This window comes from Panthera leo, chromosome D2 (assembly GCF_018350215.1).
Source record: "Panthera leo isolate Ple1 chromosome D2, P.leo_Ple1_pat1.1, whole genome shotgun sequence".
NCBI classification, from domain to species: domain Eukaryota; kingdom Metazoa; phylum Chordata; class Mammalia; order Carnivora; family Felidae; genus Panthera; species Panthera leo.
The window spans coordinates 71,133,871-71,205,959 of record NC_056689.1 but is presented as its reverse complement, the minus strand read 5'-3'; the positions used below and the strand labels follow the sequence as shown (position 1 = coordinate 71,205,959).

Genomic DNA, 72,089 nt, shown 5'->3' with positions numbered 1-72,089 from the left:
ATTAGGTCATGCACCACACATGATTAATTCTCATATTAATCTCCATCGCCTAAAGTATGGAGAGAGGAATGAAGCTACCATTTCTGAGATAATTAATGAGAGGCAGTGTAGGGCATGGCTGAGAGCCCAGACTTTGGAGGCACACTGCCTGGGTTCAGGTCTGGCTTCTGCGTTGTAACTGGGCAGACTTGGGCAAGTTTTCTGCCTTTTGGTGCCTCAGTTTCCATTATAGAAATGGAAGTACTATTAGACCTACTTCATAGGTTTTTTTTTTTTAATCCCTTCATAGGGATTAAATGATTTAATACACATGAAATACTTGGAACAGTATCAGTAAGCCAGCAGATGTGCATAGTAAGCATCGTGAAAATGTAAGGTGCTTATTAGTAATGAAATTATAATGCAAACATGTAAAATGTTGTAATTATTGGTATTGTTTTCTATGGCTGTAATTGTGGTCCATCTTGAAAAGGAACTGCTTTTCTAGTATTGAGGTGCTTCTGGACCTTTTGGCCGGTGTTCACACAGTCTAGTAATAGTGGCAATGTGCATATATATAAAAGTATCTATTTAAGCTCGTGTCCTCAAAAGGACAGTGCTGTGAAAAGTTTACAGAAAATGGCTCCATGGTTTCCATCTGTGAGGCAAAGCCAGCAGCTGCAGAAAATGCATGGAATTATGGCCTTTGGGCCAGACAGCCTTATGAGTATTCAAAGCCCATCCCCACCTTCCCTACTAGCTATATAATCTTAAGAACATCCTTTCCTTCTCTGGTCCTTGGTGTCCAATGGACATAGAATAGCAAATAGCAGGGTCGCCACTTTGTAGAGTTACTCAAAGACGAAGCGAGATAGAGTTAACACGTTATGCCATATTTGATCTATGACGGATAATAAATGTTTCCTTTCTTTCTTTATGAGAAAATGGTAAAGGACACTTTACAGATAAAAATAAAATAAAAAATAAGAATAATCCGTCAATACGTATCTCCTAAATGTCTGCTGTCATGGATTCAAAGTGTGCCGCTGGGGTCGGAAAGCCAGGACTGCCACTGTGAAAGCTGGGTGGCCTTCGGTGAGCTGCTCAACCTCTCTGTGTTTCAGTTTCCTCATCTGTATTGTGGGGATAATAACAGTATCCATGTCCTAGAGCTGTTTTGAAATGTAAACAATTTATAATACGCAAAGTGAGTAGAATAATGCCTAGCATCCCTAAGCACTTAGTAAGTGTTGTCTGTTCCTTCTATTATTATTGTTGTTATGATTTGATCAAAGCACTAAATTAATCACTAGAGGAGATACTAAGACAATACCACTGGTAATCAAGAAGATTATTGTCTTTGACCTGAGAAGCCCCTCTCGTGGAACCACGCCCATGCTCCCTTTCATGTTGCTAGGAAGGTTTTCTTTGACAACCACTAATGACAGGTAAACTACCAGGATAAACAAAGCCCTGAGATACCCCATGCACCATGGTAGCAAAACCTGATGCCTTCTCTACACTCTTTTTTGCCACAGGCTGTATGCAGGCCATAGTTGAGGGAGAGATTGGGTCTTGCAATCCCCACAGCTATAGAAGAGAAAAATGGGGGAGGATTATTCCTGAACGGGCTTCCGAAAGTGCATCAACACCATCGGTGTAAGGGCAACACAACAGGGCTAATTAAGTGGCATGAACAACATGGGGAATATGAACAAAGTGCACAGTAATTAGATCTGAGGCAAGATGGCAGCACAGCTGTTTGATTCTACCTTGGCTTCGTTGGCATAAAAATGTTTCGTGTCAAAGAGCTGGCATGACAACACCAACATCATTAATTAATATTGACTAAGCGTCCAGAGGCTGTTAGGTATTGCACAGCAAGAACAATTCCTGGCATTAAGGTGAAAAGAGAATAGAGAAAAGTCACCATCTTGTCATGTTGACTTCTCCCAGGAAGGTGGGCAGTATGGGAAGCCAACGGACTCATTTACGGGTATTCTTACAGGGAAATGGAAACAAGCATCAAAAAGATGATAACCACAGCAACATTTATTGAGCTCTTGCCATGTGTCAACTGCCCTAGCACTTTCCACACACCGAGTCATTTAATCAGGTGGCTAATCCTCATTTCCTAATGAACAGAGAAATGGCACTAATATCTATTAAGCTCAGTAAGTCTCTGGCACTGTGCTAGGTTTTTTAAATATACTCTCACTAAATCTTTAAATGGCCTTTTTTCCTTTTCAGCTGAAGGAAAGCACGTCTAGAGAGTTTACATTATTTGCTAAGGTCTCAGCACTAATAAGTAACCGATTAGTGGTTCAAATTCAGTTGTGTCTCACCCCAAAGAGTCATGCTCTTCCTTACCACACTGTGTTCTTCTGATAACATTGTGGAACAAGCCCCAAAGTTTAAACAGTAGACCCCTATAGTTGACATTAACTTTTTTTGTCTAGAGAATACCTCCTTTTTCCTGAGAAGGGCTCGTTCTAACCATGTGGGAGTCACCATTTTTATTCAGAGCCTACCTTCTTGACCTTCCTCATCATACCAGGAATCTTCCTGAAAATTGGCTTTTTTCTTAGGGGAACTCAAGTTGAGTTTCTGACACTCGCAACCTAATGTATTCCAATTCCTTCCCCACTGCAATTTTAATGATGGGGTAGGGCATTAATTCATTCTTGGAATATTACACAGTAAGATGAACGTATTAATCTGTACATGATACAACCATAATCAGATAGATCTCTGTGTGTGACGGAAACCAATCTTTACACTATATAGTCACACGTTTCAGGGGGAAGTATAAGTGGACCTGTAGAATAAGAAAATCTATTGTGTAGTCCGTCAAGCTGGGATGGAATATTCCTTTTATTTTTACCCGGTTCAGACCAATCAGATGCCTTATCTTTACTACTCACAAAGAGAGGCATAATCAACAATTGCTTACACAGAGAGTAAATCCCTAGGGCTGTAGGGGGTGCATTTTGGGGGGAGAATGTTCTAAAAAGCATGATGTCTTTGAAGCCAAGGCATTACACCGTAGATAAGAAGATAAGATACACAGATATGAAAAGATGAGAACGGGCACAATTAGTAGAGACACCCTACAGCTTAGCAATTGGTTGGCGGTGTTCCAACTGTCCCTTGGGAAATAAACTGTGTGAAATTTGGACTATTTCCCCATAGGAAGAATGTTAAAGAAGGTCCTGCTGTTTCAAGTAGCGTCTGCAAAAAAATGACTTAACCCTGTAATATCACAAAATGATCCCAAATCCTTAGCCTCCAAGGCCTTCCCCAGTCTGGATCCTGCTCTCCCTTCCAATCTCTCGGCTCTCTCCCTTACTTTGTCCACCAAGTACATCACGCTGACCTTCTTCGTGCCTCCAATGCTCTGCTCCGCTACAAGCTTCACGCTCCCGAGTCCTTCCCTTGGATCGTTCCTTCCTGCCCCATCTTTATCTCACACCTTCCTTATCCCTTAGTCATCCTTCTGAATCTAGCTATAAATGTGACTTTGGCCTTCAGACCGAACCTTCCCTCTAAATACTACTGCAGCACCCCCGGCATGTCTTTTGTACTCCTTACTGCACGAGTAGGAATTTACTTCGTGTCTGTGTCCTCTCGCAGAGCCCGCGTCCTCATCTGTATGTTGGAAGTGTGTATCGTGTGAGGTTGGTAAGAGGATAGAAGGAAATAAGGCAAGTGAAGAGCGCGGCACATAGTAGGCTCTCCCACCCCGTGAGCTCCTCCTGTCCTGTGAAAGGAACAGCAATGCAGAAGCTGGGTTCTGTCCCCCCCTTTGCTGAGAGGTGCGTGGCTGAGTGGCTGCTGGAGTTTTCCTGGCTCCCTGAAGCTGGCGAGCGATTGCTACCCAGCTGAGGCTGCTCAGAAAAAGCCCACGAGCATCCCTCCTGTTCACGGGTGGGCAGACCTGTGCACACAGCAGCGCGCAGTGCTGATTCCAGCCGGCGAGGCCTGGCTCGCTGCTTACGTTCAGGCCAGACAGGAAGAGCCGTAAACAGCCTCAGTAAGCCAAAAGACGTTACAAACAAATACACAAAAATACACACCCAGACACACACACGTGTGTGCTCACAAATACGATTCAATGACTAGGTCTTGACTGTTTCGGAAACCGACTGGCCACTGGGCTTTTAAGTAAACCTACAAATAAACAGGTCATGTTTGGTTTTTCCAGGAGACAGAGAGAGAGAGAGAGAGGATGTGACCGTCTCTGTGTGTGTACATGTGTATGTATGTGTGTATCCAGCTGTGTGTATGTATGTGTCTGTTGCTCTGTGTGTGTGTGTGTGTGTGTGTGTGTGTGTGTGTGTCTAGCAGAGCTGTGAGATGCATCTGGGGAGGACCACTGGGCTGGCCATTCTCGAAATCTACTGATCTTCCTCCTTCTTCCTGCTGAAGCTCTGTGGAGCACAAGGCACTGCCACGCTAAATTAGTGGCTCTGTAAACCCAGCCTCCATGGCTAAACAGCTGGGACAAAAATCTTTGAAGTCTCCTACATCCTGGCAGGCTTCTCTATAATATTTATGGGACGGAGGCAACATGGGAAGCCCACAGGCTTGCAGATCTGGGACGAAAGCCGAGGATGAGGCTACCGCTGGCCAACTGGATAATGTTGGGCAAATCTCTTAACTTCTCTGACTCTCCTTTCTTCATCCATAGAAAGTAGCTTAAAAATCCCTATCAAGCTCACAAGATGATGGTGAGGAGCCACGATAGGATCGGTGTCTCAGCCCCTGGGAGAGTGAGAGACAGGAATTATTTTGCAAGTACTGTTCCAGTTTATCTTCCTTACCCTCGAAGGCTTCTGGAAAGCTCTTTAGAGGCTGTGACCTAGTAATCAACTGTATTTATTTGTTGGGAAGCTTCTGTAAATCAGAGTCATAATAAGGGACTCAGCTAAGGAAGCATTTCCGCTCACTGGGAGAATGAGGTTCAGGCCCAGGAAGGGGCACTGGGAGGCTAAGGGGAAATTTCAGGCACCTTCAGCTCCCTAAACACTCACATCAGTTCAGGCACAATGATTGTTTGAAGTCCCTAAGCCACCCTCCAGCAAATCCGTAACATTCAGCGGGTCAGCAGTTTGCAATTGTTTCCAGGGATTTCTGTTATTTTTATACTTGAAAGTTTCCTCTGGTCTCCGGAAGAATGGAATTTCCATATAGTAATTGAGGTGGCCTCGTACAGTCGTCAGGTCCCTGTTGCAGGGACTGCAAAGAAAGAAAGACAGATTGACAAAGGGGAGTGTAGGAGCAAAGGAAGCTTTTGTCTGGTCTCTGAAACAGAACCTCTGATAGTGATTCCCTAATGCCTGATGCCCCACATGCAGAATCACCGGAGAACTTAAAACACAGGTACCTGGACCCCTTGCAGGATACACTGAATCCGAGAATGGGCCCAGGATTCTAAGTTCTTAACAAGCCCTTCAGGTGATTCAATTGCCCAGTAGGGCCAAAAAAACAGCAGGTGAGAGCTTTCCCTTGGATGTTTTGTGCTCGAAGGACCCTTGGCGACTGCTTGGGGTAATCCAGGGCTAGATCCACAGGGGTCCCGGCAAGATGAGTGTTTGGCCTCCTTCAAGCCAATGTTTTAAAAATATTGCATTCAACACCTGATTAGAGGAGAGACGCCTGGTGTTAAATGGAGAAGACTTTCCCCTGCTGCCTGTAGCAAATCTGCTCTTGTCCCAAACTGGCAAATTTTGCTCAGCAACCACATATTGTATGTTTCCTTTTATATGAAGTGTCCAGAATAGACAAATCCATACAGACAGGAAGTAGATTTGTGACTGCCTAGGGCTAGGGGTTGGGGTTAGGGGAGTTGGGGGTGATGGCTAAGGGAAGTGGGGTTTCTTTCCGGGATAATGAAAATGTTATAAAGCTGTGGAAATGGACTCACAGCCCTGTGACCATACTGAAAGTCACTGAATTTTACGCTTTAAGTGGATGAACTACATCTTGAGAAAACTATTGAAAAACAAAATTTTACTCAGAGAGACCAAAATCCCACAAGTTAACCATGCCTCCTGCTCCTTGCAAGGCAGGTGAGCAACCATCTCTGGATATTGGGGGGAGGGGGGGAGACTCCATTTCAGAGTTTCAATAAATCTCCTGTGGGGCCCAGATATCTGGGCAACTGTGTCTGATGATTCTCATGTAGGGAGTGTACCCACAGGTATTTGGGAATCACTACCAAATGCTCTAACTCAGAGATGTATTTTCCCATATCATTACCTTTCTAGAAAAGTGTTAGTGCTCCAGTGTGTGTGTGTGTGTGTGTGTGTGTGTGTGTGTGTGTGTGTTACCATTCCATAAGCAGTCACCTATGCTTTAGTCTGGAGCTAGTCTTTTACAGATGAGGTCAGTTCACCTCTATAACATGATTTGGGGGTTTGCCTAAGCCAAATCCCAGGGAAGGAGATAAGATGGGAATGAAGAACAGGTCGCTACATAATTATGAACTACTTGAGATTTCCTGGCATTATGGAAATCATGAGAGCATTGGCTGTCTGGCTTTAAATTCTGGTCTACACTTCTCTAAAGAAGACATCCGGATGGCCAACAGGCACATGAAAAGATGCTCAATGTCGCTCCTCATCAGGGAAATACAAATCAAAACCACACTCAGATATCACCTCACGCCAGTCAGAGTGGCCAAAATGAACAAATCAGGAGACTACAGATGCTGGAGAGGATGTGGAGAAACGAGAACCCTCTTGCACTGTTGGTGGGAATGCAAATTGGTGCAGCCACTCTGGAAAACAGTGTGGAGGTTCCTCAAAAAATTAAAAATAGACCTACCCTATGACCCAGCAATAGCACTGCTAGGAATTTACCCAAGGGATACAGGAGTACTGATGCACAGGGGCACTTGTACCCCAATGTTTATAGCAGCACTCTCAACAATAGCCAAATGATGGAAAGAGCCTAAATGTCCATCAACTGATGAATGGATAAAGAAATTGTGGTTTATATACACAATGGAGTACTACGTGGCAATGAGAAAGAATGAAATATGGCCCTTTGTAGCAACATGGATGGAACTGGAGAGTGTGATGCTAAGTGAAATAAGCCATACAGAGAAAGACAGATACCATATGTTTTCACTCTTATGTGGATCCTGAGAAACTTAACAGAAACCCATGGGGGAGGGGAAGGGAAAAAAAAAAAGAGGTTAGAGTGGGAGAGAGCCAAAGCATAAGAGACTCTTAAAAACTGAGAACAAACTGAGGGTTGATTGGGGGTGGGAGGGAGGAGAGGGTGGGTGATGGGTATTGAGGAGGTCACCTTTTGGGATGAGCACTGGGTGTTGTATGGAAACCAATTTGACAATAAATTTCATATATTGAAAAAATAAATTAAAAAATAAATAAAATAAATAAATTCTGGTCTACCTTTAATAACTGTTACCTCTCTCAACCAAGAGGTTTGGAATATTGGTGCCTTGCCCATAGAATGATTCTGAAGAGGGGTGCCCGGGTGGTGCAGTCGGTTAAGCATCTGACTCTTGATCTCGGTTCAGGTCACGATCTCACAGTTCATGAGTTCAAGCCCCGCATTGGGCTCTGTGCTGTTGATGCAGAGCCTGCTTGGGATTCTGTCTCTCCTTCTCTCTGCCCCTCCCCTGCCCGTTCTCTCTCTCTCTCTCTCTCTCTCTCTCTCTCTCTCTCTGTCTCAAAATAAATAAATAAACTTAAAAAAAATTCAAATGATTCTGAAGAGCAAATGACATAATAAATGTATATAACAGGGCACAAAATATCTGTTCAGTAAAAAGTAGCAAATGTTACTGTTTCTTAACTTCTCATTTCATACGCCTTATGTTTCCTCATTTGGATTCTAACTCCTTTGAGGATAGTCCTTTGATCCCCACATAGTTCCTATTGTAGTTTACATAGTTCCTATATAAACCTACTATATAGTTTTATATATTCCTATTATGAGCAAAAGACAAGAGAGTCAAGGAGGAAGGACAGGTTATAGAGGACACCCCTGAGCCACTTGTCCTGGCTCTCCTTTCCGAAGGGTTACCCTGACCCCATCATCCATCTAGAAGGTTATAGAAGTGGGTTTCCAGCAGCTCTCATAACAGTGTGCCCCACCCCCCCGCCAACCACCAACTGTAATTGGTTGGACAAAGTGGGGACACTCAATCCACACTTGGCCAATGAGTCCCTGTCCTGGGAATTTGCAACTGGGACCAAAGGACTCCAGTCAGTGTCTCTGGGGAAGAGAATATGTAAACCTATGATAGTAGGCAGCTATTTTCTGCTAGAAGCATAAAAACAAGGTATGGGCATAACACAAACATTCTCGTCTTCCACCGCAATTGCGTGATTTGCCGTGTCTTCATCCATACGGTGTGATTCCGGGCAACAATTCACAATGCTTGGAAAGAATTTTTTAAAGCGTGGGAATATGTTTATATTATAATGTAAAGGTGAAAAAGGATAAAACTAAATTTCGTAGCCCTCACAGCTTTAAAAAATAATACATGTGCATAAAATACTGGAAATACCTACAAACGTCCATAGGGAGAGTGGGGTTCTGAATGATTTTATTTCTTAATACTTTCTGACGTTTCAGGTTAAGTCTACATCATAGAGGGGAAGAGCGAATGTCAATTCTTCTTCCCCTTTCTCTTTAAAAAACTTAAGCTCTTCTGGCCTCATTTCTATCAGAATCCTAGCTTTTGTGGTATCTGGTAAACTAATTTGCACATAGGTGTTAATAACTTATTAGCTCTCTAAGGGTGCTATTGAAAATGGCCTTCCAGGGGGTACCCGGGTGACTCAGTCGGTTGAGAGTCTTGACTTCCTTCAGCTCAGGTCATGATCTCATGGTTCTTGAGTTCCAGCCCCACGTTGGCATCACTGGTGTCAGCACAGAGCCTATTTTGGATCCTTTGTCCTCCTCTCTCTGCCCCTCTCTGACTCACGCTTGCTCGCTCTCTGTCAAAAAATGAATAAACTTATATTAAAAAAAGAAAAAGAAAATGGGCTTCCAGAGGCAAGAGGACTTCATGCAGAAGTTCTCAACCACCGGTTCCTTCCAGGGCTCGGCTAAGCAGGTCTACCTCTAAAGTCAAATATCAGTAGTGATTTCCTAATGTGTGGAAGGAAACATGACAATTTTCTAAAGTTAAAATTTTTTCCCATAGAGTTTCCCGCGATGCCTACTACCAATGTCTCAACCAGAATCTCTTAGAACGAACAGGAGAATGACTGAGGATTTAAAATATGCAAATGCCCTTGCTCCATCTTTCAGAGATTCTGATTTAATTGGCCTTTTGTGGGCTCCAGATAGCTATGTTTTATAACCTTTTTAGGAGATTCTAATCGTCAGGCAGGTTTGGGAACCGCTAACTGAATATCTAGTTGAATGCAAAATTCTATATTCAATTGTTTCGCTGTCTGAAGCTTCATATCCATATTTGTTAGGGTGTCAGAAGAAGCTTCGTGGTTTTCAAACGCCCTACGAACTGAATGAATTGGGAACTCAGGCTGGAACCCACCCCCTGGGCTGTGCCTTTCCTGGTGGTGAGAGACTGTTTGGAGACATCGCCCTCCAGTGGCAGCACTTGGTAACTGTTTAGCCAGGCCTGGGTTCACCCTTCCTTCCCATTGATTCTATCTCCAGGAACAGGCCCAAAGGTGGCTCTGAACCTTGCCTGGCACAGCCTCCCATCAGGTCTACGTCCCTTTCAGCCCATGACTGGCGGGGTGGGGGCCTGCCTTTTGCAAGCTCCCTTGAGTTAGTAATATGTTTGACTCTTTCTGACATGTCAGCCCCAGACTTGGAACCGTTAAAACCTGGGACAAAGTTTCCAGACTGGTCCTTAAGGGTCGGGATTAGCAGTTGCAGAAGAAAGCTGCAGAGTTGCTCTATGCAGAGCTGAGCTAGAACTATTCCTGTAACTTTATAGGAAAAAAAAAATCACATCAACAGTTGTAGGGCATGGGAAGGAGGAAAAATGTAAATATTTAACAAAACGAACTCTTTAGAATGTTCAGTTTAGTTCTTTCCCTAGAGTGGGCTGGAAGTGCAAGGTAGTTGGGGTGCACTGGAGGGAGGGGACAGCTGAGGAGAGGAAGTGTCACCACGATGGACAAGGACAATGGTCCAGGTTGCACACCTGGGTCCTGAAGCTAGCGGGAGGGGGCGGGGGGGGCGGAGATTAACCTGTGTGACAAAAACTTTCTTACTAGAATCGCCCAGGAAGCTTGTCCAGAAGGCTTCTGAAAGGTCCATGCCTCCAGTTATGACTCAATTGGCCTAGGGATCTAAGGGGACTTTGAGAAGCAGTAGAGGGTTCCAGGCCTGGTGCCACAATGTTACTCCCTCACTGAGTCCTTACAACAACCCTCGGAGGTAGATGGTACCATTCCCATTTTAGGGATGAGGACGCTGAGGCCCAGGGAGGTGGCATTAGGTGCCTGAAGCCTCCTAGCTGGGGCAGCGATGAAGCCAGGACGGGGTTGGGAGCGGGAGGAAGCAGATTACAGGAAGAAGTCACAAGAACAAGCCAAATCCTTAACTACTAGACTTCGTGCCAAATGTCAGCGCAGGACCAAGGTGCGACCTGCAAGCTGGGGCCACAGAACTCCTTGGGGACTCTCTACTTTCCTTGAGGACAGGCCTGAGGCCTGGGGTGAGGCCACCCCTAGGTTGGTGGGGAAGAAAAAGCTGGGGTTGAGTTGGGGATGGGAGAGGGAGAAGCGGAAGGTAGAGAGGAAGGGGAGGAGGCAGGGCCCAGAAACCAGGTACTGCAGAAATAACCTGGGGGAGACCAAGCTCTGGCAAGCTGAGAGGAGGGGGCCTCGGGTCTCCCCTGCCTTCTCCCGCAGTCCTCTCTCCTCCAGCTCCTCAGCTCCCTTCTTTCTTCCGGATCTTTTCATGTTCCTTTCTTCTCCCACATCCTTTCTTCTTGTTTCTTCTCTTCGCCACAGAGGAGGGGTTTTATCTTCCCTCACAGATCCAAGGCATGTCCGCACAGCGTGTCCTCACAGGATGTAAGGGGAGAACAATCAATCGTTTAAGTAAAGAAAAACATCAAAATCAGTGCTGTCTGCATTCAAAGCCTGCACCTGCCCTCCTCCCCCTGGTGCGCCCAGCCCCGGCCTGGCCCCAGGCCCCCTCAGGCGGCGCCCTCCCCCCAGAGCTGAGATCATCGTGGCCTCCAAGAGCTGCCTACAATTCCCTGCGGCAACAGCACTTATCAGTGCCTCATGTTTAATGCAAGCGAGCTTCTGAGACAGAAAAGCTTTCAAGATACAGTTTAAGATACATAAATGCTGCCCTTTCCCCGAACAAACACAAGTATACAAACCGAGGTGGGTTTTCCTATTTTACAATAATTGTGTTCTCATCTGTACAGATTTAAGCAAACCGGTTCTGTCAGAAGAATGGAAAAAATCCATATACACATGAGCCCCTGTGGCCTAGAGAGGCCGCGGTCGCTTCCGTTTTTTTGTCTCCCAGAAGTTTTAAAATGAAGGAATGCCAAGAGAAGGTCGTAAAAATTGTAGTGGGTTGCGAACGGTTATCATTAGCAGTTTAACGTTTTTAACACAAAAGATATCAGGTAATCTAACTGTCGTGGTTACAGGCCAATTGCAGGATTTGTATAAAGTAATAATTCATAGTGCACCACAGGAAATGGGATACAGGTGTAAAGGTGTGTTCTGAAAAACTTCTTTTGATCCTGTCAGTTTAGGATTCCTTTGGAAACAACCTAACTCTAAAATCGAAATCTTTTGTTGCAGCCATGTTTGTGCTGATAATGTCGGTGACTGTTGGGGGTGTCTGTGCGCTTAACATAAACACTCTCGTCCCCCAACAAATTCTGCTCTTCTCACCGTGTCACCCATTCTGAACAGTTCTGTCAGTATATCAATGTCCTCGAGCCTGTCTTAAGAATGTTCGGGTTGGAAGGGCTTTACGAATACCACGCAACCAGTCCCACAGACTTTCTTAGGCTATTTGACCCCGGGGCACCATGGCACGTCAGTGCAATTGCTGCAGAACTCAATTTTTTAAATGGCCCTGGTGCTCCGTGCAGAAACTGTTGATTCCAGGATTGGGGGGCAGGAAACGCATGAGATGAGCTTGGGGCCCCTTGCAGTGCCAGGAAGTAAGGACATGTTCAAAGACAAACAGAGGAGGACGCCTGGGTGGCTCCATGGGTTGAGCATCTGACTTCAGCTCGGGTCATGATCTCACGGTCCAAGAGTCCGGGCCTCACATGGGGCTGGCTGTTGTCAGTGCAGAGCCTGCTTGGGATCCTCTGTCTCCCCTCTCTCTCTGCTCCTCCCCTGCTCGTTCTCACTCACTCTCTCTCTCTCTCTCTCAGAAATAAATAAACATTAAAACAAACAAACAGAGGGATGCCTGAGTGGCTCAGTCAGTTGAGTCTCTGATTCTTGATTTCTGCTCAGTTTATGATCTCTGGGTTGTGGGATCCAGCCCAGTGTCAGGTTCTGGGCTGAGCACGGAGCCTGTTTGGGATTCTCTCTTTCTTTCCCTCTCTGTCCCTCCTCTGCTCACGTGTGCGCTCTCTCTCTCTCTCTCTCTTAAAAAGAAACAAACAAACCAAAAAACAAACAGAAGCCCTTTCCTTGTTGGGATATGTCAAAGGGGCATAGAAGCCAACTGAAAAAGCTCCCAATGGCCAGTCTGGAACAATTTAGGCCACAAAACCAATGAAGCTGTATTGGATTATAACCCAAAGTATAAACTAAATATCCAAGAGTTGATGTTGATAGAAACACTTGAATAAATAAATGGAAGATGGGGATACAAATTTTCCTTAGGGAAGAATTCCAAATAATTTATAACAGCCTCTCCAGCCTCAAGAAGATAGAGTATAACTCCCCAGTTCTTAAGTATGGGCTCTGGGGGTACCTGGCTGGCTCAATCAGTGGAACACAGCACTCTTGATGTCGGGGTCATGAGTTCGAGCCCCACACTGGGGGGTAGAGTTTACTTTTAAAAAGAAAAGTATGGGCTCTGCATAGTGACTTGCTTCCAAAGAGGACAGTATGGGATGAGGTGGGGTGTAACTTTACTGGGAACTTTATTGGGAGTCCAACGAAGATAAAAGAGAACATTCGATCAGACCAAATGTGCGGACTTGGATATACTTCTCCGAATCTGGATTTAATGTGTTAGTTCACCCGGTTGGAAGTGGCCCTGGGGGTTTTCTTGGTTGATTCAATGAAATATATACTCATGAGTGGCCTACAGCCAATGAGTTGAGATGCCATAGTTTCCTGGCATAATGAAGAGGACGACTACAAAGATGTAGGGAGATAGGAATGTGGATTTATGTGGGGCATGAATACCCAACCATATCTCCCGATAGGGACCAGGTCACAATGTCCTCACCAAAGGATTAAGAAAGATATTAATGAGGGATCCTTGAAAGTTCTGTGGAGACTATCCTCCCTAGGCTGGGGTTAATAATGGAAGAAGCTTCCACTGAGATGGGTCCTGTCAGGAAAATAGAAACTATGTCATAGTCATTTCATCAGAGGGAATTTATTTTTATTTTTTTTTTATTTTTTCTAATGTTTATTTTTTGAGAGAGAGACAGAGATAGAGTGTGAGAGGGGGAAGGGGCAGAGAGAGAGGGAGACACAGAATCCGAAGCGGGCTCCAGGCTCTGAGCTCTCAGCACAGAGCCCTACACGGGGTTGGAACTCACAAACCGTGAGATCATGACCTGAGCTGAATTCAGATGCTTAACAGACTGAGCCACCCAGGCCCAGGGTCATTTACTGAGTTCACCCAGAAATACTAACCCACGAAGCAGGAACCCGGGCTGAGATAGCAAAAGGAAGAATCAGGGGTTACAGACCTGGAAGTGTGAAGGAAGCTCTGGCAAGCTGGGGCCCAGGCCCCCCACCAGAGGGTTGCCATGCTGCCTCTGGGAGAGCTTAAAGACTACACAGGCTTGGGGGCGCCTGGGGGGTGCCCGGGTGGCACAACCGGTTAAGCGTCTGACTCTTGATCTCAGCTCAGGTCTTGATCTCACAGTTCATGGGTTCGAGTCCCACATTGAGCTCTGAGTTGATGACACAGAGCCTGCTTGGGATTCTGTCTCTTCTTCTCTCTGCCTCTTCCCTGCTTGTGCGTGCTCTCTCTCAAAATAAATAAATACACTTTAAAAAACTTATAAAAGGGGCGCCTGGGTGGCTTAGTCGGTTGAGCGTCCGACTTCGGCTCAGGTCATGATCTCTCAGTCTGTGAGTTCAAGCCCCACATTGGGCTCTGTGCTGACAGCTCGGAGCCTGGAGCCTGCTTCGGATTCTGTGTCTCCCTCTCTCTCTGCCCCTCCCTCGTTCATGCTCTGTCTGTCTCTCTGTCAAAAATAAATAAACATTAAAAAAATTTTTTTTTAACTTAAAAAAATAAAAAAGAATACAGAGGCTGAGACCAGCTGCTCCAAACCTAGTGCTGAGGAGACAGGTGAAAAGCAGCAAGCCGACTCAAAGAAAGAAATTCCTCCTCCCCTCCTCCTGTGTCCCCTTCTCACTATAGAAACTCATAGCAACCAAACCTAGTAGAAAGCCAGCTAGTAAAGGAGAAATCTGGCTTGTGGGATCCTAGCCCAGCATCATAAAACAGAATTTAGAAGAGTCGATTTGGAACTGGGGGGCGATGGCTCGATAACCTGCACAGAAGTTGCCTTATCCCCTCTACTTTAAAAAGCAATCCTCTCAAAGAGAGGTGCTTTCTTGAAATTCCCCCCTCTTGCCATAGCCAGACAGGATTTTAGTAAACATCGGTTGAGTTTCACAGATGATGTTACTGTAATCCTGGGACAAACAATCCATTTTGGACCTCAGACCTCAACATTTATGAACATAGTACTCGATGAATGTTTTCTGTGTCTAGCTAGAACGTTTTTTCCACTCGAAGCAGGATCGTTTGGGAAAGTCAGGAGGGCAGAGCTCTGTGTTTGTGTAAGTGGAGTAGTTCTTGCTGTCCATGGCCTGATGAATATAAGTAATGCCTGTGAAATACTTTCTTCTTTTTTAATCATGGTAACAGGCAGGGATCAGCTTCCATGGTGATGTGGGGATTTCTGAAGCGTTTGCAGATAAAAAAAAAGTATAGTACAGAATCCGAGAAACTTGGAAGGTCTTTCCAAATATAATCTGGAAACCGGTAGAAAAAGTCAGCATTTACAGCTGTCCAACATCTTTCTTAACCAAAAAAAGGCGAATAGTGAGGATCTCTGTTCTAAGGAGTTAATGGCTTTAACCGAATGCGTGATCACATAGTTCACTGGAAGAAAGACCAAAATACAATGTTCTTGTATCAGAAAGCATAGCAGTGGCACACTGTATGAGGACAAAGAATGGCCTCAAAATGGTGTTGATAGTGAAATGCTCAGCCCAGAATTATCTGTGTCAAATTAATTACATTTCCCTCATCTTTTTCTTTCTATTGAAATAAAAAATGATAATAAATGAGCAACACTACTTGGCAAGATATATATCAGCTTTTTCTTCGAAATACTCAACTCAATGAATATCAATTATGTTATACGCTATGCATGAAAAGACTCCAACCATTAAGAACTGCAAAATTATTTTTATTTCAATGTCAAGTTCCCAAGAAAAACATCCCGAAATTGCTACGCACATTTGCATTTACAGCTCTTATTATTTTTAGGATGTGGTTTTGAACCCAAGTTCCAATGAGTCATGTGCTTTTGTGAACAGTATTCTCAGGGAAAGATATACTTATAGCTGCACCACATTGGATCATTTTAGGGAAAATGCAAGTCTTTATAAAATGGAAGCTCTTTGTTGTCAAGGAGCCCAAAGGTACCTGGACTATTGGGTTAATATTTATATCCTAAAAGTAGATGTTCTCTCCTCCACTGCCATTTCTGTGGGAGCCCACTACCGATTCAACTGAAATAAAAGATGATCTATTGTCTAATAGTTTCTAAAACAGAACGGAAATAAAGATTGTAGGGCACTCAAATAATTGAAGCAGGCAACAGAGATTTCAGAGCCATAAAATGCTCTGTGACTTGCTACTTTGTTGATAGGAGGAACGGGGGGGAAAAGAGATTTAAGAAGGAAAGCGTATTTTAAACACGGAAGAATAATGTTTAAGGAATGGCTAATTTGTTTCCCTCTAGAAATCTTCAGTACATGGTTCTCTGGGGAAGTCTAATCAATTAAAACCCAACATGCTATTCCATTTGTGAGGGGCATGAGAAATACATTTCTCATGTTATTACATAAATGAATCTCATCTTCAGGGCTTTGAAATACAACTTCATCCAGACCGTAGTGAATTTGTATGCCATCTCATCTGTCTGCATTACAGTGAAATTGATTTTATGATTCCTTACTCATAAATTACAGGCCTAAGGCAGTCACAGACTTGGAAATGCCTTTGCTTTGTCTTTCCTAGTCTCACAGGCTGGGCGTGTCACTTGCTTTTTTTCGGAACTACACCTAACTCTTCCAGCTTGCAATTCAGGTTAGAGTTCTCAACCTTAAAAATGTGTTTCGAGAAACAGTGGTCTGCTATACCCAGAATGTGTTCTTGCCTTGTTTGGATCCTCTAACCTAAATGTTATCCCTGAAGGCTTTGGCACCTTATTGGAATTAAACGTTTTCTTTTTTTTTTTTTTTTTTTTTTTTAATTTTTTTTTTTCAACGTTTTTTATTTATTTTTGGGACAGAGAGAGACAGAGCATGAACGGGGGAGGGTCAGAGAGAGAGGGAGACACAGAATCAGAAACAGGCTCCAGGCTCCGAGCCATCAGCCCAGAGCCTGACGCGGGGCTCGAACTCACGGACCGCGAGATCGTGACCTGGCTGAAGTCGGACGCTTAACCGACTGCGCCACCCAGGCGCCCCGGAATTAAACGTTTTCTTAAGAATTCATGGAATGACCACCCTGCCATGCAAATGCACGCACCTAACAACATGGGTACCATTATGAAACTAGCAGCTACAGATGTCAAAGGATGTCTTCCTTCTTTCCTTGCCTTCATCTCCTCAGCTGAGAGCAAAGTACCCCATGGTGGTGCTTGAGTTTCTGGCAGTCCCCCTGGGTCCTACTTTCATGTCAGGATCTTCTTAGTCATCAAGAGTCAAGAGAATTATTACCTAATGCCCCCTCCCCTACCTTTTTTTAAAAGAGAATTTCTGTGGGTTCCTTGATATACTGACTAGTCTAGCGAGAGTGAAGAATAAGATCATACTATAAAACTATGAAGCGTGCTGTATTTCCTTCAATTCCTCAGATTCACCCTTGGGAGATTAGGCTACCTCATGAAGACTGACATGGGAACGGCAACAGGTCAGGGCTCTTCATGTTGCTCCCTGGCAGGTACGACCCCTAGGTTGTCCTGCCTTGCAGCCTGACCTCGGGCTTGAATGTCAGGATTGGAAGGGAGTATTGAACTGAGAACCAGTGAGGGTTTACACATCCTGTCTCTTCACACATATCCAGCATGTGGCTTCTGAATTCACCTCTCCTGTGTCCATCAACCCCAACTGCTTCTCAGTGGGATGTGTAGCCACCTTGTGCCCAGTAAAGAATGGGGATCAAGGGAGCAGTGTGTTCAAGCAAGGAGAAGAGTGTGGTTTTTTTACTCAACCAAATCTTATGCCTCATGTTCGGGTCATTTTTTTTAAGCCTACTTAAATCTTTTGGTTTTAATATTTCAATGGACTTTTTGCCTTCTCCGTCTAGAATAGTTCTGGAAAGAGATCATTTAAATCAGAACAGTTTATTACTGGTCATCACCTGAGAAATTATGGGCCCGAAAGCACAATTGTGTTGGCTGGTGCTGTATACCAATCTCAAAATAAGAAAGGTAAGGCGAAACAGCTAATGGCAGTAAACATCACAGGAAACAGACCCATGTTCCGTTTCTTGCTGACTTGACTTTATGGTCATGAGTTCTCAGAATATCCAGCACATCTCTAGGTCCAAGTAAGAATATGATTCGGTCAAGACTTGAGTTTTAGATTTTCCCTTTAGATGATCTGCAACACTACAGTCGACCCTTGAACAACACAGGCTTGAACAGCACAATGTTCACTTACATGCGGATTTTTTTTTTTTTTTTTTATATAGTGCAGTACTGAAAACGTACTCTCTCTTCTTTATGATTTTCTCAGTAATTTTCTTTTCTCTAGCCTACTTTATTGAGACAATACAGTATATCACACACATAACATACAAAATACATGTTATTGACAATTTTCGTTATTGGTAAGGCTTCCAGTCAACAATAGGCTATTAGTAGTTAAGTTTTGGGGGGTCAAACATTATATACAAAGTTTTGACTTTGTGTGTTGGGCGGGGGCGGGGCTGGTGGTTGGAGATCAGCATCCCTAACACTCTGGTGTTGTTCAAGAGTTAACACTACATCTTTCTCCCTGTGCTCTCACAACAGTTGGGTACTATTTCTCTGACGACCTTCACCGATGTGTGTTGGAATTTATTTGTTGAAGCACAATGAGCCCTCATCTGTGACTGTGACTTCCTAAGGGCAGAAATTGCTTCTTCTTGTTTTCCTGGCACCTTATAACGTGGCTCATGACACGTTCTCAACAAATATGTGTCGAATAAACCAAATTATCGTTTTGGTCTTGATGACATCACATTTCTGATACCTGTTTAGAAATGCTGTTATAAAAAACCTCTAACGCACACAACAGTCAAACCGTACGAGGAGTGAGTGTATGTGAAACAGACTTAGGTGAGTGTCCCTGATATGGATAGTGGGGTATAGATCAAGTAAAATCAAAAGCCAGCTTCCTAAGAGCAAGGGCCACGAGAAACAACGTCCCCGCAACTAAAAGTTCTTCCATTTCTTCCATCCATGGCTCCTTGGGCATCAAATTTTCATGCATTGGCTGCTTCTACCTGCTCACTTTTTTCCTGATAGTGAGTCACTCCTATAAAATTTCAACTTGAACAATTTTACATGAATTCTTTAAAGTCCCTTGAGATAAATTTTCCAGATGAAACACTGCAAATTTCTTAATGAATGGCAGTCTGAACCAGGTTTTTGGTCTAGGGATTGGATTGTGCATTCCTCAAATGCGGTTTTCCTTTAAAGCAGCTCAAAGCAAGGAGGGTAGTTTCAAGTCTTCGATGCCTAAACTTACCTTACTACATCCACTCAACCTGCTATCCTCTCTGTGTCCTTCTAAAACTGTTTTCAGTAACATTGGCTACAAAGAATCCTGGGTAGGTGGGATTAATAATCCCATTTTTCTCTCGCTGGCTGTGCCGTGTAGTACATGTTTCTTTCAGTTTCCAACTACAGCAATTTGGCAAAAATTCAAACGGATGGAACAAGCCTAGAGTCTAATGGTCTCAGATGTCAGGGAAAAAGTTTTTATATGTGTTACAAATACATTAAGATTACTTATAATGAATTGTTTCTCTAAGACTTGTATAAACATCCCTTCCTTTGCAGACGTGATTACCAAGGAGCTGGGTAGAGGATATACACTTGGGGGGGATTTTTCAAGCTATACATTCCCCCTCCTCAAACATTCTGATTCTATCCCTTCTTGTTCTCTCCTAGGAATCAATGTTATAGTGACCCATTAACTGGTGTGTGTGTGTGTGTGCGCGCGCGCGCACGTGCGTGTAAGAGAGCTCTACGCCCAGTGTGGGGCTTCAACTCATCACCTTGAGATCGAAAGTCACATCCTCCACTGATTTAGCCAGCCAGGTGCCCCAACATGTGTCATATCCTTTTGTGTGTTACGAGTGATTGTTTCAGACTTATCAGTGAATAAAATGTTTTCAATTAGAATTCTATAAAAATATAAGACACTTTGCTTAAATTACATTATTTATTTTTAGATTATCCCTCTTAGTCCTGCATGCATCATCAGCACAAAAAGTTGAACTTGATCACAACCTCCTTTTGAAGAGATAGTAGGTACACGATCACCATCTGAAGACTTTTTCTTCATAGGTGGCCCAAGAATTCCAGGCCATGGTAACACTGTCAGTAACCTACACAATGTTTGATAGAAAAATTTACCAAATATCCTTTGTTTAATGTAAACAAGGCAGGAGGCCAAACAGAGCATTGCAATAACACTATTTTTACAGGGCCCAGAAATATGATTATCTATCATGTTTTAACACATCGAGTGTCTCAATGACATGCATATTTTGATTAATTGTAAAACCCAAAATATAACTACCATATAACTTGTTGTTTTTTCACTTCACTGCAACTTGTCAATGCCTGTGAACTTCATAATTAAATGGTAGTTATATATTAATGCAATAATTTATGGAAATATGTCACCCTGAATTACAAAGTAATTCCATAATTTGTGCCCTGTAAAATGAAGTGTAACAATCTTTACACTAGCAACAGTGTAAGCAAGCTAAGGATTTTGGTCCTTTTATATATATATATATATATATATATATATATATATACATATATATATACACACACACATATATATATATGTACACATGTACACACACATAATGTACAATTAAACCAAAGAGCTATGAACCCTCTCACAGCTTCCATATTGCACAGACAGATACATTATGAAAACGTTACAGAGTTATAATGGGAGTACTACGTGATAACTGCCTAAGGACAAATCTGAGTTCTATCAAGTAAAGAACGTGGCTCATTACTAAAAATGAAATCAAAGACTCTCCTGTTAGAAGGTTAAAAGAAAACGTGCACACCCATTCCTATTGATATGAAGCAAGACTAATGTTCGGCCTGGAACCTGCTACGGCGATCGGCTGTGAAGGCGGTACTTTCCGCCCAGCACAGTGCATTTGAGTCACTGGTTTGCAAGCACTGAGTAACAGAGATATTTGGCTTCCACAAGACAGTACGAAAAAGACTAGGAACGTAGCACATTGTTTCACTGACAAATCCAGCTCCCTGGGAGAACTGGCTGGCTCGAGGTCTGTCTGAACTAAATACCAAGAAGAAAGAAGGAAAAGAAACTTAGAGAGAGACAACTTACACCTTAAGCTTTAGCTGACTACAGATCAAAATCATTACAATAACTTAGGAAAACAATTATGTTTTAAGAAGCAACACACACACACACACGAGTTAAAGCTTTTCTGAGCTTGGTGTCATATATTCGCTATAAGGTCCCATTGTGAAATCAAGAATAAAGTAGTATTTGGCTTTAGAGGTAATAGCCTCGCTATTACATCCACTGAACACTATGAAAACATCAAGAAATATCTAGTATCTCTTCATGCCTTATTTTCAATAAACCTACATCAAAGTAGACTACAACTATGTCTAAAAACAGAGATGCTGCAGTGTTCCTTCGCGTGGGCTGATCAATAAACACAGGGAACTGAACGCTTTCCCATCATTAAAAAATCATTTGAAGAAAATCATGCACAAAGTGACTATCTCCCACTTTTGCTCTTCCTTGTTTTGCTTAATAAATGTGCTTAGACTGAGCTAACAAAGATCTGCATTAAATCAGAAATGTCGTCTTCTCGGTTTAACAGGGGTAAGCATTCTAGAGCCAAGAATATTCGTAATCTTTTGATATTCTGCTCTTAATAAATAGCCAAAACTAACTAGAAAATAAATCAGAAACACAAATACAACAAAATTAGCAGTAGGGGTAAAACATGCTTGGATGCACATGCCACGTGATGTTATGTATGCAAACGTGCTCCATGAAACAACTTGTTACAAGGAGCAGGGACAGCTCCTTCCAGGCTGGGAAGCCTGACAGTCCACTCCCTCAAAGTATCAGTAAATAGAAAGATAAAGAGCAAAGTGCTGCTGCTTAACATTTCAGGAAGAGGAGGAGAGCAAGAAGAGGAAATTAAAAGCCGTATTTGAGTGATAAGCATCACTTAAAAGAACAGAAAGCGGATTAGCAAACACCATTTTGTAAATCAAGTATAAGCATGCTGTGCACAGCGCAGCCTTCCTGAACTGGTCCTTCATATATACCCAATTTACCCAAATTCTTTCACATGTAAACAGGACACGCTGGTTTTCTTTTGAAATCTCTTTAGAATCATTTAAAGCGAGAGACTAAACAAAATGAAAAAATAAATGTAAACACTGAGGAGGCCACTGGCATTTTGATTGCTGCCTAAGAGTTATCAGTCAGTTCCCACCTATGTAGTTCAATAAGAAATCAAATTACAAAGCAATTTTATAAAGCAACTTTCAGAGAGGGATAGATAGAAGGAAAAAAAAAAGTTCTCAGCCCAATGTATGCTAATTAGCCTAAAAAATACTATTTTAGCAAACATTACCAATGGTGAGCACAAATTCAACATTGTTGCAAACATGACACAGTTTAAATACACTGGGACCCATACGTGAAAATCAATCGCTAACATGGCTATGTGCACAAAAGAGTAAAAGAACGTTTCTTTAAAAAATATATATATTATATTAATCAAGAATTTCTTCATCATATTAAATTGTTATTCTTAGAAAAGCTGAGGAAAGTTAATGGTGCTCTACACATTTTTATCTCCTAATATTAACTCAACTCACTCGATGGTTCCTGAATTGTATTTTTTATCATCTACAGTTTTTTTATTTTTCATATTTTGTTTGATAAGAATTCTGACCTTAAAAAGTTATAAAATTAGTTTTGTTTTGTTTTGTTTTGTTGCTACTTATTAATCCAAAAGAATAGAAGCATTTGAGTCCCAGAGTCAAAATGCCTTGCTACCTAAAAGGATATTAAAATAACAGAAATATCTTCAAAGTCGTGACATCAGAAATTTTGCAGCTTTTCACACAGGCATTAGAGATGCTTATTTCCTGAAGTTCCTTTGTATCCTGGATTCAAGGATGTGCCATCTCATATAGAGAACCATCACGGTAACGCCAATGAAAACAACATTATACAACATTTTACTAAGAATGTCCACTCCATGTGTTCTTAAAGGTTCTGTCCAACTTATAGCAGTGCTTCATTTAAAAAGGCTTTTTTATCCTCTCGGCTGGGTGCAGCTGAGTCTTTTTTTGATGAAACGTGTACTGCAGTTCTGCTCCCTCTGTTCTTTGGAGGATGCTATTTACGGGGTGGAGGAAGCGTGGTATTTCACAAATGCGATGGCCGCCAGCTCCTTACAGAACTCCTCTAGCACGATCACACCCTCCAGCAATGTGATGTGGTCAATACTGGGGAAAGGAAAGCAAGCAAGCAATCAAATCGTACCGGCAGATGATGAAGTTTTGGTGAAATTTTTAGATAAAAACATGTAAAACACTGGCTTACACAGGGCCTTCAGGTTCCAAACCAAGCAATCGCTTTCTGACTAACAGAAGCTTGGGAGTAAAGTCTTGAATACGCTGGATTCTAACCATGAGGTCTCCAACAACCTGCATCAGAGACAAAATGAACTGGGTTCTTGGGGTCAACTACCTAGGGTTTTTCAGGATTAAAAAATTGCCTATTACTCGATTTCCTATTACTAAATAAAAAACGTCACCTCTCACTATTCACATAACCGTCTTTGGCAAAGGAGTCCTATCTGTTCCCTAAAATATAAAAGTTACATATGGGGCCCCTGGGTGGCTCAGTCGGTTGAGCATCCGACTCTTGATTTTTGGCTCAGGTCATGGTCTCTCAGTTCGTGAGACTGAGCCCTACGTCGTCGGGCTCTGCACTGAGAGCACAGAGTCCGCTAGGGATTCTCCCATTCTCTCTCTCTCTGCCCCTCCCTGGCTCATGCTCTCTCTCTCTCTCTCTCAAAATAAACAAACTTTAAAAGAAAAATTTAAAAATTTTAAAAAAGTTACATGTATTATTGAAAAGAATAAACTCTCTTTTTTCCTCCACACACCATCGTACAGCAATGACTTCTAGACGGCAGATGTAAAATCTTTTCCATCATGTGACACTAACGACATACAATGATAAGTAATGTTAATGGACATGTTGACCACGTCTATTAATCATCCAGATGTTAACTGGACAGGTTTGCCAATCCTAGAGAATATAACAAAACTAAGAACTCACCCTGACGATTACGGAGAAGAGGGATCTACAGCCAGAAGCAAGGTTTACATAAGGATCCAAAAGGTACTCGTGTATGTGTGGATGAGGGAAGAGAGAAAGTCTAGATAACACGGAAGTGACTTGTAAATTTACATCATATGGCTGTGGAGAGGTAAAAAAAAAAACAAACAAAGACATTTGACATTGTTTATACATGTATATATACCTGAGCACTTCATTCACCATTTCAATTGGTCTTTTCAAGAAAGGAAAATATCCCATCTTATTCCTCCCTCCAATGAAAACAGTCATTAAGATCTTTTAAAATACGGTAGGCTCATTTTAGAAGTGATACTCTTCATCTTTTAGATTACTCAACTACCACCAATGATCAAGAGCCTGTACACAATAAAATAAAGTCCTATGCATCACCAGCCCAGAACCTTCTGGGCAGAAGGGAAGTGTTTGGGGACAGAAATGACCACCAGAAGCCTCACAGCGAATGAGAAGGTTCAAAACGGTGATTACAGACAAGGATCATCTCCTTTATCACAAGAGCATTAACTCTCCCCAAATAATTATACATCTGTGTACAGTTCCTCATCCATTTTTTATACGTAGTATCACAATTTTACTTGAATTCGATTTTTAAAAATTTTTAATCTGTTTCCTCCTCACGGAAAATGGCTTGGAGGTGCTTTACAAAGTGCATCAAAATCAAAGAAAAGGGCACACTGTACAAAAATGGTTGCTGTTACCGTCTCTAGAACTTTCAACAGAAGTCTTGCTCCTTCCAGTTTCCTTCTAGGCAGCCAAAGGAAACTGAGTGGCTGAGACAAAACTGGCTTCCGTGGGAGGGCTGGGGGCGAGCGAGGGACACACGCCGAGCCCGGGGAAAGGAAAAGGGATTCAGGACGAGTGAATGTTAACCGTGGACTCTGCCTGTTTCGCTCCCATTCACTGAGCGGACGCTAAGCGCCTGACACAAGGAACACCAACTAAGAAGGGAACATCTGGCATTCGGAGGACAACGAATGTGAGGGCACAGTGCCAGAAGACAGCAAAGGTGCCTTCGCGTGAAAAAAGACCTCAAGTCCTGTGTTGTGAGTCCAACTGTACCATTTTTGTTTTTAAACACGAGATCCACGAACATGGATTTTCTGAAAGGGCAGAAAACCATCCCTAAGTCTCTCTTATTCACAATTGGGCCTCGAGCAAGATAAATGAAGGGAGATACAATTCCTACGGAAGGTGAGTTTGGAAAGCATATTCTCCGACTTGATAATATCTGCAACAGAACAGCCTCCAGGACTCAATTCATAAGGAACAATGAACTCCCATTAAATTGTGTTTGAGGCACAAAAGAAACATTTTTGCAAATCCTTAGAAGAATGCATTTGTAAAGCATGTGAACAAAATCCCTTAAAATACAACTTAAGTACAGTTTGGGATGTGACTTGTTTCAGGTAGTTCAGGTTTTTAGGTCACAAATTCTTCCATTTATAGGAGCTTAAATAAAGAAGTCAAAATTTGGCTTTCGGCAAGGATAGAAATTGCCACTTAAACTTTGTATTTTCTTCATAAGGTGTTACTTTGGTTTTTAGCTTTGTTTGAACAAGAACCTATGTTCTACGTTAAGACGTTTAAGGCTGACTGAGATTATATTTTAACGTGAAAATGAAAACAAATCTCAGCTACATAGAAACTTACCTCCGAAATGGTCTCTACTTCACAATGGTAATAACTTTAAAACAAGTTGGCCTTTTTTCTTTAATACAAATATCCCTTTTTTGGGTTAGTAGAAGTGTTTATACCTATTTTGGACCTCTTTTCTACTTTGTACAGCATTCACCTGAAATGAAAGCTGGCCAGATTTTTCTGACAGGTCAAATGGGCTTGGTGCATCTTTGCGCTCACGTTACATACAAAGCTGGAATTTTAGGACAATACACTTTGGACTTAAAAGCATACTGATGACAAAAAAAGAAAAAAGAAAGAAAGGCGGCATACTGAGGTTACCAGCAAACTCAGTCTCCACCCTTCTACTAAAAGGATAAACTGGGGCGCCTAGGTGGGTCAGTCGGTTAAGCATCCAATTCCTGATATTGGCTGAGGTCGGGAGATCAAGCCCCAAGTCGGGCCGTACGTGGGGCTCTGCGTGGAGTGTGGAGTCTGCTTGGGATTGTCTCTCTCCCTCTCTCTCTCTGCCCCACCTCTGCTCACACTCTCTCCTTCAAAATAAATAAATAAACTTTTAAAAATTAAAATTAAATAATTTTAAATTAAATAAAATTAAAAAAATAAAAGGCTAAATTTACCGACAACCAAAACAATACTGTTTAGTCAAGTTTAAAGTTTTCTTATTTAAATTTTTACTTCTCTTTATTTTTAAAGTTTACTTATTTATTTTGAGAGAGCGAGCATGAAGGAGCGGGCATGAGTGGGGCAGTGGCACAGAGAGAGGGAGAGAGAATTGCAAGCAGGTTCTGCCCTGAGCCTGAGCTTGGGTCCAATCTTTAGAACCGTGAGATCATGATCTGAGCTGAAATCAAGAGTCGGACACTCAGCCGACTGAGCCACCCAGGCAGCCTCTATCTCAATAATTTAATAGCCTCTGAAACTTCTAAAAACTCGTGTATTTAACAAGGCTTTGTATTTTTTAAAGGATTAAATTGTTTTTTTCATTCAGTTTTTACAAGCAAATCTAAGTAGGAGGTGATGGCAAATAATACCAGCTTCCCCTTAGAAGAAGGAAATGTGACACGTGGCTCAGTTACCCAAGATGAAACCCTTCCCTGTCAGGGCAGAGAGAAGCTGAGCCTCCCTACATTCGGGTGTTCTTTACGTTCCGCTCATGGACCTCGGCATTTTGCTATCTTTATAAAATCATCACAAACGGTACTAAATGTGTTATAGAGTACTTTATAAAAATTAACATTGTGACAACACAATAGTACCAACAATACTTGAGTGTAATTGAACATGCAGAAACTAGCTACTTTACGAATTAGCTGCAGTCAATGTTTAATCCCAGACTGGTAAGCCCGCCCTAGCAGAAATGTACACTAAGAAAATTACAAGCAAACATCACCCTCAGCGAAAACACATTCAAAAAAGAAAGAAAATGAAACGAAACCAAGCGCGCTTGGCACGCTGGGGCTCATGATTATCTCTGAGATCTGACTGCATCATGTTCTTACCAAAAAAGGCTTGGAAAAACCACGCGTTTAAAGACAAAAGGCTTGAGGCCGTGCCCCGCAGCGTAGGAGCTTAAGTCACACGAACTGAAACTAGGGATTCCTCCCTGACAAAATTCCAGCAGAAGTCTGTCCTGCCTATCATTCAAGGTTACGGAAGAATGGTGGAGACAGGGTGGATGAACCGGTTCTGCACCGTGACGTGCGACCCGCTGAAATAAGACAAACTCTGCAGCATTTCAGGATATTTTGTCTCCGAATTCCCTTTTATATCGGCACTCTGCAAACTAAAGGGAAAAATACCCAAGATCCAGAGAAAGCCTAGCAAACCAGCTCAAACACCACAACGAACTGATAAACCCTGCTTGCTACCCAGGAGGCTTACGCAGCCATCATGCAAACAGCACACCCACCAGATCTGGACTGAACAACCGACCCACCAAACCCGAGAAATACAGCACTTGCTATTAAGAGGTTAAAAGAAAAAAGGACTTACTCTATCTCTTTACTGATTACTACCAGAAACAGTCCTGTCTGAAGCGGAACCCAGTGAAATACTTCTTAAATTATAATTTCTTTATTTGGCTTTCTGGTTATTGAGGACAGCCTGCCTATGGAGTAAATTTCTTTTATTAACTCCCTCTGCTCACATAAATATTTAACTAAAATGCTGAAAAAGAACAACTACTTTAATATACAATTTTAAATTAGTTCCAAATTGGTGAAGTCAATTTCTGTGTTAAGGCAAGTACCATGCCAGGTGGTTTCATTTCAAGCGTACATCCCAGAGTGTAAGGCATTTCAAAGCTGCATCCTCACTTTGTTCATTTTTCAAGGAGGGAGGGACGGAGGGAGGGAGGGAGGGAGGGGTTCCGTAATCCCAAATTCATTTCTCCTGGCTGTCAGTGAGACACACAGAGCAACAGACCAGAGGATGGTAGTTTTTTTATCTACCTTGGAATAAGTAAATTTACCTTTTTTATTTCACCTCCCCCTTCTGAAAATGAGTCTTATTCCTAAGTCCTTTGTCTGAAGAAGCGGATTCATCTAATATTGTTCCGTAATGTTAATGAGACCAGAGTGCTGGAGATTCAATTTGAAATGACATTTAAGGTCTTCTGAATTGAAGGTTGACTCAATCTGTATCTGTACTAACTATACTAAAAGGCTTTCTAAGTTCATCGTAAAAGGAAAGCACTCTAATCACCTCCAAAATGTGTTAAGGATATTAAGACAACAGCCTATAATGAGAAGGGAAATATAGAATTTGACAACAGCCGTCAGGCCAAATGAAGGCTTTGAACATAACAAATGCATCAGAAACGCACTGGTTGTTGCCAGCTGAGCTTCACGAAAACAGAACTACTTTATTAAAGATCTAAACTAAGACTAGAGATGAATCCACGGTGAATAGTAACAAAACAATATGACAATTAATATTTTAAAGCTTATTACCTGATCGAGAATTCTTCCCATTCTGTCAAATAAAACTTTCAAAAAATGACCTTCAAAGAAAGTAGCTTCTAAATTGCACTTTTCCAATGCTTTTGGAGACCCAGGCCACTCCCATCTTAAGCAGATAGCACAGTAGTCCCGGAACTAGGGAAAAGCATTTGCATCATTAAAGAACAAACCGAAACAAATGGAGATTAAATAGAAAGTATTTCCTCACAGAGGCATGTAAATATCCACCTGCGTGCCCAGCGTTCCCTGTGAGGCGCCCATGGGAGAGGGAGGGAGAGATGACTTGGGTAACAACACCCTCACTAGAAGCACAGGTAAGACTCTAACACCTGTACCAACATATGCTGATGAATAAATAGCATGTGTTTTCCTTTAGAGGAACGTAACTCTTTACTTATTTTTAATCACAGATTTAGAGAATATTTAAAAAGCAAAGTAAGTCCTAGCCACATTTTCAAACTGATTTGGAAACGTTGCATGCAAACGGATGAACAGATGTACGTTGTCGGAGAAGGCAGGCTTGGCTTTCCCATGGCGCACCTACAGGGGGCGCGCTGTCACAGGACACATCAGTGCTGCGTGGAGCGTGCTCCGCAAATGGTTTGCTACCCTCGCAGTGAAAAGGACCTCAAAACCCAGAGTAAGCGTTTAGACACCTTTATTGGGGGCGCCTGGGTGGCTCAGTCGGTTATGCATCTGACTTCTGCTAAGGTCATTATCTCCCAGCTCGTGGGTTAGAGCCCGGCGTCGGGCGGACAGCTCGGAGCCTGGAACCTGCTTCCGATTCTGTCTCCCTCTCTCTCTGCCCCTCCCCCCCTCACGTTCTGTGTCTGTCTGTCTCTCTCTCAAAAAATAAACATTAAGAAAAATTAAAAAAAAACAAAAACCTTTATTGCATTTAACTGAGTAACTGTTATGTCTGTTGAACATAAAATAATCAGGGCTGGTAGTTTATGTTTTTTCTTTTCACCTTTTTACCAAAGTGCTGGTAAATAGGCTGGAAATAATAAAGAACTGGCCCTTCACTCCTCAGTTTACCACTGGGATAAACAACATGGATTTTCATAAGCATAAGATCTCACATAATAAAAATAAATTTGAAAAGTCTTCCCCAATATACAATTTACTTAAGTTTAAACAAAAGACATTTAGAGCATAGTTTTCTTCCCCATTCTTTCACTTTTCAGATTCTCCTTACTCAATAAAGCGACATTACTTTGACGTCTCTAGTTTGGAAATTACCTGAATCTGAAACAAAACATGTCCTCACCATGAAGCACTAACTTTGATCTTTAAAAGAAAAACATATTTAAAACCACCAAAAAGCCAGCTTCTTCAGTATATTGTGAGTTTTAACTGATTTGGCTTTCAACAGACCATTTTCTATCCTTAACCACTCACCAATATTTAATTAAGCATTTTTCCATTAACATATCTGAAATTCTGACCTAGACAGCAATAGTTTAAAAATTGTTTATCTCTCATCTGTTTTCTAGCACTTCTGAAATAATCCTAATAAGTGCATTTGTAGAAAATGGAAATGAAACTTCACAGAAAGAATAAAAGCAGTTTAAACTTCCAGGGGAGACTACTGAGGTTGGGATCACTATTGTATTGCCTTTACTTTCTCGTTCATGAAAGTGCTAGCTTGATGTGAAATACTGGGGTTCAGGAGCAAACAGTCAAGAAGAATTCTTGAGGCATCTTTGGTACAAAGAGGTGGTTTTATTAACGCATGGGGACAGGACCTGTGGGCAGAAAGACTGCACTGGGGTTGTGAGGAGTGACTGATTCTCTACTTTCAAGTTGGGAGGGGGTCAGGGACAGCGTTAAGTCTCTAAGGAATTTGGAAGCAAGGTTTCCAGGACCTTGAGGGGGCTAGCTGTTGTTAGGAAAAGGTCATTTACTACTGTCTAAGAGTAAAAGTTTAGTCATGAGACCCTTCAGATATATATTAGCGGGCCATATGTTTGGAGGATGATTGCTAACATATATTCTTGGGGGGCAGAGATAAAGGAAGTTTCTACAAGGATTTTTATAGAAGACTTACAGGATCCTGGAGGTTGGGATGATGTTAAGCTGAGACCGCCTTTTGCCCCTAGCAAAGGGTCAACATCGAGGCAGCTGGGTTCCTAGAGGAAGGTCACTCTGCCTGTCTCAAGGACTTGCCGACGGGCTAGTAAGGGAGTTTACTTTTTTTTCTGTGTTTCTTTTGCCTTTGTTCTCCACATCACTAGCTACAGAATTACTCTAGTTACTCAAGCAGTAATGTGGACTTGCATTCAGGCTTAAAGTACTGTGAATTAACTATAGGTGCATGCAAATTAATTATACATAACAGCACACTTCAATCTCAACGATTTAAATGAAAATTAAATGTGTATTGTTCTGACTTGAGACTTTTCAAAACCGGGAATTCTGTGAAACGCCAGAGAGGGAAGAAGACTGACAGAAGGCTGTTTAGTTCACTTCTTCACAGATGACCTCTGAGAGAGTCCTTCCAGACAGGCAGAGAAATCCCGCGCAGGGGCAGGGCATGAGGGGGCGGGCACTTGTAAATAAATAACGGTGTGGGTGAGAACAGAGGTGGAGAGGGGGTCAGGGCAGTGCCTGTGGATTGAGAGCAAGGGTGGGTGGTAGATAGAAACATTTAGAAGTTATGTTTTGGATCAGCAGGGAAGAGGATTGGGGGGAGATACAATTTGAAGTATAGAAAGAAAGAAAAGAAAAGGAAGGAGGGGTGAGAGATAGAGGGGAAGGGGAAAGTGGGGGGGAGAGGAAGACACAGGAGAAGGGGAAAGTGGGGGGAGGGAGACATAGGGGAAGGGGAGAGGGGGGAGAGAAAGAGAAGGGTGGGGACAGAGGGGGAGGGAGACACGGGAAAGGGAGAAATGGGGAAAAGGCAGAGGGATGGGGGGGAGGGAAGCAAACATAAAGAAAGAAATCTTGGGACAGAGACACAGTGAGTAAAAGGCATAGTAAGGTCACCTGCCGGAAGTTAATGTCGCAGAGGGAGTTCAGGTCTTGCAGAGAAAGGGAAACCTCTGGAGAAATGACCGTGGGTAACAGGACAAGGTGTGTATGTACACTCTTACTAGATTTCATGTCCAAAAATAACTACCTCACTTACCTGCCTATGAGCATCTCGGAGGTAGGTGTCATATCCAGTGCCCTCGACATGGTAGGATGATTTTGCTTCATCGGGTACCAGACAGAGAAAACTTCAACGAAAAAAGCCACAAGCAGTAACATAAATACTCTGACAATTCAGTATCTTTATGTCTTAAACTATGGAGTAATATCTTCAGTTTAGCCAAACACTGATGCAAATGGAAACCCGAAAAACAAAATGACATAGGCATAAGTACTTAATCTTGAATCGGTTTTACTGATTACGCTTTCATTATCTCAAAGGTTTTATTTAAAAATCACTCATTTCACTTAAAGTAGAAGGAAGCCTAAGACGACAACTTCTTTCTACATTACAGCACGAGAGACCACCGTTATCTGCTCATCTCAGGAAACCGGCTTCGAAGTAATTGAACCAAAGATTTTTATGCACCCTAATTTTACATCTTGAGCCACAGGCAATCTCTCTAAAGTCACCTGCCAGAACCAGGCACAGCAGTGACAGCACTGCAAAGGCAGAAAGAGAACATCGCCACAGAAAGCGCACTTAAAAAAAAGTAAAAACCACAGTTACCAAAAAGGTAGAGTCCTAGGCTTAGTGTAGGTCAGTTCACGTGTACTAAGTACAATCTGTCAAACCGGAAATTCCCCCTGTTGTTCCAACTGGGAATTACTTACAATGATTGTTATTAAAACAAAGTAGGGTACTCTGAAGGTTTACTTAACCACTATTGTTTTTGTTTCTATATTCAGACAGCTCTTCTCTTCTGCTATTGACTGTTGCCCCTAGGCTGTCACTTGCTACATAAACATGACAAAAAGCTGATATAATCTTTAGATAAAAGAAGGGAAAATTGAATTCACAATATATCACTAGAACAACCTAAGAACAGAGCTATCATAGGTTATAAAACCAAGCAAAAGAGATGTAAGTCACATTTACATGGCAACTCACCTATTTACAATTTTATGGACTTCGGTTTTCCCATCATTTTTGGGGTGGTCTGGAGTAGCAGGAGGTGAAGAACTAAGCCACTCTTGATTTGAAAGAGTGTTATCTGGTGAAATGTCAGTAAATAACGGGTCTTCTTCGAGATCTCTATGTTTAATTTAATGATGTATTAAAAAAAAAAAAGACGAAATTTTAGTACATTTTCTAAACCAGAAGATGGTCTACCATTCTCTTTTCTAATGTCTTAGAAAACATTACATAACTTTACCAGTAAGACAATTACATTTTATAGGGATATTAGTATCTTACATGCACATCAAACTCAAGAACGCGTTGATTTTGTTAGGTTTAATGAATACCACTTGTGACTTAAAGGGATGGTGCTATCATGGCATCTAAACTTTATTTTTGAAAATCTTATAAACGGTAAGAGGTTTTTTTTTTTGTTTTTTTATGAATAAGGGAGAGAAGTAGGAGGAGAGAGAAAATTGGGATTCAATATAAGATGCTGAACTTGCAGAGTTAGATGGGAACTTACACGGCTCCTGCTATCAATCCGTTTTCCACCACATCTTTATCTTCTGGACACACAGGCTTATATTCAGTATAATTTCTTTCTTCTAGGTTTCTTAGGACCAAGTTGTAAAGAATGTGCTCGTTGGGTTTTTGTAAGAGATGTTCGAACATTCTTAATGTCATTATGCTTATCTGAAACCAAAAATGATAATAAAGGCTGAGAAATATGTCTAAATACATTATTCTTCTTGCCATCCTGTGAGTCATGCTTTCAATTTTTATTTACTGGTGTATTTTTAAATCATTTTTTGAAGTTTATGTATTTATTTTGAGAGAGAGCGAGAGCACACGAGCCAGGGAAGGGCAGAGGGAAAGAGAGAGAGAGAGACAGAGAGAGAGAGACAGAGAGAGAGAGAATCTAAAGCAGGCTCTGCACTGTTAGCACAGAGCCTGATGCAGAGCTCGAACTCACAAACCGTGAGATCGTGACCTGAGCCAAAACCAAGATTAACCCACTGAGCCACCCAGGCGCCCCGCATGCTTTCAATTTTTAAAGCCACGTGAAGAGGCTGTACTCAAAGCATCACAAGTACATTAAAGTCATATTTCCAAGAATGGAAGTCCAATTCTAAATCATTACATAGCATACCTCATCAGATATGTGATCACAATGTTCTATTAACCTATGTCTTAAAGGGTGTCTGCTAATTTCGGCCAGAGTTTCTGGTTCCCTCTGTTCTCCAAGGATAAAAAACACCATTTCTTGAAGCAAAACGTCAGAGGTTACTTGCCGAACAATGCGATGGAGCAGGGCAGTTGATGTCAGAATACCCATCTCAGAACTGGGCATAACAAACAGGTAATTAGTGGGCAAAAATAACATGAACATAGCAACGTTTTCTTTTTTTAATGGAAAAGGGCCACTCACGTTTGCATCAACTGAGGTTCCATAACGCCAATAAAAAATCTTTCATGAACAGCTTTGGCAAGGGCAACAGCAGCAGTCTAGAATATAGGAGGAGCATCATTATCTTCTTTTGTTTTCATGGAAAAGAGAGATTAATCTGTAACATCGACAAGCCAGTCTGCACCCTCCATCTGAATTAATGTGGAAAAACAAACTTGCCTATTGACCGTCTTGTTGATGGCACATAAACCTGGCTTAGATGTTAGCTACTTGGTCCTTTACATTTCATCATCTAAATTTCCAAGAACAAGACAGATAGGACAAAAATATTATCCCAATCACATTACAGTATTAGCATCTCCCCAAGGAGTTGAAATGGTGGGAGGTTGATGTCACCTTATGAAGCTTTCCACTGTAATACTTAAAGACATATAAGGTCAGAGCTTGAGCTGTGATTTATTCCATAGTGGCAACACACACACACACACACACACACACGCACACACACGCACGCACATGTTTTTTTATTTGTTTGTATTTATTTTACTGTGCTATCCTAAAATAGACATTTACATTTAAAAATTATCAATAAATAACAAAAAAAAATTCACACCTTTTGTGCTTCCTTTATGAGTTGATCACAATAATCAAACCAGGAAAGAAATGAAATTAAGGCTCGTTTTCCTGGAAATGCTGAAGCATCTTCTTTATGACTGTATGAGTCCAAGCTGTAGGGAGACATGGGAGAGAAATGCTTAGTCCAAAGTTATCTGAAAGCATTCATCCAATTCAGTACATATGGAAAGATAAAGGTATGTGAATGAACTTACACAGTAAGATATATTTACACAGGCAACGCCGGATGACTAAAGAAAGCCAAGGGGAAAAGAAAACCTTTTAAATCAAAAGTTGTAAATAATTTCACTCATTAAGTGGAAAGAGAGAGACTAACAAGAACGCAGCTGTGGAGGAAAAAAACACACAGACGGCTCCTCATGCTTCCGCCATAAATACGACCAAGTGGCAGGAATGAAGTGTCTGAGGTTCTCAGCCGCTGGGATGGAAGAAAAGGAAGGTAAAGGAAGGTGTGCAAAAAGAAACAAGCAGCCTGCTTCTCTTCCTGCCTTGCAACACAGTAGTAAAGTAAACCCATGGGTCTGCCCTACGGATGTTGGCAGAATATCAGGGGGAAAAGACAAGTAGGGGGGGTCTGGAGAGCTCAGTTTGTTGAGCGTCCCAATTCTTGATTTCGGCTTAGGTCATGGCCCCAGGGTCACAGGATGGAGGCCCACGTGGGGGTCAGCTGAGTACGGAGCCTGCTTGGGATTTTCTTGCCCTCTCCCTCTGCCCCTACCTTGCTCACACTTGCTCTCTCTCTCTCAAATAAATATTTTAAAAAGTGGAAAAAAAAAAAAAAAAAAAAAAAAAAAGACAGGTAAAAACCAAGGAAGAGTTAAAAATACACAGAAAAATTATAACAGGTTATTATACTAAAATATTAGGCTGCTTATAGATGATGGGATTAGGGGCAATTTTCCTCATGCTGCTTTATAAACTTATAAATGTTCTGTGATGATCACATCTAACAATGAGAATCAGGGGGGGCCCCAAAAGACGGGTAAAGGGGGTAAAAAAATAAGGGAGGAGGGGAGAGTCCATATACACCAAACATGAGACTCCCCTAGAGGCTGCAGCAAGTATTTATAAAAGGATGTTCTGTCTTTTGGAGGGAAAAAAAAAATCAGATACAGTTATTGGTTTTAATGTAATTAAGGTCTTAATTGATCAGTACAATGGAAAAATAACTACGCAGCAGCTGTACTGTTCCCATACCAACTCATTCCTGATTGGTAACAAATTTAAAATGGGTCTCCGAACATAATCCCATTTAGTGATCGCAAGTAATGTCCCTCTTTCCAAAACTAAACGTTTATGTCACTGCCAACAGAAGTGAACTTGAAAGTGTAGGTGGAAGAAGCCACGTCTAGGGGAAAACACAATAACGGTGCTCACCCCCAGTTAATTGCCTCCACGGTCTCGATATCTAGCGGATCCACTGACTGAGGTAGGGCCTTGTACAGCGAGGCGAGTCTGTCGGTCAGCAGTTCGCACAAGCAAGTGCTCTGTGTGAGGCACCTGGCGGCCGCAGGCTCCGGCAGGCTTACTAACAACATCAAGCCCTCGCAGGCTTTCACAGCTATTCGGCCATCCTGATGGGAAGAACACACACCCCTTCAATTTTTGAATTAGACGTATGTGAAGCAAGTTGCCTGGAAAAAATTCAACTTAAATAGATTTAATGTTTTACACGAAAATAAGGATCTCTATATATGTATATATATATATTTTTTCTATTTCAAACGCATGTAACTGTGATCAGGATGTGGGGTGGGGGGTGGGGGGGAGAGTAAAGGAGACTCACGGGACTTCTAGTAAGATTTAACAGGGAATTCACTAAGTTGTAATCCTGGTTGGGACGGATGACGGTGGCCTCCGGTAGTGAGGTGACGGTGAGATTATCCAGGCTCGTGGACAGGTCGTCTAGCTGGTGAGGAGGCTCATCATCTAACTCTGTGTGCTCCAGCCCCGTGGCACCAGACAGTTCCTCGGGCTGACACGACTGTCCCGTGTCTGTTGACAAGGAATCCTGACCTTGACCTTTCGATGTGTCTTCTGAAATTACATCTGGTGTTCCTTTGGAAGCCAGTGATTTCAACTTATTCTGAAAAAGAATACATGTTCTGTAAGATTCCTTTCAAAACACTTATAAAACAGAAGTCACATTTTTATTGGTTTTTCTGTAATTAACATCCTATAATTCTACAGAATTACAATTCTATAATTAACATAAAGTCTAGCCAACGTAGCAACAGATAGAAGAAGTGTTAGAACAAATGAAAATACTCAGACTTCAACAAACTGTGTTTTAAATGTTTTATTTTACTTACTTATTTTAGATTTTTTTTAATGTTTATTTATTTATGAGAGAGAGAGTCAGAGGGCGAGCTGGGCGGGGGCAGAGAGAAAGGGAGACACAGAATCTGAAGCAGGCTCCAGGCTCCGAGCTGTCAGCACAGAGCCGGACGTGAGGCTCGAACCCACCAGCTGTGAGATCATGACCTGAGCCGAAGTTGGACGCCCAACTGACTGCACCACCCAAACACCCCTAAATATTTTTAAATTGCAGAGGCATCTAGAACACTTGTCACACTAACTGCAGAATGTACCATGACCACAGCAATGAACAGTACTAGTGGTAACTATTTGACTACTGCTACAAACAACTCATGTTAGTGGGGGGAAAAAGAAGATTCAGGAGTTTTCAATTGCAATTAAATGTTTCCTCCTCACTGGATTACTGAAAATACATAGCCTCCACATTGATTCTTTTAGGACTGGTTTTCTAAGATGATTTTTCTGTGTTTTCCTTTGCTTCCTATGTTTACTTTAGAAAAAGGACTCAATATTCTCAGGACTTTTTTTTTTTTTTTTTTAACATTTATTTGTTTTGAGAGAGAGAGAGAAAGAGAGAGAGAAAGAGAGAGAGGGAGACAGAGAGAATCTCAAGCAGGCTCTGTGCTGTCAGCATGGAGCCCGACACCAGAACTCGATCCCATGGGCTGTGAGATCCTGACCTGAGCTGAAGTCAAGAGTCAGGCGCTTAACTGACTGAGCCACCCAGGTGCCCCTCTTCAGAACCTTTTTATTAGTGTTCTTGATGGAAACAGATTTACTGGACATGTCGGCCCCACCCCCCCGACACACACACCCAGACACAAAGAGAATCTCAACCGAAGCTAACCATTCGTTTCAAGGCAAAGAGTATTTTGTTTTCCATTTGAACACAAGAACAAAAATCAAATCACACACACAGGTTAGACGTCATCATAAACCAGCTTCTCCACAGGCCCGATCACCATATTTCACCTAGCACAGAGGTGCATTAAATGCTGAATGAATTCAAAGTTCTATTTCCAAAGTTAGATGATAGCTATGATAAATCACTTTTATTACAGTTAAAAATATAGTTTGGACCAATCTTCTTGAGAAATCGAGCCCGCAGCACACGTTAAAAGAAAACGCTTCTGTAGAACGACAGAACCGTCCCGTTTCCTAGAAAACTGCGTATCACAATCTTTATGAATGTAAAACATTCGATTCCATCTAAAATTCTACTAATATTGTTGGAAGTGGTATCTCAGATAAGAATGGCAAAGGGCAGGATACTCTTAGGACTGCATTCAATCCTTAAACTAGCGTTTCTCAAAGTAGGACTTAAGACTGTCAGGGTCACGGTCTTCCGTGGGGCTACAGAAAATCGCAGACGCCTGCGTCAGACCCAGACCTGCCGAATGGGAATATTGGGAGGAGGAGCCAACGAAGCTGCATTTTTATTTGTTTGCTCGCATTCCTGAGTATGGTTGACAACGTTCGATTCCTGTCAGTGTCCAACAGCGTGGTGGAATCCGCGTCTCTTAAAAGTTCCGTAGGCGATGAGGAAATGCTGCCTTCTCTTGCACTTTGGTTCTTCCCGAAACTTTCTGCTCTAGGGATCTTAATGACAGCCAAAGCACATTCATACACACAACCGTCAGATCTCTTGAACACAGACTTCTCTCCCAAATCGCAGGTTTGCGAGACCAGATACCTGCCAATTCTCTCCAACAGGACACCAGGAGGACTCGGAACCTCCAGAACCGCAATCACCATCTTTCCCCTCAACGTAAGCTCCCCCAGGGCTCCGTTCTTGCTGTCAGCGACAGCCTTGCTGGTGCAGGAGTTCACACATTCGTCGTCCTTTCTCTTCTTCCTGCACGAGACCCCACCGAATCTACCTCTGGCGTCTCCTCAACATATGCACTTCATTCCAACCCACTGCTTCCCGCTTACAGTCCATGTCACTTTTCGTTGGGGTTACTCCCCCAGCTGCCGAGTTAGTTCCTCTGCTTTTCCTTCTCCACTCAAAGGAATCCACTGTACAAGATGCTGCCGCCAATTGAACTTCAGGCACAGATACCACCGTGTAATAACATCCCTGCTCCAAAATCTTCAATGGCTCCCCAGTGACTGCAGGCATGTTCACATTCCTCGTCCTGCCATTCAAAGCCTTCGACCAACTCCTTGTCTGTCTCTTCAGGCCCTTCGCTTATCACATATCCTAAGTGTACTGTTTCTTGACCACACCACACACTTCTGTACCTTCCTTCCCTTACTTATGTTCATCTATTCTTCTCTAAACATCTCTCAGGGCTCACATCAAAGGTAGTTTCTTCTACGAAGTCTTTCCTGACCACTGAGAGCAGATGTAATCCTTTCAGCCTATCGAGGCTTAAGGTACTTTTACTTTGTACCCTTAAGATACTCACTTTACCTCAGATTATAGTCTGAGTATGAGCCTTACCCTTGTCACCAGACTATACGCTCCTTTAGGACAAAGACTGTTTCTAATTCATTTACCATATGCATTTAAATCATAGGAGATGTAAACTGTGGCTGATATAAATGAAAAGAGAGATTAGACTTTAGGGGACACATGCATGAGAATTGCAAAGTACTTTTGTTATCCTCTACACTTACGAGTAATATAGCTGCATTGTTCTCAAGATTCATTCATTCAATAGTGTTATTTAAGCAGTTATTATACATTATACCGGATATTAGAGAAGCTGTGGGAACCCAAAGATTAATGAGACAGGGTCCTCGTCCTCAAGGAACTTATTGGCCAGCAGGAGAAAAGAAAATGCACTTAAATAACTCTAATGCCAGGGAGACTGTAAAAATTACATTAAAAGCTTATGAACAGTCTTGAGAAAATGAAGATACCTACCACCTCAGGCTGTGGAGAGGTATGTGCTGTAAGACTGGCATATTACAGCAGACATGTCACTGATTCCGGGGGTTCTTTGGAGAGAGGTCTAAATATAAACATTTCTCAGGGCACCTGGGTGGCTCAGTCGGTTACGTGTCCGACTTGGCTCAGGTCATGATCTCACGGTCCGTGAGTTCGAGCCCCGGGTCGGGCTCTGTGCTGACAGCTCAGAGCCTGGAGCCTGCTTCAGATTCTGTGTCTCCCTCTCTCTGCCCCTCCCCTGCTCATACTCTGTCTCTCTCTGTCTCAAAAATAAATAAAAACATTAAAAAAAATTTTTATAAAAAAATATAAACATTTCTCTGAGGACAGGTAAACAAAGGGTATCTCACCATCACCTTACATATGCCCACAAATTTTCCCTGCTTCTGATCTATGGCTGTGTACTTCTGAGTAAGTTGCAGAGATTCTGATAAAAAGTCCTTTTAAAGCTTAAGCTCGGGCAAAAATCCATACATTTAAGTAACTAGGGTATCTAAGAAAACTTTAGTAAAAGTGCACTTTGAGAAGAAACATCTGACTTGGCCAGACTGAGATACTTGATATATTTATATCGAAAACTAAAGGACTGTAATATCATTCTAATGAATAAGTCCTTGAAATCTGAACTCATAAATGTATTCCAGCCGTTTTGAAGCAAACTTTCAAAATATGAGGCGCATCACGAGAAACTGGCATTCACAATCCTCATCTTCAACCAGAAACTTAAATGCATGCAATGGTGCAGCTCGGCTGCCTGTCCGTCTTCATCAGGAGCGCAGAAGCGGATCTCGGGTGGCTTAACTCCGTAAAGTGAGATAGAAAACAAACCCACCCACTAGACTGGCTCAAGCTTTTAAAGACAAAACCAAACCCTGACAACACTCACTCTGACAAGGCTGTGGAAAACCGGAACTACTCTCATACGTTGTTGACGGGACGCAAAACGATAAGCCCATGTAGTAAAACGGTGCGGCAGTTTCTTACGAAAATCAGAATACACTTGCCACACGATCCCGCAAGCCTACTCTCAGGTAGTGACCCAAGTGTGTGAAAACCTAAATCCACGCACCAAAAAAACTGGGTGTGAATGTTCAGAGGGGCTTTATTCATAACTGCCCCACACGGGAAACAACCCCAAGTCCCTCAACTGGTTAAATGCATGAACAACGGTGATGCATCCATACGATGGAATACTACTCAACAATATCAAGGACCAAACTCGTCCACGAACCTCCAATGCATTCTGCCAAGGAAAAACAGCCAGACCCCAAAGGCTGATTACATTTCTGTGACTTTCTGTACAAGAGGAAACCTGGGACGGAGACACATCAGTGATTGCCGGGGACAGGGGTGGAGACAGGATGGCTACAAGGGACGTGCGAAGGGCGGCGTGACTGTTGTGTAGCTCGACTGTGGTGGTGGCCACGTGACTGTGTGTCAAACTCAGAGAACCGCAGACCCAAAGAGGGGAAACTGCACTATATGTAACTTATACCTAATCTAGGGGGAAAAAAAGAAAAGAAAAAAGAGAAAAAGATTTTTTAAAAAACTAAAAAATCGAAACTGTTTTTTCTACCATATTCCTAATAATTTCACTGCTGAAAACAAAACAAAAAGTTAATGAAAGAAGAAAGTACACAAAAATTGTCTGATTTAGGGGCACCTTAACTCGGTCGGTTAAGCATCTGACTCTTAACTTCAGCTCCCGTCATGCTATTACAGTTTGTGGGTTCAAGCCCCGCATTGGGCTCCGTGCTGACAGCGTGGAGCCTGCTTGGAATTCTCTCTCTCTCTCTCTCTCTCTCTCTCTCTTGCTCTCGCTCTGCCCCACCCCTGCTCATGTGCACACGCGTGCTCGTTCTCTTTCTCTCTCTCAAAATAAAGAAACTTAAAAAAAAATCGTCTAATTTAAAACTAGAAGTAAAACCCAACATATTAGTTGATGTCATAAGTAAAGTATGATTCAATGACTATGGCTAAGAAAAGACAGTACAGAACATGAAAGCAATCCCAACTGTGATCCCAGGCTGGAGAGGTTAACTCGTGACTTTGCACATCTGTCCAAATCTGCACACACCATCCCTGCCCCAGTCCGGGTCACCCATGCTCCACACTAGAGCATGCTTGGCTGAAAACATGATAGCTTATAAACTTCTGTGACTTCTCTCTCCCTGACTTTCCCCTTCAAGCTGCATTCCTGCTAAGCCTTGATTCTGTGTGTCGAGACCCCGTGCTGCCCTATATATCTGGCTCAACTATTTTCTCTGAAAATTGTTTTCCTCAGAAGATTCAAGTTAAAACAGTGATCTTAAGTGAAAAATAATTCTAGGAGGTAAAACAAGCCATATGATACCCACAAATGTAATTCCTTCTAATAATCCTTACAGAATTCAATTCTCAAAATAATTTTAATATAAGCATGCTTTGAAGGTTGACAAGAAGCGTACCGTACCTCCAGAAAAAAATTAACCAAGTAGGGATTTTGTTTCAGCTTTGCACACACGATACAGAGAAACTGGATTTCTTCATTTTCCGTCGGTGTTGCAAGGACTTCACCGCACAGTCGAATTAATTTCTGTCAAAAAATTTAAAACAAATTTTGAAACTTAGGTTACTTTTTACAAGTATGTAAACAGTCGTCTGTTTGCCTTAAGTGTATTTAAATTTTTCAAATAATGCAAATACCTTTCATTTTTCAGATAGAACACTATTTAAAATCACCTATAACGAAACAGATTTACTAATTTTTCAATTGCCCTAAAAAAGTAGTAAGGTGCACAAGAAACTCTCCTTGAGGTATCACAGAGGTAAGTTAAAGGAAAAACTGACGTATAAATTTTTAAGAGAAAAACATCAAGAGCATACGTAATACCATGTCGGGTAGACAAAAAGCTCAAGGATTTGCTCGTTTACATGTTATTTTGAGAATAACTTCGTGATTTTTCCTCTCAGAAAAATTGTATGAAATAATGTATACGCTCAAAGAAATCCAATCAAATTTACGGGGGACAAAATACCTGCACTGGCCTGTGTACATTAATGTGTGGGAGTAGTGGCTGCTGGATTCTTCCCAGAAGTTTAGTGTAGAACACCAACACTTGCTGTCTCATTCCGGGAGGACACTGGGTATGCGAGAAAAGAAACACGAACAAGAAGAAAACAGGCAATACAGACACACTCAAAAGCCTTTAAATTAAAGAAGAGGAGAAATGCATACGTGAATGTATTTCACCCTCAAAAGCCAAGGCAATCGGCCAACTAATGAGTTCGTCAGAATCAAATTCTCAACCAAATATTAATGACTGGTATTCTGGAAATAAAATTACATCTGGGACTACAATATAGCTTATGGAACCACAGGCTAATGTAATTACAAGCAGCCTGATAGTAACACGTTGTTAAGATCAGAGCTGGTTCAGGCAACATCAACCTGTTTATGTTCCAAATACTACAGAAACGTGAAACTACTATGGTTAAATCCACGGCTAAAGCAAAAGCAGAATCTTGTTACTTACACTATTGATGGGTGATCAATAACCCTCCATCGCAGAGATGCAGGAGTAAACGTATATGTATATACGTTTCCAACACGTATATGTAAATAAAAGGAACCCTCTGGTATAAAATGCTGTGATTCATTCTAACAAAGCTGCTTTACATTAGTTGCAAAATTATTTACATTATGATTATTATAAACAATGAAGAAGTGTTTATGACATGCCAGCTGTTTTCGATCTTTGCTGAAAAGGAGGTAAATGATTACTTACTTTGTGGGTTAAGAGAGCACGAACTAACAAGGTTCTATGTTCTATGATTGACCTGCTTATGCTGCCTCGCAATGAAAACAGTCACAAAATGAATATAGTTCCACAGCATCACCACAGACACGTTATCTGGAAACAGTATAAACTATAATCTTAAGCACAATATTTTTTTAGATAGCAAATACCTTGCATTATTCAGATAATACATTAATAATGTTTTAATCACCAATATAAAAATTAATTTGCCAGTGGTACAATTATTAACATTCACTCAAAAATCAATTAATCTATATTCAACTTAGTGTTGCAAAGCCCCTCTCTCCACATGACAGGAGAAAGGGAGGAAGGAAATGAATTGCAGGGCACTGGAAGCAGATGTCCTGTCTCTAAAATACAAATTACATGAATTTAACTTAAAATGAATTGCGAGTATTACAGACTCGGTTAAAAGCAAACTGTCCCTAACACCACTGTTCGTGACCCTGTCTGGTGTTTCAAGATGTCTATTAATTTTTTCGTCAGTTGGATTTTCACACATATTACAGAAATTCACAGAACAAAACCCACAGGCTTTGAAACGTGCCTTCATACACAATTTGAAAGCTTCTTGGTAAAGAATATTATTTATACCATAACATCAGTTTTGCAAAGATTTCTCAAGATTGACGAGGCCTAAAAAGTTAACCTGGCTCCACTCATCAGTAGAGGTAATGCTGGAACAATCAGTGACATTCTCTTTCAGGACTGTGAAAAAGAATTCCTATTTTCGTAACACAACGTTCACTGGGTTCCTTCTCATGTCCTATGGCTCTGAGTATGTGCACTTGACTCTATTTTCACAAATGTTTACACTGTAATTCTAAGCAGTAATTCTAAGCACTGTAATTCATACAGCCTGCATGCTTTCTGTTTTTCACAATCCTGACTTGAATCCAGCCATGCTTAATAGGTACCTCTATAATTAAATTTCGTACTTGGCAGCTTCTCTGTCTCTAAGACATTAATGCATGTATTACATGCCCAAGAACACGATGTGGATTAGGAACTTACGTCAGCTTTCCCTAAGGTATATAACGTTTCCAAGATCTTGTGATGAAGCAAATATTCCATGCATGGCCCGGTCACTCCGAATTCTCGCTCACGTTCTTCTTGCAGCAAAATACCTAACATCTGGTCCAGATGAGAAGGGATATTTGTATCTGTCACTGGGGCTTTATCATCTAAATAAAAAAAAAAAAAATTCATCAAACATTCAAACATTTTAAAACTGCATATTTGTACCCAAATACTCTTGATATTTCCCCTATTCTAATTCAAACTGAGAAAAATCTCAACTACACACTTAAGTTTATATCCATGGTATAATTATCTTTGCCGGGATTCAGATGATTCTTTTTGCCATATTCTTATAAAAAAACTGAATCAATATTCTGAAATATATTCTATTAGCTAATGTCCATGCACGAGAATTCAAAATAAGAGCCATTTATATGGAAATGGGAACCTGACCAAGAAAAATACATGTAAATCAAAATTTTGTATGCACTTGCAATTAAAGTTGTTTTTTTTTTTTCAATCAGCCAGTTCAGAAGATTTGAATTTTAAGTCTATATAGAAACAGGTTGGCCTTTAAACACTGAGCCGAATCAGGCAGGATGTGTAGAAAGGGCAGGTTCTGTTTTGGACTGCTACTGAATCACACCGTAACACTGGCAAGTCAGACATTTATAGCCCCTAATTAATCTCCATTTGTGAACGCATGAGGAGCTCAAAGAAAAATTCTGGACATCTCTCATTAACAGACAACTATTCACAAAGCTAAAGCTTCTCCTCAGGAGAGTTCTTACAAATCCTATTGATTTTTTAAGATAAAATTTCATCGATACTTTCCAGAGTTCACAGTTCAACTTGAAAATCACATGGTTATATCAACCTGTCCTTATTGTTAAAATTACTCTTAATAAAGGGGTTAAGTTACTCTTAATGAAATGTGAAGTTTTCTAGAATATTTAAATGCAAAATATACTTGGAGGGGGCATGGGTGGCTCAGTTAGTTAAGCGTCCAACTCTTGATTTCAGCTCAGGTCATCTCACAGTTTGTGAGATCGGGTTCTGTGGAGCCTGCTTGGGATTCTCTCTGCCCCTCCTCTGCTTGCATGCACTCTCTCTCTCTCTCTCTCTCAAAATAAATAAAAATAAATAAACATCAAAATATACTTGGAAATGCCAAGTTCTTACTTACATTTCTATTGTCATTTACTTAGTACCGTCATAGTATGTACAACACAATCCTAGTATGCTATATATTTATTTGATGATATGTTGCTTTGTCTGTATGTGTGCACATTTTTGTAAACACACAGTTTAAACTATAACACTAAGCCCTACATAGAAAACAATGGAAAGACAAGAGTCACCCTTGTTTCCAAGGAGGACATATGTACCAAGTCTGATATAATATCTGGCAGGTATTAAAAGCATGGCACCTAGAGGGGTACCTGGGTGGCTCAGTCAGTTCAGCGTCCGACCTCGGCTCAGGTCATGATCTCATGGTTTGTGAGTTCAAGGCTCGTGTTGGGCTCTGGGCTGATAGCTCAGAGCCTGGAGCCTGCTTCAGATTCTGTGTCTCATTGTCTCTGCCCCTCCCCAACTTGTGCTGTCTCTCTCTCTCTCTCTCTCTCTCTCTCTCTCTCAAAAATAAAATGTAAAAAAAAAAAAAAATTTAAACAAAACAAACAAAAAAAGCATGGGGCCTGGAATTAGACAACTTGCATTCAAATCTTGGCTCAGTCACTTGTAGTTGGATGACCTTGGCAAACTATTCAAGCCTCAGTCACCAACACCTGTAAAATGGGGCTAATCAACACCAGTAAGTGTTTTTGAATGATTTCAATGAAATGACGTGTGTAAAGTTCCATGTTCTTTGCCTTTGTAAGAATTCAAGAAATGTTAACTTACGATGTCTCATTTTGTATTCTTCTAAAATGAGTAGTCTGGCACTAATAGAAGAGAAGTAATTTTATTTGAAATCTATTTTTTTAAATGATTTTTCTCCTTTAATTGCTGACTTGATATAAACATTCCAGGGAAGAATGAATGTTCAAGCATGGTCTGTTTACAGTCATTAACGGAGAAAAATGACCAGAAAGACTGTTTAAATTGAGAAGCAAATAAATTGTAAATTTGACTTGACAAATTAAAATCTTGGCTCCCTAGAAGGCAACACGTAGTTTCTGCCGTCTACCCTCATCCCTCCGAACCTGTATGTAGGTCTCCGTGTGCCGCATTTTGCTATTCCTTCTACCTGAAATGCCTTTGTCCTCCTTATCTATCTTGGAACCTCCTACTCATCCTTTAAAATCCAGGTTAGAGGGGCGCCTGGCTGGCTCAGTCAGCTGAGCGTCTGACTCTTGATTTCAGCTCAGGTCATGATCCGAGGATCGTGGGATGGAGCCCCACCCTGGGCTCTGCGCTGACGGTGCAGAGCCTGTTTGAGATCCTCTCCCTCTCAAAATAAATAAATAAAAATTAAAAAACAAAATCCAGGTTCTAGACTCTGCCTCTTTCCATTTCTCCCTTCTTTGTTTTCTCTCTGTGCCTGATGCAGACGCATTTGTCCCATACTTTATTATAAAGTACATACTTATTTCTGCTCCTGCAGTGTAAAAAAAATCATTTAAAGCAAGAATTTAAGGGGCGCCAGGGTGGCTCAGTCGGTTAAGTGGCCGACTTCGGCTCACGTCATGATCTCGCGGTCCGTGAGTTCGAGCCCCGCGTCGGGCTCTGTGCTGACAGCTCAGAGCCTGGAGCCTGTTTCAGATTCTGTGTCTCCCTCTCTCTGACCCTCCCCTGTTCATGCTCTGTCTCTCCCTGTCTCAAAAATAAATTAAAAAAATAAATAAATAAAGCAAGAACTTAAGGCCCTTCCTTTAAAGTATTTCCCTTAAAGCTATGGAGGGGTGAAAACTTGGGCAAGAATAGTCATTTGAAAAGGCAGCTCCTCTCAAAAAAACTTTCCTATAGGTCTGTTGTCTAAATATCCAAATTAAGGTAGAAATCCCATTTTACATGGAAAGGTATACATATTTTTTGCCTAATTTTTCCTTATTACACACATGTAAAGGATTTTTTCCTTTAAAGAAGAATTACCTGTGACCCCATTGGCTTGCCTGAATACTCTATCGCAGGAGTTGCCAGACTTTGGCCTATGGGACAAATCCAGTCTTGCCATGTGTTTAAGGTGTATCGGAACAAAGGAAAGCTATTCTTTTATATATTGTTGATGGCGACCTTTGCATTACAACAACAGAACTGAGTCGTGGCAACAGAGGCCATAGGGCCCACAAAGCCTAAAATATTTACCATCTGGCCCTTTACCGAAAAAATTTGCCCACCTTTGACCTAATTTATTTCATATTCCCCTTAATCTCCATCCTTCCTATTCACTGAGAAAGACAGAAGCAACCAGAAAATAACTTTTGAAGACTTCGTACATCAACCACATCCACCCTCTTTCTGAATCTATACCTATATGTTCTGCTTTCTACCTTATTTAATGGATGGCCTGTCCACATGCCTATTAAGGCTAAGCCTGCACGTGTGCCCTAGACCCCATCCCCTTGCCTAGTTAAGGGTATTGCTCAGAAATGATCGCATCTAACTCTTGTTGTCCACCTTTCCCTCCCTGCTACATCATTCCAACAATGTATAAATTGCACTATCTTCCATCTTTAAAAACATATTTTAAGCCCTCTCTTGAGGGGCATCTGGCTGGCTCTGTTGGAAGAGCATGTGACTCTTGATCTCTGGATTGCGGGTTCAAGCCCCACATTGGGTGTAGAGATTACATACATACACACATACATAAATCCGTCTCTTGATATCACATCTCCCTCCGGCTACTGCTCCGCTTCTCAGCCCCCCTTTCCACTGACGTAACAGAGCAGTCCACACACATTGTCTACACAGGTTCTCTGCCCATTTTCTTTTAAACCTACTGCAATCAGGTCTTCTCTCTCCTCCTTGCTATCAAAATGCCTCTTATCAAGTCCACTAATGAGCTCCTCATGGCTGAGTCCAAAGATCCTTTCTTAGTCTTCATTACCCTGACATCACCGTCAATTGACCCAATTAATCTCTCTCTTCTAAACCCCAGGACACCATTCTACCTTGGGTGTCTTCTACCCCATGGGCAAACGCAGTACCTTTTGCTATTATTCTCATCATCCTCACCTCTGAACATTGAGCCCCAGGGCTCCATTTCTGAACCCTTTCTCTCTTCCATCTATCCTTACTCCCTACAACATCTCATCCAATCCCAAGGCTTTAAACCCTACTTAAAGGTGATGATTTCAGTTTCACATCTCTGGTTTAGACCCCCACCTTAAATTCCAAATTCCTACTTCCAACTGTCTACCTGACACATCCAATTGGATCTGTAATTGGCATCTCAAATTTAACACGTCCAAAATATTCTTACAAACCTGCTCCTCCTACAGTCGGCCTGTTCTGCTAAGTGGTCTATTTTCCAACTGCCCGAGTCCAAAAATTTGGAGTTTCCTTCACTCAGTCTCTCATACCCAACATTCAATCCATCAACAAAGCTTTCTGCAAAATATATCCAGAATAACCATCACTTCTTACCAGCTCCGCCCTGGCTTCAGCCACCACCATTGCTTACAGCATTCCAAAAGTCCCCTAATGGTTCTACAGTTTCACCTCTGCATCCTTTCGATCTCATTTTTTTCACAGAAGCCAAAGTGGTACCTTTACGATAGATTGTGTTACACCGCCACTCAAAACCCTCTAAACCCAAGCTTGGTTTTTACCTTGCTTTTTTTTTTTGCTTACCTTTTTTTCTACCTTGGAGTAAAAGCTAAAGCCCTTACAACAGCTTACAAGGCCCTTCGCGATGGCACCCGGCTCCCATCTGATGTCATCTCCTCACGCTTTTCTCCTTGTTCACGTTGCTCTAGCCACACTGGCTTCCTTGAGGTTCCTAGACTATGCCAAGCATGCTGCATGCTCCAGCCTCAGGGTTTTTGCATTAGGTCCTCCTCCTGAAACCAACCCCCCAGATTTGCTCGCTCTCTCCTTCCGATTCCAACTGAGAGGTCGGCTTGGGCAATGAGGCTTTCTCTAACCTACAATAGCCAGCTGTACCCCTTCCTCCCATGTATACACTTCTATCCTCTCAGCCTGCTTCATTTTCCCCTTAGTAACTACCATCTGACACACTATGTGTATTGGTCTAGTTATTGTTCGCTTCTACGCAGTCAACATATAAGCTCTATTAGGAAAGGGATTTTGCCTGTTTGATCTACTGTTCATTCTATCACCCAGTGCCTAGAACAATGCCTATGCATAGCAGGTGCTCAATAGACACATTTTTTAAATGAATCTAAAAGAGGAATTAGAAGTACAATAACTTGGCTATAACTTTACATATAAAACAACTTTGAAAACTAATTTGAAACATATTTTAGTATTTCATAAATTTTCTGTTCAATTAACATTAGCTCTGTTTCTTACCCGAAGTCTCTATGTAGTAATGGGTAATTGCCTTCCAGTGATAAACAAAATCTTCTTGCAAAGGAAGAGAAGGTGCAAGCTGCACAAACACACACACACACACAAAAAGACCACAACGATTAAGAAAATGGCATGAAACGTTTCCTGTACAGTATAACTCTGTATTTGTCTACTAATAATACCAAAGCAGCATAAAAATAAAGGATGAGCTTTAATTCAATTCTATATGTCAGATATCAAAGAGAAACGCAGTCAAGAAAGTAACAACGCTTTATTAAGAAAGAGGAAAAACACATTTATCACATTTATCACTATTATTATTAAACTACAAGAACTGGGACTCTTTTTTTCCTCCCTGAAACTAGTAACTACGTACGGCTTCAAAAGTAACAGTGTGAAATGAAAAGATGCAATATCCTATTTAAATTATCAGTAAAATGAAATGATCAATAACCAGGGATCTTCGTACCCAGGACTTTGAAATGCAAAACTGTACAAGCTGCTGTGTAATTAGTTACACGTCACCATTACGAACACATATGCCAAAGTCAACCCTGTAATCAGATTAAAACTGTTCCCTACGTTCAGTGACACACAGATGTGAATCTTTTCAAGCCTGGATTAGGCAGCGCATATTTTTAGCAAAATACCTATGTGAACAAGACACTACCAATTTAAATTCCACAGAGCCATAAATGTTTTACATTTTGGCTTTAAAATTTACTTCAGGGGCACCTGGGTGGCTCAGTCAATTGAGCGTCCGACTTCGGCTCAGATCATGATCTCACGGTGCATGGGTTCGAGGCCCGCGTCGGGCTCTGTGCTGACAGCTCAGAGCCTGGAGCCTGCTTCGGATTCTGTGTCTCCCTCTCTCTCTGCCCCTCCCCTGCTCATGCTCTAGCTCTCAAAACTAAATAAATGTTTGAAAAAAAAAATTTTTTTTTAAATAAAATTTACTTCAAATGTTTTTAAGACCAAAAGTATATCCCTCCGGCCGTTTCACTGCAAACCTGCCAAGTATTTCAAATGTGTGTTAAACGGATGGAAAAAGACCTGGATGCACCTTCCACAACACTGTCTTTTCCTAAAATAGAGAGAATGCTCCCCCACCCACCACCCCAGTCCTACTATCGCCCACAAATTTTGGTCAGAATGTTCACAGTTGCCCCGGCTTACTTAAAAACAAATGGGTTTCTATCCTGGGCACCTAAAACATGGCACAGTCGACTATCTTTCATTTCCATCTACTTCATCTAAACCGATGACCTAAGAGGTCATGTTACTCCCGTACTACCTGTTCCGTTTTGATTTCTTGGTGGCCTCAAGCAGAGAGACCTTCAATTCTCTTAAAGTTCGAAATCCTGTCAAAACAACCTCAGAACTACTGGGCAAGTTATAAACATTGGTCCTGGACACCTTCAGCGTGTCAACCCAGAAGATGAAATGTCTTTAGGAAAGAACATTTCTCGCCATCGCCAACATTTTCACGCTCTCGTGCTTGCCTGTGTGCACCATTCTGAATCGCACTGGGTTAAGAGATGCACCTCATTTCCAAATGGAGAGCCGTGAGATTCTTAAAAAGGCTTTCAGATCTTTAACAAAAGGAATTTAAACCTTTGGGATTATTATCCTTGAAGAAGAACATGGGGAGGGACAGTATTTGGGAGACACTGAGAAAAAAATTAGAAAGAAAATTAGGAAGCGTGACCTTTGGAAAACAGAATAACGTTCCTGAAACTTTTAGATTTAAAAAAAAAAAATATGTTTTAATCAGCTACTTGTTTTTAGGATCGTCTTCAAAGATATCAACACTCTCTTGTTTTGAGGGACCTGGTTTTTTATTCACCACCTTTTATATAGTTAAATGTATTAACAATTGGGACAAACTCAAATGAAATCTGGTGTTTCAAAAAAAAAAAAAGAAAGAAAGAAAAAACGTACTTAATTTCCTAAATGTAAATATTGCGATCTGTTAAATTTTTCCAAGGGCATCTCCTTGGTATATAAGTAATTACAGCATCCTTGTTCCAGATTATTTTACCTGTGGGACTTAACTCCATTTCCAAGTCACTAAATCAGAGGATCTTACAGGATTGATGTTGCGACCTTTGTTGTTCTAGTCAAATTCAAAGCAGGCTAGTGTTGCTTACCTGTGACTCTCTCTCTCCCAGGAGTTTGATTTAAATAAGAAACCTATTTATGTTTAAGTAGACGGTGAGACAGTTCCAAATTGCTAATAGCTTAGTTTAGTAACAATCTTGTTACAACATGAATAAATTTCCTTATATATGTAAAACTTCCCACTAAAATTGTCTTTCGTTACTAATTCTAACATGCAAATCACCTGTTTTACCACTATGTAAAATAAACATTTATGCAATGGGTAAACATTTTAAAATTTAGAATCAGCATGAGGGGATTCTAATTTGCATTAACTTTTTACAAAACAGAGATCAAATTGTTGAAAATTCATGCAGTAACACTCTCGACCAAAACTTGACACGAATGCCTACCTTGGACGTGGCTTTCCCTGGGAAGCCTTGCCAGACTTCTGGCCAAGGATACAGTTCTTTGCACATGCTCTGTGGCACCCTCTCTGAGGCTCGCTCTCTCTTAGCCCTGATCCCACATCTGTCATTGCTGACCTCCACTGCATCGTCAACTCTACAAGGGCTGGGACTGCTTATGGCATCTTTTTCATCACTGAATTCCCGGATTCCGACTCGTGGCACAGAGTAGGCACTCCATAGTATTTACAGAGTGAAGAAGCAAATGACACAGCAGTTGTTCCCATTTAATGAGCAGTTATGTGCCGGGCACAGTGCTGCAAAGTTTACACTTCCTAGATGGTCTTAAATTATCTTACAATAAACTCCGATTTTTCCCAAATCCCTATTAAGATCCAAAGCCAGTTAACTGCCTCACCCAAGGGAAACACTGCTTGTAACTAGACACTCGGACCATCTTTTTCCAAAAGCCGGAGCACATAGAAAGACCCACAGCGGTAACCCAGAGGAGAGCTCCCCATCTGCTACCAAAGCCCCATCTGCTCACTCTCCCACGTGCATCGTGAACACTCCACGCCCTAATCTTCTAAGTGCTTCTTCCTCCTAACCTCTTCCCTAAGGCCTCTCCTACCTTCCCTGCCTTTCCCAAGGCCAGCCCAAGCCTCCCTTCCTCCAGAGAGCCTTCTCCAAGCCCTGCGAGCCTGTGTGCCCCCAGAGAACTCATTGGCTGAACAATCATCCAAAAATTAATAATAATGGTTCACATTTATGAAGCACATACAATGTACCAGGTACTGCACTAGGCATTTCATATATATTGTCTCGTTTAAATTTTCACAATAATCCCATGAGATACGTATCATTATTTCCATTTTACAATGAGGAAGTTGAAATGTACAAGGATTAAGTAACTTGTCCTCCTTGGGAGGAAAGGGTCAGCCGTAGAACTGAGACCCTGTTCTATACAGCTCTAGGGGCTAGGCCGCACTCTTGTGCACTGTTTAATCTTTAATTTGTGTATTTGTTGTCTCCTAAATTAGACTGTAAGCATTGTGAGCAAGGACGCAGGTATACCTTGTTTCCTCTGCGCTGTGCCACGCTTTCACGGTAGGCTCATAAAACGTTTGCTGAACAACTAAAGTTAGAGATCCTGTCAGAAAAGAATACGCCTAAGAAAACACTACAGATGTTCGATTTGAAGTTTTAATTGCCAGGGCAGAATAGTTTTTCAAAAATTACTGGTTTCAACAATCATCAACTCTTAACTGTAATTTGAAAAGATTCACATCCTGAAAAATGACTTCCATTGAATTAATTAGCTAAAGTGGATAAAACTTCCTTCCCTTACCCTCTTGGAATAAATCTGCCCCCGAAAGGGTGAAACTGGCTGAAATTTAAAAAGAACCAGCCCCTGGCAGATTACCTAGGACAGACTAGGCCCTCAACAAACATTGAATTGTACTAAATGGAAAGTGTTTTACTTGTACTTTGGAGAAATTGGACTAGCATGATCCTGTCCATCCTCGGAACTAACTACCAGAGAGGCCTGATTTCACCCTTGTGACATGTGGCAACAGGCTAAACAAAATGGATTCACTGCAAAACGTACTGGCCAATCATTTTTACTCTGAGGGAAGATTCATTTCTGAAAAGGGAAGCAAGAGGTATGTTACAGTTCTTGGTTTTGATCAAGGTATGAATTTGTCTCCTAAACTCAAAATGCAGTCTATCCACTTAACAACTCATTTTCAAATATTAATCTTGAAAATACCTCATATATTTTTTCCTTATAATGTTAACAGGAAGCGAGGAGAAACCATTAAGTAAACAAAAAGGAAAACTCTGCCTGTAAACCTCATTTAAATGTTAATCTGGTCAACCCTAAAAAACCATTTGAAGGCTGATCCAATTGAACAAAGAAACCTATAAAGTAATAATATCAAAATGGTTGAAAACAGCAACACAATTGAAAAAAAGGTCATGTCAGCATCTGCACATAGGATAATGTCCCACCTCTGAAAAACAGGGATAATTATGTTAATTGCAAAACTGTTATCAGAAAATACTAATCGGACAGAAAAGAAAATGCTAATTGGGCGTACAAATTAAAAGGAGTACAGAGAAAAGCCAGTGAAATGAACTGATGAGTGGTAAAAGTAGTTTATAGAAGAAAACGCCCGGCAAATAAAATAGAACTGAAAAAATGGAAACCAATCTTCGGCTAGGAAAAAACATTCTTCAAATACCACAAAGATGGCTTACTTATCATTATGTATGAGTTCATTCCCAAGAGGGAATGTAAAAAGGAAAAATAAAAGTTAGTACCGCCAAAATGTTTTCAGATTTAACCTCCTATCAAGGTAAATTGGAAGGTATCACAGCTAAAAACATTAACTCTAAGAAAATAAAAACATTAGTTTTCTAAATGCAATGTATCAGTTACTAGAACTAGATGATTATAATCCACTCTAAACTTTTTCTCACTTCAGCAAAGTAGGGGAGCTGGATATTACAGAGCCAGTCAGACAATTGACATGCATAATTTGGTAGATGCTAGCATATACAGTTACAAAAAGAAAACAAGGACAGAAAACACAGGCCTCGGGATAAAAATGACTCTTTACTGGGAGAACATGAAAACCATCTTTCTTTTTCTAAGTACTTATTTCTGTAATAAGGCAGGATCAGCCTGATAGGTAAAGGATGTAAATAATGAAATACATTTTTTAATTCCAATTCCCATTTTTTAATTCAATATTAACCTGTATTCAATGTTAAAATTAAAGGATTCTTGGCATTTTAAGTTAAAAAATAATATAAAATGTAAATGTCACTGTTTTCATAAATTTCAGTTACATTCTTCTAACATAAAGGTGCTGCAGACTGTGTATAAGAAAGGAAAATTAAAAGCTGTCCTCAAGTCTAAAACCGTCATCTCCCTCAGTGTAATGACTGCTCTTCATTCAAGAAAACGCTTTCTTGATTTGATACACGTTTTCCCAAGAGCTTGTAGTAGAGCTTAAATGATTTTTAAACATTTCCCACATATCACTTAAAATAACAACTGTACTAAATTTGTTTTCGTTCTCATACTTAATTTTAAAAACCCATTTGATTTTTATCTGACCATAAAAACTATTCTATTGCAGTTGGTTTATTGTTTTTGTTTTTTAAGTTGGGTGAATTTTAGTGTGCTATATCACACACTCTAAACACAGAAAGAGAATGACATTTTTTTAAATTAGCAAAGTACTGGTTTCTCCCACAGGATGCATTTTTCAGTTTGGGCAACTCTCCCTGAGGAAGGAGAAACAACCAAAGGAGAGCAAACTGGACCTCTTATTATTAAAAAGGCAGCAAGACATTTCCTCTTTAGTTACTACTCTTGTGTTAGGCTGTTAGGGTATCTGAATGTCTGTCTATGCTGGTGCCTAAAATCCTCCAAGGAGAGCGTCCAGGAAGAGAGAACAAGAAAGGAAACAGATGGCCTCGCTGCTCTGCGAAGGCTTGGAAGCGGTCTAGACCACGTACTCGACCAGACCCTCCAAACTCCCATTTCACAACAATCAATACGATGCAGCTGAGTTGGGCCGCGAGGCCAACGAAGGCAAGACCGGCAGGATTAGGAAACCGGGTCCGCGGGCGGCCTCCTCCCAGAGTCGCCCCCCGCTCCCTCCCCCACGTCCCCGGCAGGGGCACACCTTCCTCCCCACCCCACCTTCCAAAGTCAACACGACAGCAAGCCAAACCCAAGCCCGAGCCGTGTCTGGCCGTTTCTTTTGTCCTGCTCCACGGTGATCACTTTTTTCCAGAGCAGGTTAACGGTCCGGGAGTCCCGGGGTGCGCCCTACGGCCCCGCCAGGTGCTCCCGATCCCCCGGCCCATCAAGGAATCAGGCGACCCCGCGCCGGCCGGGGCACCCTCCCACCCCCTCCCCCGTGGACGCACAGGGACCCGCGCCGGCCCGGGGCAGGACGGCGAGGAGGGGGCCTGCTCCGAGCCAGGCCGCTCGGCCCGGGCGCCCCGACGGCCCCGCCGTGCCCCGGAGCGCCAGCCCCGGCCTCGCCCCTCCGCGGAAACCGGGCCGCCGAGGCCCCGGGCCGAGGCCGCAGGGAGCGTAGGCCGCCGCCATCCCCGGCCTGTCGTGCGCCCGCTGCCCCGCGGCCTTACCGCCTCCACGGCGTGCTGCAGGATGGAGGTGAACTTGGAGAACATCTTGTCCCGGGACTGCAGCAGCCTCTCCCGGGACGACCTGGAGAGCTCCTCGATCCGCCGCCGCCGCCCCTGCTGCGGCTGCCGGGGCCGCTCCAGAGTGAAGGCCGGTGCGGGCGGAGAGGACGAGCAGAGGGCCGAGGCGGGCCCGGGCCCGGCCGCTTCCGGGGTGTGCGGGCGGCGCGGCGGCTCCGGCGGGCGCTGGGACGCGGCGGGCGGCGAGGAGGGCGTTCGGCACGGACTCGGGGGTCCCGCGACGCTCCGGCGGCGGTTGCGGCTCCGGCTCGGACACGGTGGCAGCCCGGCTCGGGTTCCTTCCGCCCGCTCTGCCCGCCGCGGCCTGCAGGGGGCGCCGCCGCGGCCCGGGGAGGCCCGGACCGGGCCTTACCAGCGGCGGGGCGGCCGGACACCGCGGGGGCGGGGGGGAGGCGCGGGAGGCCGCGGCCGGCTGGGGGCGGGAGCCGGGCGAGCGGACACGGTCGTCCTCACGTTTGAAAAATTCAGCCAGCCTCGTCCTCACGTTTGAAAAATTCAGCCAGCCTCCGTTTTGTTTCTCCAGGGGAAGTGGCAGGTGTATTTTGTAGGGAAACGTAGCCATACCCGTACATAATATTCCGAGGCTCGTCTTTTAAGGGCAGATTTGGAAGACTGGTAAGAAACAGCAAAGTATTCCTAAGGCAAAAATGGACCGTGCATTTAAATGCTAAGAAGGAGAACAAATCAACTCATGTTGGTGAAATGGCTTTGCTGACTGGAAATTACATTATTGTTAATTGTTGATTATTCAACATTAAGACAGGAAGCCCCAAATGGACCGATGGTAAGGTGGTTCAGTTAATAGTTGGTAACATGTTTGCTCGGTGCAGGGCATTCGGTATTGCATTTTCTATTCTGTTTATCAGATGAAACTGGAAAACAGGGAAAGAATCTGAAGGGCTTCTGTCTGCTAAATGCCTAGAACAGGTAAGAGGGGCTACGATGTAAGCACTAGGCTGGAGGTTTCTTAAAAAAATACCATGTGACAGGATATTAGTCAAGCTTTGAAAAACACAATTCGGGCTGGTAAATTTTAGGTTGGGTTGATTCAAGTTATGAAAATGTTCAGATCCTGGAGAACTTCGTGTTTGTTTCTGCTAGTATTGGTATTTTATCAAAAGGACCGTTAAGTTCTCGATAAGGTGAGGGTGGAGTAAGTTTTGCATAACCGGTGATGAAACCGTGTATTTGTAATTGAATTAGTTGAATAGGAAACACAAGCAGAAAAGTGGCAGCAGCGTGGAGTGGTGTTAAGAGCCAGTCTCTGGAGGTGGGTAGCCTAAATTTAAATCCCGGCTCTGCCACTCACCATGGCAAATTACTTGATCTCTATGCGCTTTAGTTTCTTCACCTGCAGAATTGGGGAGAAGAGCACCTGTCACAGGAGGTTGTGTGGGATTTGTTAACATATGTAGGATGCTTTACGTAGACGTGTCCAGTAAATAGCAAAGCAATACATTGGCATTTGCTATTACCATGGTTTCTACGGAATGCGTATCACTCTCACACCATCAAAAAGTCGAAAGATCTTAAGTCTAACTGTTGTAAACAGGGGACTATCTGTAGTTTTGTCTTCTTTTCTCCTCTGTTTCTGTTGCTTGTATCCTTGCAGATAAATCTGACTTTAATTTTCTGTGTACAGGTCTCCAGAGTGCTGGAGGCATCCTTCTGTTGTTTGCTAAAAATGAAAATGTGCTCCCTACCAAATTTTGGCTAATTGTGCCTGCTTCAACCAAGAGCACGTATCTTTTTTTATTATGCATACAGCTTAAGGTGGTTAGTCATATTATTAGCCATAATTATTTTCCTGACCTAATTGTCGTACAGTTATGTGGTGTCTTGTATTTTCATGATGCCTCACAACCACTAATTGTATAAAGGGGTCTGTTTAACACAGGCTTACTTAGAGTTGTTTGGATTTGATGATGCCTGTCTTTGTATACTTATTATAAACGTAATAAAAAATGTTTTGTTCCAGGTTAATATCAGTATTTGGGATGATGATGTCTCTACCTGATTATCTCAGTTCCAAGACATACAGGTTGGGACTAGAATTGTCATTGAGCAGCTGCCCTTACTTCTTCTCATGCTAGAAAGCCTATAGTGATGCCAGCATTACCACCTGCCTTATGCATGGGCACAGCTGGACCTCCTTCAACAAAGTGTGATTTCAGGGAAGCATACAGGCTTCCCTGGCTTCCAAAACACTTAGAAATGGGAACTTAACGTTTCTTAATTAGAACTGTATTTCTTTATTCCTTTGGTTTAAGCCAGATAAGAAATTTAGTCCATGCTAAAAATTAAAATACTCTTGGGAGAGAGAACACATCAAATCCTATCATTCCTTACACTTCAGGATGAATGAACTTGTGAAGTTTTTTTTCTGAATGATCAGTGAGGACACAGAAAAATCCACAAAATTGAAATGCAGGCTGAAGTTGAAAAAAGAGGAAGGAGAGTCAGATGATACCTACTTCCAAAGTTTGGCAGACTTCTGGTTAAGTTGAATTTAACAACATTTCTTTCCAAAGTGCCACTACAGCTACAATAAAGGGACTTCTCAGAGTATAAGCCAGATGAACAACACACAAATTAAGAGAGGAAATGGTAACAAAAATTTGAAAATTGGAAATTTATGGTAAAGGGAATAATTGACAGGGTACCTTAAGAAAGCTGAATCCTACGGCAACAATTAAGAAAACTAAGACCCAAAATGATATATTAACATATTCACAGAACCTCCCAATAGCTCTGAAATTCGTAGCAGTAAGAACCTCTGGAAATAGAGGTAAAAGTGGGACTGAATATAGCAGGATGGACTGAAAGTTTGTTTGGAAGTAGATCGATCCATTACCACTGCACAAGATTGCCCCCTTTTTACCCTAGTTTTAGATTTGAGACCAATTCCAGGAAAGATCAGAGGCTCCATATTGACCAGTGGGAGGGAAGAAGAGGGTAAAGTGAAGGTAGATATTATATATACTGAGCACACATCCCCAACCCTCATCCTCTTTTTGGCCCCCAGAATAAAGGCATCAGGCTGATCCCCCCCGGAAGAAGATAGGGAGAGTCTTCTCTGGAGAATCTGATTTGTCTAAGGGAAAAGACCTAGAGTCTGAAGAGAACCCAGATAATTCTACAGTACAGTTTCCAGTTGACAAGCTCTGTATGCATGCTTGGAGCTCACACTGAGTTTTTTCATGCACTTCTCTTAAATGCAATCAGAGAGTCTGGGGTCCTCAACAGTTTGAGGAAAGTTAATGATAGAGAACAAAGAAAAGGTAGGACAAGGAAAAAAACTCGGAAGAAACAGAATTGATTACACTCAATAGATAGGGAGAGATGGAAAAGAAAACTTAAAAAAAATACATAAGATCATTAATATTCTCAGATAAAAGATACAGCATCTGTAAAACAAGAATGGCATTGCTATTTTTTAAAAGCAGCATTTAGAATACAAAAAAAGGAAATCTTAGAGATCAAGAATATGATAACAGAAATGAAAAATAACGTTAAAAGGATAGAAAATAAACTTGAAAATTTTTCTCCAAGACTAGAGCAAAAATGATATGGAGATGAAAAATGGGAAATTTTTTCAAAAGTCAGACTGCTAGTTTAAAGGATCCAACATCTGAATAATTGTAGTCAAGAGAGAAAATCACTGAACTAACAATTCAATACAATTTTACAGATCTGAAAGACATGAATTTTCAATTAAATACCGAACGATGAATGAAAATGGACTCACTCCAGTGGTTGTTGTTGTGAAATTCAGAACACTGAGTTCAAAGAAACATCCTACACGATTTCCAATGACAGAAAAAAAGAAGTCCCTACAAAGAGTTAAGAATTACAATGGCATGACACTTTTCAACAACATCATGAGAAATGGGAAGGCATTGGGGCAATGCCTTTAAAATTCTGAGGTAGGGGCACCTGGGTGGCTCAGTCAGTTAAGCGTCCAACTTTTGGTTTCGGGTCAAGTCTTGATCACATGGTTCAGAGTTTGAACCCCACATTGGACTCGGTGCTGGTAGTGAGGAGTCTGCTTTGGATTCTCTTTCTCTCCCTCTCTCTTTCTCCCCCTCCTGCTCTCTTTCTCTCTCTCTCTAAATAAATTATATATATATATATATATATATATATATATATATATATATATATATTTATTTATTTATATTTATATTTATTTATTTATATGTATATATAAATGTATATATATATATATATATATATATATATATATATATACACACACACACACGTACATACATATATATGTATATTTCTGAGGTAAAATAATTTCAATCCAGAATTCTATACCAAGAAACGGTCAGTGAAGTAGGAGGATAAAAAATACCTTTTCGGACATACAAGTTATTGAAAATTTCTTCTACCTTGCAGTTTTTCTCAGGGAACTATCAGAAGATGTGTTCCATCAAAACTCAGGGAGCAAACCTAAGGGAAAAAAAGATAAAGGAATCAGATAACAGAGCCCATCATAAAAGGGAGGTGAAGGAAATTCCTAGGATGATGGTGAAGCAGAACTCCAGCATGACAACTATGCATCAGACTGGGACAGCTAACCAACCAGTCCAGATTGGAGCAGGTCTGAAGGTGAAACTGATAGATGAATTGTCTACGTGTTTGAGAAAATTTACAAAATAGGAGAGTCTGATGTTGAATTAGTGATAAATACAACGAGAACCAAGCAGAGAAAAAAACTAGATCATTATGAACACCAAAAAAAATAAAATACTCTATTGGAATAAGTAATCATAGTATATACATGGCTCAACTGTAAATACATCTGTATAAACATAGTAATGTAAACACTAACTAAATTTATGGTATTGCTGCTATATTTGGAAGATGAAAGAATGGATATGTGTTGAAGTGGGGGGGGTGGGTAATGTGTGTGAGAAAGAGGTGGGGAGGGGAGAGAGAGGGAAGCTAAATCCTCATCATCTGTAGGGAGGAAACATTAGATATTGCTTAAAACTGAAATATCATGAAGTGAAATTACAGGCATATTATTTAAAGAAAGTAAGTAAATAATAAGAGTCTACTCAAGGTGTTGAAATAGATTGCCTCTCTGGAGCAGGAAATTGGGAATTTTGGAGGAAGGATAGGGGCTTTCAAAACAAACCATGTGAAGTTTCTTGACTAAACTATATCCTGGTGTGACTGATCTCCTCTTTGTTTGGCAAGGGGAGAAAGGAGAGGCAAGAGACCATTTCTGGTCCTTTAAAAAAGCTCATACAAAATTATAAAGGTTAATTACTATAGGGATAAAGAAGAGGGTACACTTGAAAGATGTAAGAGCAACCAAATTTTTGCAAGTGATTAAATAGGAGTGAAGGAAGAAAAAAGCAGAGATGTTGCTAGCTTGGAGTTTCTAGCTTGGATGAGTTAGGTGAAGATGCCATTAATTGAGATATAGAAAGATAATGAGTTTTGTTTTGTTTTTTTTTTTAGACATGTTAGATTTGCTTACCTATATGGTGAATCTAGGTGACCACATCTAGTACAGGATGATGAATTTGGATTAGGAAGTCAGGAGCTCTGGACTGGAAATAAAGACTGGTTAAGTTCTCTTTATAGGTGGTAAATGAGATAGAGAAATAAGTGAGATATTTCAGGGAGATGGTACAGTGAAAGAAAAAAAGAATCAATACAAACTTGAGGACTCCCTGCAATTTAAGGGTTTCAATATAGAGGAGGAATTCATTGGAAAAGAGCAAAGAGATGGGGAAACATGTCGTGAAAAAGTTCAGGGAGAAGTGATCTTCTAAAACTGGGAATTTGGTTCAAGATAAAATGGTGAATTGGCATAGGCTATAGGTTTCATTTCCTGAACTCAACCCTATAGCTGCCATAGAAACAAAAGGGAAGCCAATAGAGCTCAGAAAATCACATAGCAGCTGTGAAAACTCCTTGGTCAGTAGAGCAGACAGCTCTGGTATCTGGTGCCACATTCCCTTCGCCCATTTCTGATTGTAGTTGTAGCTGCAGTGGGCAGTTCTGTGCAACAAGCTCAGACTCACCTCACGGTGACAGCATCTCATCTCGGTCTCATGACACCCTCTTTAGAATTTCTGCCACCGAAAATTCTGTATGGGGAGCTTGCTCCTTCCAAATGCATGATGGAGAACCCATGAGGTTCTAAGCCGACAATGCTTAGCCGACAGGGGATGGGATCTAGTAGATAAATACTCCAGTGCCCTGTCTATCTGGTGAGAAGCAATTTTAAGAGGTGTTCTGAGCACTTTTCAGGAGGTCCCAGTGAAATCAAGTACCCCACAGTAGTGATCTCAGTAGCCTTCTTATGCCTTTCTTCCTTCCTTCTTATTCTGTCTGCACCCTCATTTCCCAAGATCTGAAGTCAACTACTTAGAGTCGGGTCTTCGTCTCGGGCTCTGCTTTTGAGGAAACCCACCGTGTGTGGGAATTCGAGTAGCAGAAGTCCAGAGGAGAAGGCCAAGTGCCATAAATTGGGTAAGGACCAAGGAAGATACACCTTCATCCCATAGGCTAGAAAATTAATTACAGTAAAGGCAACAATTCCTGGAATTGAGCAGTGCCCTGTTAGGTCCAGTGGCATGTGATTAAGAAAAAAATCCCAAATAATAGCGACTTAAAGAAGTTTCTTTCTCATTCAGGTGAAAGAATTTTGCCTGGTAGGTAGCCAGGACTAGCATCAGCACATTATCATGGAGAGACACACTCAACTGTCTGCGTACCATTCAGCACTGCCACACTCATGACCACTTCAGGGTCCCATGTAGGTGTTCCAGTTTCCAGTTTGGGGAAAGTAGCAGGAGGAAGCAAGGGGGAAAGGGGAACCTCTTCCCTTTTAACAAATTCTTTCTGGAAGTTCCACACTTCTGCTTATATTTCATCAGCCAGAATTTATGTAACCACACCTGGTAGTTGGGAAATGTAGTGTTTAATTCTGAGTAACCACCAGAAAAATAAAGATGCAAAGCATAACTTTTGGATTCAGTACAAAACATTTTGCTCAACCCAGTGCTTAATATGAGAAAAAAGAAAAAAATCTATATAAAAGCATGAAAAATAGAAAACATAAAATGGGCTTTTGTATTAATTATAATAAACATAAATGGACTAAACTCACCAGTTGAAAGCCAGAGACATATAGATTGGATTTTTGAAAATATCTAGTACTATGTTTTCTAGAAGAGGTATGTTTAAAAAAATTTTGTTTAACGTTTACTTATTCTTGAGACAGAGAGAGACAGAGCATGAACGGGGGAGGGTCAGAGAGAGGGAGACACAGAATCTGAAACAGGCTCCAGGCTCTGAGCGGTCAGCACCGAGCCCGACACGGGGCTCGAACTCATGGACCGCAAGATCATGACCTGGGCCGAAGTCGGCCGCTTGACCGACTGAGCCACCCAGGCGCCCAGAAGAGATATGTTTAAAAAGGGAAGAGAAAGCCTGCAATAAAGGAATAGAAAAAGATATACCATAGAAATACGAATCAAAGAAAAACTAGGGTAACAACTATAGACAGAATTGAAGATGAAAATCATCACAAAGGTAAAAACAGATATAACGTATTGATAAAATAATAATGGATCAAGAAGACACAATGCTTATGTTCGTAAGTATACTTGATATAGACACAAAATATATAAAGCAGTAACTGAAAGAACTACAAAGAGAATAAGCTAGAGTAAGGGGAGAGATGATTTGGGGAAGTCTTTTATTTTTTAAGTGTGTATTTATTTTTGAGAGAGAGAGAGAGAGCCCTATGAGTGGGGGAGGGCCAGAGACAGAGGGAGACAGAAGATCCAAAGTGACCTCTGCACTAACAGCAGAGAACCAGATGCGGGCTCAGTCAAACTCACAAACCATGAGATCATGACCTGAGCCAAAAAGTTGGACGCATAACCAACTGAGTCACCCAGGTGCCTCAGGGGAAGTCTTACCTCACATAAAGTGGCCAAAGAAGTCTTCTCTGAGGAGGTGCCATATGAATGAATGAATTAGCTTTGTGAATAGGAGAGAGAACATTTCTGGAGGAGAGAACAGCAAAGTGCAAACGCCTTATGATGGGAAAGACTTTGTGGCATATGTGAGGAAGGCAGGGAGGCTGGAGTCGGTAGGTGATTGAGGAGAGGAAAATAGTTGAATATGCAATTAGGGAGGTGGCAGGGAGTCAGAACAGTAGAGTAGAGCAGTGATTCTCAATGCTGTCAAATCCAAAGGTTCCCCCCTTTCTTCATGTAAAAATGTTAATAGAAGTATAACAAACACAGAAAACTCAGATGTGTAAAACACAATGAATAATCACAAAGTGAACATCCAGGACCATCGGCACCCACATCGAGAGAGCGCACTGCCTGCACTTCAGAAGCCTCTTTTTTTTTTTTCTTTTAATGTTTATTTTTGAGAGAGAGTGTGAGCAGAGCGGTGCAGAGAGAGAGGGAGACGCGGAATCCGAAGCAGGCTTCAGGCTCTAAGCTGTCAGCACAGAGCCCGACGAAGGACTCGACCTCACGGACCACGAGATCATGACCTGAGCTGAAGTTAGCCACTTAACCGAGCCTCCCGGGGGCCCCTTGCTTCAGAAGCCTCTTAATGCCCATTTCCAACCATTAACCCTTGCCATGTGCTATCACTATTCTGACTTCTAACACCATACGTTAGTTTTGCCTCAGTTTGAACTTTACATACACGAAATAATGTAAGATATATTCTGTCATTGTTGGGTGCAGTGTTCTAAAAGTCAAGTTTATGGTTCTGATCTTCTATATCCTTAGTGATTGCTTGTTGTGTCAGCTTTTGAAAGATGTGATGAAGTCATCCACTATGAGTGTAGCTTTTTTTTTTTTTAATTGTCATGACAATTTTTGTTCTATATATTTTAAAGCTTTGTTATATGTATATTCAGATTTTGACTTTTGGTAACTTATTGATGGATTGACTCCTTTATCCTTATGCATGTCCCTTTTATGAGAATAATGCTTCTTGCCTTAAACTCTGTGTTTCAATGTAAGTATAGTTGGTTACTGTTTGCATTGTGTGTTTCCCCATTTTATTACTTTCAAACTTTGTGTGTGCTTAAAAAATAAGATGGGTCTGTTAACAACATATTACGTTTTTTTTTTTTTCACCCAGAACAGTCTTAGTTCTTTACTTGGAATATTTAATCCTTTTAATGTGATTGCTGATCTATTTGGGATTTTTGTCTATCATCTGTTTGTTTTCTCTGTTATCTGTTTTTTGTTTCCTTTTCATTCATGTCTTACCTTCCTTGGATTAATCAAGACTTTTTTTATTTCCATTTTTTCTTTTTGTTTGTTAATCTGTTAGTTATAATTATTTAATATTAATATTTTAATATTGTGATGTTTATGTAACAAATTAACAAAATTTGTTACTTATACTTTTTTCTTTTTCTTTTATTTTTTTTGTTCTTTTTTTAAAATGTTTATTTTTGAAAGAGAGTGAGAGACAAGTGTGAGCAGGGGAGGGGCAGAGAGAGGGAAGACAAAGAATCCAAAGCCGTCACTAGGTTCTGAGCTGTCAGCACAGAGCCCAACATGGGGCTCAAACCCATGAACCATGAGATTGTGACCTGAGCTGAAGTCGGACGCTCAACTGACTGAGCCACCCAGGTGCCCCAAACTTTATGTATTTTTTTAATGTTTATTTATTTTTGAGAGAGAGAGACAGGGAGACAGAGCACAAGCAGGGGAGGAGCAGAGAGAGAGGGAAACACAGAATCTGAAGCAGGCGCCAGGCTCTGAGCTGTCAGCACAGAGCTCGACGCAGGGCTCAAACTCATGATCCTTGAGATCTTGATCTGAGCCAAGTTGGTTGCTTAACCGACTGAGCCACCCAAGCGCTTACTCTTTTTCTTTTAATAGTTAGCTTAGAGATTATAAGATATATCTTTGACATATTTTAATATAAATTATTACCTTTGTCACTTCTATGATAATGCTAGGACCTTAGAATACTGTAATTTCACCAATTACCTTTTGGAATTGTCTGTGGATCATTGTCAGACATTGTATACAAATATATATAGTTTAAACCATAAGACATTACTATCATTATTATGAGCAGTGAACATCCACTTATATTTACTATGTATTTATTTGCTCCTCATTCTTCCCTTCAATTCCTGATTTCTCTCTAGGTTATTTTCTTTCTAGCCTAAAGAAATTCCTTGAGTTTTGTTTTTTGGGGTTTTTTTTCTTTTTTTGCTTGAAAACATCCTTATTTCACCTTTATTTTGAAGGATATTGTTACCGTTATGTATTATTTTGTCTTTATCCGTTTATTCACTTATTTCACTTTCAATGCTGAATAATATTTTGCTGCGATTTTTGATTGGTACATAGTTTTTTATTTTAGCATCCTAAAGATGTTATTCCATTTTTCTGACTTCCATTCCTTTTTTTGAGAAGTCAGATGTCAGTTTTACTATTGCTTTATTGAAGGTAATGTATCCTGCAGCATGATTTTGCCAATTTATAAGGAAACCTAGAGAATATGGGAATATTTTTATTTTTATTTATTTTTGTTTTAAATATAATGTATTGTCAAGTTGGTTTACATACAACACCCAGTGTTCATCCCAACAGGTGCCCTCCTCAATGCCCAACACCTGTTTCCCCCTTTTCTCCACCCCTCCATCTACCCTCAGTTTGTTCTCTGTATTTAAGAGTCTCTTATGGTTTGCCTCCCTCCCTCTCTGTTTGTAACTATTTGTTCCCCTTCCCTCCCCCCATGGTCTTCTGTTAAGTTTCTCAAGATGAGAAACTTTCACTCGTATGAGTGAAAACATATGATATCTGTCCTTCTCTGACTGACTTATTTCACTCAACGTAATACCTTCCAGTTCCAACCACATTCTGCAAAAGGCATGATTTTATTCTTTCTCATTGCCAAGTAGTATCCCATTGTTATGTATGGAAATAGATCTTAAGAATGCAAGGTCAGGATGGAAGGAATATAAAGTTGGATGAAGCCAAATATTGGGCCATTAATGAGAGATTCCAGATTCAGTGTGTTGGATAAGCATGGAATAGATCTGATTATTTGGTTGGTTGGTTGGTTGACTCAAAATCTGGACCCAAAGGTACCTTCCATTAAATGAAATAGAAATGTCAAATTTCTTTCATATATTGTAGAGGAAGCTATTCAGGAAATTGGAAGGTTGAAGGAAACTGGAATACTAGTGGATTAATCATGTCAAACCTGCTCACCCACCCTCCCATTATATCCCAGAGGACCCACAGGACACAATCTTTACCAAAGCAGTGAGAAATAGAGTCATGAGGGGAGACCCACATCCTTGAAGGGTTCTGTGGTGGTTCTTCTCGAGGCCAGTAACTGCAATTGGGAACTACTAGCATCCCCTGAATGAAATGGGGATGATGGGATCTAGGTTGGCAGGGACCAAGTGCAGCATTTAATTACCAAAGTCAGGGTAGATGTAGCTACCATAATGGGCAACAGAGGGAAAGGAGTAATTACAGTAGCCTAATCTGAAGAGATGTTTGGCATTAGCTAGTTAATTATGGTGTCCCTACAGTTAAGGCAGATGGGTATCCCTACTAAGTCTTACTTGATCTCTTACTCAAAGTCTAATGAACAGAAGTCTGACTTGAATCATCAAGACAGAGAGCCTCATCTCCTCAGTTGTTTCACAGATCTGAGTCATTTCCCAGACTTGAGTCATTTTACTGATCTGAAGTCACTTAAATGAAGGTGGCGGGGGGGAAGCCAGGCAGTCTTGAGAAAGGACCATGCCATGCTGCCAAATATTTATATTGTTGGTATTCTTTCTAACCTTCCTCCAAGGGATGTGTTTTCTTTTTAGCAGGGTGACTATGTGCTGGGGAAAGAGAAAAAGTAAGACTTAAAAGGGAATACTAGATCCTAGCTCTGAACTAACACTAATTCTTAGACACCCAACAGACTGTAGCCCAACAGTCAGAGTAGGGCCTTAAAAAAAATCATTGTCATGTGATCAATGGATTTTTGGCTCAGGTTCTTTTCATAGTGCTCCCAGTGGGTGTCTGGATCTACCCTGTGGGTATTTGCTCAGTTTTACAATGCATAACTGGAGTAGACACACTCAGCAACTGGCAGAATCCACACTGATTCCCTGACTCATGGAGTGAGTGCTATTATGGCAGAAGAGACCAGGTAGAAGCTACCAGAACTGCCTCTAGAGTGCCGGAGACTAGTGCCACTATTAAGGATCGAAAGGATGCGGCGATGGTGATTCCAACCATGTCTCCATTCAACTTGCTTATTTACCTTACAGAAAGCAGATGAAACTTATACAACCACAGTGGATTTTTGTAAACTTAATCAGGTGGTAACTCTGATTGCAGCTGTTGTTCCAGATGTGCTTTCATCGCTAAAGCAAATCAGTAGATCCTCTTGCACCTGGCTCACAGCTATTAATAAGGCAAATGTATTTTCCTCTATAGCAGAGATCAGCAACTTTTCTGTAAATGGTCAGATGGAAAATATTTTAGGATTTATGGGCCATAGATCTGTGTCACAGATACTCAAATCTGCATTGTAGTGCAAAAGCATCTATAGACGATATGTAAATAAATGGGCATGGTTGTGTTCCAATAAAACTTTATTGGGGCGCCTGGGTGGCTCAGTCGGTTAAGCGTCCGACTTCATCTCAGGTCACGATCTCGCGGTGAGTTCGAGCCCCGCATCGGGCTCTGGGCTGATGGCTCAGAGCCTGGAGCCTGCTTCAGATTCTGTGTCTCCCTCTCTCTCTGCCCCTCCCCCGTTCATGCTCTGCCTCTCTCTGTCTCATAAATAAATAAATGTTAAAAAATTTAAAAAAAACTTTATTAACAAAAACAGGTGGTGGGCCAGATTTTGTCTTTGGGCCATGGTTTGCTGACCTTTTGTAAAGATCAAAGTACGATCTGTTTTCAGCAGATAGAGCCAACAATACACCTTCACTGTTCTAGCTGAAAGATATATAAACTCTCTACCTCTCTGTCATAATCTGGTGTGCAGAGACTTTGATTACCCCTCCATTCCATAGCACATCATGCTACTTTAATACATTGATGATATTCTGCTGACTGCCGAACAGCCAGTAATAACAACTTCGTGCATGTTGTTAGGATACATGGGAAATAAAGCCCCCCAAAATGTAGAGGTTTGCCACCTTGGTGACATTACTAAGGAATCAGAGGTCTGGGGCACATCACGATATCTTTCCATGTGAAGAACAAGTTGCGACATCTGGCCCCATGCTACCAGCGATAAAGATGTAGCATGCCTAGTAGGCCCCTTTGGAGTCTGGAAACAATATACACCTCATTTTTGCCCACTACTCTGACCCATTTACTAAATGACCCAAAGAGCTGCCAATTTTGAGTTGGTCCTCAAACAATAGAAGGTTTTGTAACTGGTTCAGGCTGCGGTATAAGCTGCTTTGCCACATGGGCCATAAGACCCAACAGATTCAATGGTGTATGAAATTCAGCAGAAGATTTTTGACTGTATGGAGCATTTGGCAGGCTCTTATACATGAACTGCAGTACAGACTCTCAGGATTTTGGAGCAAAGCCATACAACATTCTATATATAACTATGCTTTTTTTTTTCTTTTTAAGCAACTTCTTGCTTACTATGAGGCCTTAGTATAGACTGAATGCTTGGCAGTGGACCACTAAATTACCATGAGATCTGAGCTTTGCTTTATGACCTGCGTGTTGTGTGATGCATGAAGTCAGCCATTAATTTGGGCATGCATAGCAGCACTCCATATATACAAGACAGGGCTCAAGAAGATTCTGAAGATGCAAGTTAAGTTGCATGAGGGAGTGGCCCAGATGACCACGGACTGACTTCAACGACAACGTTTTTTCCCATTTATTACTTATGGCCTCATGAAGAATTCTCTGACCAGTTTGCCAAGGAAGAAGAAATTCTGGTTTGGTTTACAGATGGTTTTACATGATACCACCTGACAGCGGACGGCTATAGCACTAGCCCCACTCCAAGATGAGCCTGCAAAACAGTGAAGGGAAGCCTCCCGGAGAGCAGAACCTAGAACAGGACACCAGGTCGTTAGCTTTTCCTGAAAGTAGAGGTGGCCAGAGATATGGGTGGGTCTCCACTGGCTCCTGGGTTTGGCTGCATGGTCAGAAACTTGGAAAGAACACGACTGAAAGACTGGTGACAAGGAGGACTAGACAAGAAGTATGCAGAGAGAGCTCTCGAAAGGGGAGCAGAGTATAAATATATTTGCATCCCATGTAAATGCTCTTCAGAGGTAGCTGTACAGAGTTTTAATCAGCTGGAGAAGGTGATCCATTTTGTGGACATCAGTGAGCCTATGTCTCCAACCACTCCTATTATTTCCCAGCGGGCTTACAAGGTGGCCACCTCAGCAAGGATGGGAGGTTAACATAGGATAAGAAACGTGGACTTCCATTCACCAAGACCAATATAGCAAAGCCACTGCAGCGTGTCCAACCTGCCAATAGCAGAGACCAACACTGAGCCCCTGATATAAACCCATTCCCTGTGGGCATAAGTCAATTTCCTGTGGCAGCTTGATTCAACTGCGCTATTTTCATCATGGAAGGGGCAGCATTTTGTGCCCACTGGAATGGACACTTGCTCTGGATATGGATTTGCTTTTCATCCCTCAGTGCTTTGGCAAGAACCATAATTTATGGACTTAAAAATCTATTTACTGTTATTGTGTTGCATACAGCATTGCTTCTGATCAAATAACTTATTTTACAGCAAATGAAATGTGGCAATTGGTCCATACTGCTCATGCAATTCCCGGAGCTTACCATATTTCTTATAATCCTGAGGCAGCTGGCTTGCTAAACAGTGGTATCACATTTTAAAAGCTCGGTGACAGTGAAGTGACGGTGTCATGCAGTGTTGGGGCAGCGTGTTCTAGGATGCAGTGTATGCGCCAATAAATCAGCAATATTTGGAGCTGTTTCTCCTGGAACACGATTTATGGGTCTG

At 41.6% G+C, this 72,089-nt stretch overlaps 1 protein-coding gene and 1 long non-coding RNA gene across 6 annotated transcripts; one reads left to right on the top strand and one right to left on the bottom strand.

Moving 5' to 3' along the window:
• Nucleotides 1–19,848: 19,848 nt before the first annotated feature.
• FHIP2A (FHF complex subunit HOOK interacting protein 2A) lies at nt 19,849–57,330 on the bottom strand. 5 transcript variants are annotated; one of them, XM_042907903.1, is made up of 17 exons: nt 56,991–57,329; nt 50,314–50,392; nt 44,833–45,002; nt 43,036–43,140; nt 42,471–42,593; nt 36,590–36,889; nt 36,181–36,377; nt 34,781–34,895; nt 34,189–34,265; nt 33,910–34,102; nt 33,283–33,452; nt 32,748–32,891; nt 31,794–31,884; nt 28,655–28,798; nt 24,024–24,164; nt 23,280–23,404; nt 19,849–23,182 (listed from the first exon to the last, which is right to left on the bottom strand). In XM_042907903.1, exons 1-17 carry the CDS (start codon nt 57,033–57,035, stop codon nt 23,077–23,079), a joined length of 2,325 nt encoding a protein of 774 aa, XP_042763837.1. In that variant the 5' UTR covers nt 57,036–57,329; the 3' UTR covers nt 19,849–23,076. The 5 variants fall into 5 exon arrangements, with proteins under 5 accessions (XP_042763837.1, XP_042763838.1, XP_042763840.1 ...); XM_042907904.1 differs by having other exon boundaries at nt 23,280–23,383; XM_042907906.1 differs by lacking the exon at nt 28,655–28,798 and having other exon boundaries at nt 56,991–57,330.
• Nucleotides 57,331–59,164: 1,834 nt separating this feature from the next.
• LOC122202089 lies at nt 59,165–61,844 on the top strand. The gene is made up of 3 exons (XR_006194455.1): nt 59,165–59,565; nt 60,760–60,994; nt 61,473–61,844. It is a non-coding gene; the product is annotated as an uncharacterized LOC122202089 (long non-coding RNA).
• Nucleotides 61,845–72,089: the final 10,245 nt, after the last annotated feature.

What these genes read in the sequence shown, in the direction of transcription:
- FHIP2A (XM_042907903.1), bottom strand. Translation starts at nt 57,035, where the DNA reads ATGTTCTCCAAGTTCACCTCCATCCTGCAGCACGCCGTGGAGGCG. An exon ending in GTGATCACATATCTGATGAG is followed by an intron (nt 33,453 to 33,909) that starts GTATGCTATGTA and finishes TTTTGGTTTCAG; the next exon opens with ATAAGCATAATGACATTAAG. An exon ending in GTCCATAAAATTGTAAATAG is followed by an intron (nt 31,885 to 32,747) that starts GTGAGTTGCCAT and finishes TTTTCGTTGAAG; the next exon opens with TTTTCTCTGTCTGGTACCCG.